General features: G+C 46.5%; 2 protein-coding genes across 2 annotated transcripts; both read left to right on the plus strand.

Annotated features, from left to right (window-relative positions):
- The first annotated feature begins 17,333 nt into the window (after positions 1–17,333).
- LOC123079807 (vegetative cell wall protein gp1-like) lies at positions 17,334–18,963 on the plus strand. Its single transcript, XM_044502623.1, has 2 exons — positions 17,334–18,119; positions 18,906–18,963. The coding sequence occupies exons 1-2, from the start codon at positions 17,334–17,336 to the stop codon at positions 18,912–18,914; spliced, it is 795 nt and encodes a 264-aa protein (XP_044358558.1). The 3' UTR covers positions 18,915–18,963.
- Positions 18,964–24,691: 5,728 nt separating this feature from the next.
- Positions 24,692–26,201, plus strand: LOC123138504 (peroxidase 1). The gene is made up of 3 exons (XM_044558484.1): positions 24,692–25,012; positions 25,097–25,282; positions 25,382–26,201. The coding sequence occupies exons 1-3, from the start codon at positions 24,806–24,808 to the stop codon at positions 25,967–25,969; spliced, it is 981 nt and encodes a 326-aa protein (XP_044414419.1). The 5' UTR covers positions 24,692–24,805; the 3' UTR covers positions 25,970–26,201.
- Positions 26,202–72,089: the final 45,888 nt, after the last annotated feature.

Below are 72,089 nucleotides of genomic sequence, written 5' to 3' on the forward strand. Positions count from 1 at the left end.
ACGTGTGCAACTGTTTTGCACCCATTGTATTTGAACGTAGAGCCTATCACACCCAATCATCACGTGGTGTCTCAGCACGAAGAACTTTTTCAACGGTGTATACTCAGGGAGAACACTTCTTCATAATTTAGTGAGAGATCATCTTAAAATGCTACCGTCAATCAAAGCAAGATAAGATGCATAAAGGATAAACATCACATGCAATCAATATAAGTGATATGATATGGCCATCATCATCTTGTGCTTGTGATCCCCATCTCCGAAGCACCGTCGTGATCACCATCATCACCGGCGCGACACCTTGATCTCCATCATAGCATCATTGTCATTACGCCATCTAATGCTTCTACGACTATCGCTACCGCTTAGTGATAAAGTAAAGCAATTACAGGGCGTTTCCATTTCATACAATAAAGCGACAACCATATGGCTCCTGCCAGTTGCCGATAACTTCTGTTACAAAACATGATCATCTCACATAATAAAATATAGCATCACGTCTTGACCATATCACATCACAACATGCCGTGCAAAAACAAGTTAGACGTCCTGTACTTTGTTGTTTGCAAATTTTACGTGGCTGCTATGGGCTGAGCAAGAACTGTTCTTACCTACGCATCAAAACCACAACGATAGTTCGTCAAGTTAGTGCTGTTTTAACCTTTCCAAGGACCGGGCGTAGCCACACTCGGTTCAACTGAAGTTGGAGAAACAGACACCTGCTAGTCACTTGTGTGCGAAGCACGGCGGTAAAACCAGTCTCGCGTAAGCGTACGCGTAATGTCAGTCCGGGCCGCTTCATCCAACAATACCGCTGAACCAAAGTATGACATGCTGGTAAGCAGTATGACTTGTATCGCACACAATTCACTTGTGTTCTACTCGTGCATATAACATCAACGCATAAAACCTAGGCTCGGATGCCACTGTTGGGGAACGTAGTAATTTCAAAAAAAATTCTACGCACACGCAAGATCATGGTGATGCATAGCAACGAGAGGAGAGAGTGTGTCCACGTACCCTCGTAGACCGAAAGCGGAAGCGTTATGACAATGCGGTTGATGTAGTGATACGTCTTCATGATCCGACCGATCCAAGCACTGAACGTATGGCACCTCCGAGTTCAGCACGCGTTCAGCTCGATGACGATCCCTGGACTCTGATCCAGCAGGGTGTCGGGGATGAGTTCCATCAACACGACGGCGTGGTGACGATGATGATATTCTACCGATGCAGGACTTCGCCTAAGCACCGCAACGATATGACCGAGGTGGAATATGGTGGAGGGGGGCACTGCACACGGCTAAGGAACGATCACGAAGATCCACTTGTGTGTCTAGAGGTGCCCCCTCCTCCGTATATAAAGGGGGGGAGAGGAGGGGGCCTCCAAGGGGGTGGCGCGCCCTAGGAGGGGGAAACCTACTCCAAGTAGGTTTGCCCCTCCCTTTCCTAGTCCAAGAAGGAGGGGAAAGGAAGGAGTGGGAGAGGGGAAAGGCAAGGGGGCGCCGCCCCCCTTCCTTGTCCTATTCGGACTCAAGGGGAGGGGGCATGCCTCTTGCCCTGGCCGGCCCCTCTCTTTCTCCACTAGGGCCCAACAAGGCCCATTAGTTCCCGGGGGGGGGGGGGGTCGGTAACCCTCCAGCACTCCGGTTTTCTCCGAAATCACCCGGAACACTTCCGGTGTCTGAATATAGTCGTCCAATATATCAATCTTTATGTCTCGACCATTTCGAGACTCCTCGTCATGTCCGCGATCACATCCGGGACTCCGAACAACATTTGGTACATCAAAACTTATAAACTCATAAAAAACTGTCATTGTAACGTTAAGCGTGCGGACCCTACGGGTTCGAGAACTATGTAGACATGACCTAGAACTGTTTCCGGTCAATAACCAAAAGCGGAACCTGGGTGCTCATATTGGCTCCTACATATTCTATGAAGATCTTTATCGGTCAAACCGCATAACAATATACGTTGTTCCCTTTGTCATCGGTGTGTTACTTGCCCGAGATTCGATCGTCGGTATCCAATACCTAGTTCAATCTCGTTACCGGCAAGTCTCTTTACTCGTTATGTAATGCATCATTCCGTAATCAACTCATTGGTCACATTGCTTGCAAGTCTTATAGTGATGTGCATTACCGAGAGGGCCTAGAGATACCTCTCCGACAATCGGAGTGACAAAACCTAATCTTGAAATACGCCAACTCAACATCTACCTTTGGAGACACCTGTAGAGCTCCTTTATAATCACCCAGTTACTCGTGACATTTGGTAGCACACAAAGTGTTCCTCCGGTAAACGGGAGTAGCATAATCTCATAGTTGTAGGAACTTTGTATAAGTCATGAAGAAAGCAATAACAACAGACTAAACGATCAAGTGCTAGGCTAACGGGATGGGTCAAGTCAATCACATCATTCTCCTAATGATGTGATCTCGTTAATCAAATGACAACACATGTCTATGGTTAGGAAACATAACCATCTTTGATTAATGAGCTAGTCAAGTAGAGGCATACTTGTGACATTAAGTTTGTCTATGCATTCACACATGTATGATGTTTCCGGTTAATACAATTCTAGCATGAATAATAAACATTTATCATGATACGAGGAAATAAATAATAACTTTATTATTGCCTCTAGGGCATATTTCCTTCACAAGCAAGGGAAGAAGGTATCACTAGGGGGCTCTGCCGTGACGGGCATCCTCACCGCATCGTGCCCACCAACGGGCCAGCCCTCCACCAAGCTGTAAGTTAATCGTTAATTCAAAGGTACGATGTTTCTCCGAGATCCCTAACCAGGACTTCGTCTTTTGCAGTCCGGCTAGCAGCTCTTCTCAACAAAGTTTGTCTTCAGGGGATCTTCCTCCGAAGATGATGGAGAGTGAGACCCCACCCACCTTTCCGCCTCATGAAGCGGGCGACACTGAGGTGTCGTCACGGAGGAGTCCGGGTCTGCCGAAGCTGGAAGCTAATGCGTCAGTCGCCCTGAGCCCGGAGCATTTGGCTCCCACAGGGGGCGATGAGAAGGGTCCGACACAGTTTGATCTCCGGCCGGTCGTACTGACAGGTCTTCTGGAGCGAGCCATGCTCTCGGAGGAGCACCGCTCATTAATGAGCACGGTGCTCACGAAGATTTCATCCGCTACAAGCGGTTTGAATGAGGCATTTATGAGCCTGCTCAAAGACTTTGAGGTATGTAGTAAAAAATGCACTATTTTTTGGTGGTGAGGCACGTGCTAGGTGTGCTCCCTATGGATAGTAGCCCCTGAGACTTTGGTTGCCCGCCATAGGCGACAAACGGGGGATCATATAGTAATGGCTGTGTTGTATATGTGCGCAGGTATCTAAGGATCCGATAGCCGACCAGTCTGTTGAAGTTGCCGAACTAAGGAGACAGATCAGATCTATCGATGCCGATATCACGCTGGTGAACAAGCGGCTGGAAGAGTCACAGGGTATGTGCTCTGCTTCCCTTATTATGTTTGTATAGGAAAATGCGAGAGGGGCATAATATTAATGCAATGTGTTTGTACTGCAGATGGTGCTGCTGCCGTGGAGGCCCTGAGGGCGGAACTTGTTCATGCCAAGGAACGAGCTCGGGCTAGCAATGCGGCTGCCCTAAAGGCGGCCGAAGAATTGAGAGTCGAACAGGCTGCTCATCGCCGAAGCGAGGAAAAGATAGCCGAAATGGCTGTGGAGTTGAAAAATGCCGCCGACCGGTATGTACTCCTTGAAAAGGAGTATAAGGCTAGTTCGGCTGATCTGGACAAGGCACTTAATGCCACCAAAGAGATGCGGACCGAGATCCGGGGTATGCGGGAGGAGCTCCAACAGGCCGACAAAATCGTGGCTGGGGGCTCCTACTTAATGCGGACGAAGTTTTTGGATCCGAAGTATGCTCCCTTGGCTGGACGCTCGAGTCCTGCAGATGCATATGCGGATTTGGCGAACAGTACAGCTGACGCTGCCAAGTTCTTCGAGGATCAAGGTGATAAGGAAGTGGAGAATCTTTTCTGGTCGCAATTCAATGCTCCCACTTGCCCGCTGTCGTTAAATGAGAAGGTGGCTGCTGGGGTGGAGCTTCACAGGTTGTCCGGGCTTGCAATGCGGTCTATAATAGACCATCTTTGGCCGAAGGGGCCTAAGCCGGACAGTTACTTTGGTTTGGTGCAACAACTCCTTGGGGTCGTGTCTCGGATCAACGCCATGAGGAGGTCGGCGTGCATAGAGGGTGCACGAATGGCTCTTGCCCGCATTAAAGCCTATAGGATGGATATGGAGGCAACCATTATAGCGACCCAGGATCCGGCGGGAGGCCAATATCCGGCCGAGCACTACTTGGCGCAGATCACAGAAGGTTCCCGCCTAATAGAGGCGCAGTGCTCGAAGAATGTCTTGTTCGAGTGATAAATCAAATCACTGTAAAAACAATGTTTATTTTGATTATGAGGCTATATTTATACTTTTTGCCTGAAAATATGATTGTGTCCCCTGTGCGGCCGTTTATATATATATATATATATAATAATCTGAAAGTTAGCAGTCGTTGGCTTCAGCCCCCACGCATATAATGCGGGGGTATTCGCGAAAAATATGCTTAATCACACTTGATCCAACATCTTGGTCCATTAAGAAGGTGATCGCACATCGAACTAGGAAACCGGACTATATAGCTGTAACACTTTCGCTTTGCCATGGGAGTCTAACGGTGAGGCTACTATGTAGCCCCTGGTACCTTCGCGTGCATCCGAATACGGGCGCGTATGTACATGGCCGGGAAACGGCCCTTCGTTAATGCGGAGGAATCCTAAAGATTCCGGTGAGTCTTTGAGTGGTTGAACAGTCTCTCGCTGTATCATGACAGTCAGTTTTCAGCTTTCTCTACTGAGGTGCTCATCCGGAATAACCAGGGCACAATCGCAGTAGTTCTCCTTTGGCCGCCTTAGCTGATAATAACGGAACGTAAGGTGGCAAACCCAGGAGCCGGGCAAACCCAACATTTGACCAAAGACATGATTCGGACCTGATGCATATAAGGCCAAACTCGTGACGCCGAACACTCCCGAAGGTATTCGGTCTTTGTAAAAGAAAATAGGCTAGAGAAAGCCTATTATAAACCCCAAATTTCCAGGTACGTGCGTTTAATCTGTTGTGGCGAAATGCCAATAACGGCAGTATCCTCTATGGGTATGGAACCCATGGGATGGTTAAACAACAAGAGGCAGTAGAAAAGGTTTACACAGGGGCCTGATCTAAAAAGAAACCTGTTGAGCGGGCCCTGTTGCACGCTTGCACCTTTGTCTCCATTGTGCCGTATCCTGGAAGGGTATCACGCAAACATTGTGTGTGGAAAAAAGAAAACTTGTAGGAGAGTACAACGTAAGTATGCGATTGATAATAAAAGTGTAAGATGTTGGCCTGCCAATAAGGTTGAGCCAAGTGTGGGACTGTATTAAATATTTACAGCCCCTGGTGTCTGCTATGGGATTACATATACGGTGCCCTAGTTCAATTTTATCCGGGCTACCGGACTCGTCTAACCGTGTCTGTGGTCTTAATGACCAGTCATGTTTTCGACATTGGAGGCCACTTATAGTCCGGCCGCTAGGGCCGTCGCGTGTTCCTCTGCGCGTGAAGAGCGCTCTGTGATTCCGCTAACGGTGATGACGCCACGTGGACCGGGCATCTTGAGTGTAAGGTAGCGATAGTGTGGCAATGCGTTGAAGCGAGTGAAGGCCGTTCTTCCAAGCAATGCATGATAGCCGCTTTGGAAGGGTGCGATGGTGAAGAGTAGTTCTTCATTTCTGGAGTTGCCTGGGGAGCCAAATGTTACCTCCAGTACGACGGAGCCCCTGCCGTAAGCTTCAACACCTGGTATCACCCCTTCAAAGGTGGTGTTGCTTTGGCTAATTCTGGATGGGTTTATCCTCATCCTGCGGACAATGTCCTCGTATATTAAATTGAGACTACTGCCGCCGTCCATGAGGACACGGGTGAGACGGTATCCGTCGATTATTGGGTCAAGCACCAAGGCCTTTGATCCTCCGCACCGAATACTAGTTTGGCCGTCCATGTGATCGAAGGTGATCGGATAAGACATCCAGTGCGTGTCTCTATGCGCGCGTTCGTGCCTTCTCGTGGATGTGTGAGTCGCGTGGATCATGCTTACTGTTTTAACCTCTGGCGAGATTTTTTCCTGTCCCCCAGTGTTCGGCTGGTGAGGTTCATCCTCGTCTTCACTTGGTGTTTCCCTCCCCTTGTGTTCGGGATTTAATTTGCCGGCCTGCTTGAAGACCCAACATTCTCTATGCGTGTGGTTCGCAGGTTTCTCCGGGATGCCATGAATTTGGCACAGTCTGTCCAGGACTCTGTTCAGACCAGACAGTCCCTCTTTACTGCCTTTTAATGGCTTCTTTTGCTGATCAGGTCGAGAGCCCCTGAATCCGGCATTGACCGTTGTGTTGTCCGGGCTTTCTTCCTTGTTTTGGCGTTTGTTTTTATTACGCCGTGGCTTCCCGTTGCCATCCCTTATTTCGGATGTGCTGGGGTCGCTGGTGCCTTTACGGGCTAGCCAGCTATCTTCACCCACGCAAAAGCGGGTCATAAGGCTTGTTAAGGCTGCCATTGTCCTTGGCTTTTCTTGGCCGAGGTGTCGGGCGAGCCACTCGTCACGGATGCTGTGTTTGAATGCTGCTAAGGCTTCGGCGTCCAGACAATCGATAATTTGATTCTTCTTAGTGAGGAATCTGTTCCAAAGCTTGCGGGCGGACTCTCCGGGTTGTTGGATTATGTGACTTAGATCGTCTGCATCCGGAGGCTGGACATAAGTCCCTTGAAAATTGGCCCTGAAAGCGTCCTCGAGTTCCTCCCAACTCCCAATTGAATTTTCGGGGAGGCTTTTCAACCAGTGTCGAGCTGGTCCCTTCAACTTGAGGGGGAGGTATTTGATGGCGTGGAGGTCATCCCCACGAGCCATGTGAATATGCAGGATAAAATCCTCGATCCAGACCCCTGGGTCTATCGTTCCGTTGTATGCCTCTATGTTCACAGGTTTAAAACCTTGTGGGAATTCATGGTCCAGTACTTCTTCGGTGAAGCACACGGGGTGAGCAGCCCCTTTGTATCTGGACACGCTGTGGCATGCGGTCGGCTGTTGTTGTGTCCGGTGTTTATTCCGAACTGGTATTTGGCTTGTATGATCATTTTGTTAACCATAAACCCTCGCCGGGGTGTGTCCTTTAGATCCGTAGATGGACCTGGCCGCACCGGCTTTCTTATCCAGATGTTCACGTAGATCATGTGCGGCGTCAGTAGCCGTACTGCTGCGGTTGTGAAGCGGTACGTCTGGTTTCCTGGTCGTATTATTCTTTGGTGGAACGGCCTCGTCGTCGAATTCTCGCAGTAGCTTGCGTTTTGGGTAGCTCTTTGTATGGCGATCGTCGCCATATCATTCTTCAGTGTCTAGCACTTTATTCCATCTGCGATTGAGCGTTTTCTGTGCGGCTTTGAGCCGTTGCTTCTGCTTCTTTAGACTTCTCGCTGTGGCCATAAGCTTTCTATGGAGGTTGTCTCATTCCATGCTTCCTTCTGGAATGATGAATGTATCATCGTCCGGACTGTGTTCTTGTCCTGGGGCGGATTGATGAGCTCGTCCCTCCGGATCATTGTGATTGGGCATCTGCTCTGAACTCGGTTCGGCGTGACCTGGCTCGGCCTGCTCCATTGCTGGGTCCATGTGGTCGTTATTGCCTTTGGGGTTTACTGGTATGTCGATCCTTCCTGTGCTCTTGTCGCTATTTTTACTGTTGCTGGACTTTGAGCGGCGTCTGCGCCGCTGTTTTGGCTTTTGCCCGGGTGTTTTATCTTCCGGATTATCGCCGTTGTCCTCCTTGGGCGTATCCACCATGTATATATCGTGTGACGAGGTAGTAGTCTCGCGCCCCAGAGATTCTGAAGCTTCTCCTGCATTGTCGTCCATACCGTCGATGTTTTCGGAGTCAAAGTCAAGCACGTCGGTTAAATCGTTGACCATGGCAATGAAGTGGGTGGAGGGTGGGCAGCGAATTCCTTCGTCGCCTGCTTCCCACTCAAGTCGGACATAGTTCGGCCCAGAGCCTCCTGACAAAGAGAGAGACTTTAATGAGTTCAGCATGTCGCCAAAGGGCGAGTACTGGAAGATGTCCGCAGCGGTAAACTCCATTACCGGAGCCCAACCTGGCTCGAGGATGTGCGGACCGGAACCAACATCCAGATACGAGTCCGGGGGCCCGGGGTTACAGGCCTCCACAAAGGTGAGGCATGTGTTTGGCTCCACCGCCGATGAGTATGCGGCCAGCGGGGCGGGGTCCACCCCTTCGTCCTTAGGCAACGCAACCTGCTCCGGATTTAGATCTGGGGCTACTGCAGGGATGATATCCCGAGCATTGTCCGACAGCAGGTCTAGGTCGTGCTCCTGGCACAGGCCAGATTCCGTCAAAGATCAAGTCTCCGCGGATATCGGCCGTGTAGTTTAGGTTTCCGAACCTGACCTGGTGGCCGTGGGCATAGCTACCGTTCTGCTCCAGATGGCCAAGTGAATTGGCCCGCAGCGCGAGGCCACCGAACACAAAGATCTGTCCGGGGAGAAAAGTCTCGCCCTAGACCGTGTTGTTGTCGATTGAAGGCGCCATCAAGCCTTGAAGCGACGACACAGAGGAACTCTCAATGAAAGCACCAATGTCGGTGTCAAAACCGGCAGATCTCGGGTAGGGGGTCCCGATTTGTGCGTCTTAGGCTGATGGTAACAGGAAGCAAGGGACGCAATGTTTACCCAGGTTCGGGCCCTCTTGATGGAGGTAAAACCCTACTTCATGCTTGATTAATATTGAAGATATGAGTAGTACAAGAGTAGATCTACCACGAGATCGTAGAGGCTAAACCCTAGAAGCTAGCCTATGATGGTATGGTTGTAGTTGTGATGGCCTTCTAAGGACCAACCTCTCCGGTTTATATAGACACTGGAGAGGGCTAGGGTTTACACGGAGTCGGTTACAAGGAAGGAAATATAATATCCGGATCGCCAAGCTTGTCTTCCACGCAAAGGAGAGTCCCATCTGGACACGGGCCGGAGTCTTGAGTCTTGTATCTTCACGCTTCAATAGTCCGGACGATGCATATAGTCCGGCTGTCCGGATACCCCCTAATCCAGACTCCTTCACAAAGATTTACCCAAAACTTGAAAACTTCACAACACAAAACTCAACATGAAATCTTATAAGCTCCGTTAGTGAAAGAAAACAAAACCACCACATAAGGTACTGTAATGAACTCATTCTTTATTTATTTTGGTGTTAAACCTACTGTATTCCAAGTTCTCTGTGGTTCATACCCTCACACACTAGCCATAGATGCATCAAAATAAGCAAACAACACACGAAAAACAGAATCTGTCAAAAACAGAACAGTCTGTAGCAATCTGTAACTAACGGAAACTTCTGGAACTCTAAAAATCCTAAAAAAATAGGACGTACTGGAAAATTTGTTTATTGATAAGAAGCAAAAAGAATCAGCGCAAAATCACGTTTCTGTGATTTATTGAATTGTTTCTCGTGAGCGCAAAGTTTCTATTTTTCAGCAGAATCAAATCAACTATCATCATAGGTTATCCTATAGGTTCTACTTGGCACAAACACTAAATAAAAGATAAAAACACATCTAAACAGAAAGTAGAAGCAAAATTTATTACTAAACAGGAACAAAAACAAAAAAACACAAAGAAAATTGGGTTGCCTCCCAACTAGCGCTATTGTTTAACGCCCTAGCTAGGCATAAAAGCGAAGATAGATCTAAGTAGTGCCATCTTTGGCACTTAATTCGTATGTAGCTCGCATGATAGATTCATAAGGTAATTTGACTTTCTTTCTTGGAAAGTGCTCCATGCCTTTCTTTAATGGAAATTGGAATCTAATATTCCCTTCCTTCATATCAATAATCGCACCAATCGTTCTAAGGAAAGGTCTACCAAGAATAATAGGCAAGAAAGATTGTAATCTATATCAAGAACGATAAAATCTACGGGCACCAAATTTCTATTTTCAACAATGATAACATCATTAATCCTTCCCATTGGCTTTTTAATGGTGGAATCCGCAAGGTGCAAATTTAAAGAGCAATCATCAAGATCATGGAAACCTAGAATATCACATACTGTTTTCGGAATCGTGTAAACACTAGCACCCAAATCACACAGAGTAAAACACTCATGATCTTTAATTCTAATCTTTATAGTAGGTTCCCACTCATCATTAAGTTTTCTAGGTATAGAAACTTCCAAATTAAGTTTTTCATCATAAGATTGCATCAAGGCATCAACGATGTGTTTGGTAAAAGCTTTATTTTGACTATAAGCATGAGGAGAATTAATAACGGATTGCAACAAGGAAATACAACCTTCTAAAGAACAACTATCATAATCAAATTCCTTGAAATCCGAGATAGTGGGTTCAATACTATTTAAAGTCATGACCTCTCCAATCCCACTTTTACCAAATTTAGCATCAAGATCTAAAAACTCCGAATTACTAAATAAAGTTGACTCATCTCCAGTCCCATTATTATCAAGATTCATATTGCAAAACAAAGATCTAATAGGAGACACATCAATAACTTTAAGATCTTCATCATTATTTTCATGGAAACTAGAAGAACACGCCTTTACAAAGCAATTTTTCTTAGCACGCAATCTAGCGGTTCTTTCCTTGCACTCATCAATGGAAATTCTCATTGCTTTGAGAGACTCATTGATATCATGCTTAGGAGGAGAAGATCTAAGTTTAAGAGAATCAACATCAAGCGAAAGTCTATCAATATTCCTAGCCAAATCATCAACTTTGAGCAATTTTTCTTCAAGCAAGGCATTCAAATTCTTTTGAGAAATCATAAATTCTTTCACACTATTATCAAAATCAGGGGGCATCTTATTAAAATTACCATAATAATTATTGTAGGAATTACCATAATTATTAGAGGTATTACTAGGGAACGGTCTAGAATTAAAGTTTCCTCTATAAGCATTGTTACCGAAACTATTCCTACCAACATCCATAGATTCATTATTATTCTCAATCAAAGTAGAAAAAGGAATATCATTGGGATCAAGAGGAGTATTTCTAGTAGCAAACAACTTCATAAGTTCATCCATCTTTCCACTCAAAACATTGATTTCTTCTATAGCATGCACTTTTTTACTAGAAGATCTTTCGGTGTGCCATTGAGAATAATTGGCCATAATATTATCAAGAAGTTTTGTAGCATCTCCTAACGTGATTTCCATAAATGTGCCTCCCGCGGCCGAATCTAAAAGATTTCTAGAAGCAAAATTCAAACCGGCATAAAATTTTTGTATGATCATCCATAAATTCAAACCATGAGTAGGGCAATTGCGAATCATCAATTTCATTCTTTCCGAAGATTGGGAAACATGCTCATGATCAAGTTGTTTAAAATTAATAATATCGTTCCTAAGAGTGATGATCTTAGCGGGAGGGAAATACTTAGAGATAAAATCATCTTTGCACTTGTTCCAAGAATCAATACTATTTTTAGGCAAAGACGAAAACCAAACTTTAGCATGATCTCTAAGTGAAAACGGAAATAACTTCAATTTAACAATATCATTATCCATATCTTTCTTCTTTTGCATATCACACAAATCAACAAAGTTGTTTAGATGAGTAGCGGCATCTTCACTAGGAAGGCTGGCAAATTGATCTTTCATAACAAGATTCAGCAAAGCAGTATTGATGTCACAAGACTCAACATCATTAAGAGGAGCAATCGGAGTACTAACGAAATCATTATTATTGGTATTGGAGAAATCACACAATTTGGTATTATATTGCGCCATGGCAACAAGTAATCCAACACACAAGCAAACAGAAAAAGGCAAGCGAAAAGAGAGAGAGAGAAAGAGAGATTGGGAAAGAGAGGGCAAATAAAATGGCAAGGATGAAGTGGGTGAGAGGAAAACGAGAGGCAAATAGCAAATAATGTAAAAGCGAGGGAGATGAGTTTGTGATGGGTACTTGGTATGTCTTGACTTGAGCGAAGACCTCCTCGGCAACGGCACCAGAAATCCTTCTTGCTACGTCTTGAGCTTGCATTGGTTTTCCTTGAAGAGGAAAGGGTGATGCAGCAGTAGTAGCGTAAGTATTTCCCTCAGTTTTTGAGAACCAAGGTATCAATCCAGTAGGAGGCTCCTCAAAAGACCCACGCACCTACACAAACAAACAAAGAACTCGCAACCAACACAATGAAGGGGTTGTCAATCCCTTCACGACCACTTGCGGAAGTGAGATCTGATAGAGATAGTATGATAAGATAAATATATTTTTGGTATTTTATATTATAGATGCAAAAAGTAAAGATGCAAATAAAAGTAGATTGAAAGCAAGTACGATAAAAGATAGACCCGGGGGCCATAGGTTTCACTAGAGGCTTCTCTCAAGATAGCATAAGTATTATGGTGGGTGAACAAATTACTGTCGAGCAATTGATAGAAAAGCGAATAGTTATGAGATTATCTAGGCATGATCATGTATATAGGCATCACGTCCGTAACAAGTAGACCGACTCCTGCCTGCATCTACTACTATTACTCCACACATCGATCGACTCCTGCCTGCATCTAGAGTATTATGTTCATAAAGAACAGAGTAACGCATTAAGCAAGATGACATGATGTAGAGGGATAAATTCATGCAATATGATATAAACCCCATCTTTTTATCCTCGATGGCAACAATACAATACGTGCCTTGCAACCCTTTCTGTCACTGAGTAAGGACACCGCAAGATTGAACCCAAAGCTAAGCACTTCTTCCATGGCAAGAAAGATCAATCTAGTAGGCCAAACCAAACTGATAATTCGAAGAGACTTGCAAAGATAACTCAATCATACATAAAAGAATTCAGAGGAGATTCAAATATTTCTCATAGATAAACTTGATCATAAACCCACAATTCATCGGATCTCAACAAACACACCACAAAAAGAGTTTACATCGAATAGATCTCCACAAGAGAGGGGGAGAACATTGTATTGAGATCCAAAAATAGAGAATAAGCCATCTAGCTAATAACTATGGACCCAAAGGTCTGTGGTAAACTACTCACAACTCATCGGAAGGGCTATGGTGTTGATGTAGAAGCCCTCCGTGGTCGATTCCCCCTCCGACGGAGCGCCTACAAAGGCTCCAAGATGGGATCTCACGGATATAGAAGGTTACGGTGGTGGAAATTGTGTTTTCTTGGCTCCCTGGCTGTTTTCGGGGTACGTGGATATATATAGGAGGAAGAAGTACGTCGGTGTCCGCCTGAGGGGCCTAGGAGACAGGGGGCGCGCCCTCCTATCTCCTGGCTGCCTTGTTTGTTGCTTGACTTGCACTCCAAGTTCTTCGAATCACGTTCATTCCAAAAATCACGCTCCCAAAGGTTTCATTCCATTTGGACTCCGTTTGATATTCCTTTTCTTCGAAATACTGAAATATGCAAAAAACAACAATACGGGCTCGGCCTCCGGTTAGTAGGTTAGTCCCAAAAATGATATATATATATATGTAAAATAAAGCCCATAAACATCCAAACGGGGTAATATAATAGCATGGAACAATAAAAAATTATAGATACATTGGAGTCGTTTCAACCGCCGGCGGCTTAGGGGACGAGCCGGCCCTAGAAAACTGGCGCGGACCTGACTAACCCGGACGACGTCTGGCTCCGACTGACCCAGCCCCCCACGGCCCGGTCGCCAGCCGACTCGGCGCACGCGCCATCGACGACACCGACGCTCGCCACCGCCTCAACCGTCTCGCTTTCTCCCTGGAGGTGGAGGAGAGCGGTGCCATCGAGCAGGCTAGTTTCGGTCCGTGCATCCGGGACGAGCCCTTTCCCAAAGGGTTCACGTTCCCCTTTGACACCCCCAAGTACAACGAAACCGTAAAGCCGGAGGACTGGTTCACCGACTACACCACCGCCATCGGCATCAGTGGCGGCAACTACTGACTCATCGTGCGCCACGCGCCGCTCATGCTCCAAGGGTCAGCCCGCACCTGGTTGAACAGTCTGCCGGTGGGCAGCGTCAACACGTGGGTCGACTTCGAGCAGGCTTTCATCCGCAACTTCACGGGGACCCGACCGCCCCAGCCAGCTCTCCATGTGCGTGTAGGGGCCGGCAGAAACCGACCGCGAGTACCTCACACGCTGGACCGAGCTCCAGAACAGCTGCGAGGGCGTCCACGAAGTCCAAGCGATCCAGTATTTCATCAACGGGTGCCCGGATGGCACCCTCCTCAAGCACAATCTCTTACGGTCTGAGTCGGCCACCATGGCCGCGCTCATGGTGATGGCCGACAAGTACGCCAACACCGACTCCGCCATAAAGATCCAGGTGGCTCTGGATGAAGCCGGCAAAGCGAAGCCGGTTCCCCCTTCGAAGCCGGCCGGCGAAGGCAGCCGGCAGCAGCACAACCAGCAGAACAACAAGCGCAAGGCCGACCAGCCGACTCAGTGCTACGACAATTGGCTTGTCGCGGCCGCCAAGCAGGCGCCCGCAACCGACCGGCAAGATGGTGTGGCAACCCACCACGAGCTTCGAGGAGATGCTCGACACCCCTTGCAAGCACCACAGCGGCGTCTCCATTATTTTTGTATCGCCCAAGTGGCCTAGCGGCCCATTACACATAAACCCTGCCTGAAACCTCCGAGCGTAGCTATGTGCCATCCGAAGCGAATCCGATGCGAGGGAGCGATTAGTTGACGAGCGCTCCTTCTGGAGTTTCACAACGATCAACGCCATTTAACGCGCTCTCACCCATCCGTCACGTGCACGTTTTGGGCGCTCCCTCCGAATTTTTTTCGCACGCGTTTTTGGCTTTTTAAACAGTTTTCCTGTTTTTTTCTGACATTTCCTTTTTCCACTGGTCCTCTTTACCTTTTGAATCAAAAGAAATTTGATATTCTTTTTGTGCAAAAAATGTGTTTTTTTATTTTGCGAGAGTCACAGTTTTACTTTCGCGACAGTCATGATCGTGTCTCTCGGAAACGAAAAAAACAAGTTTTTTTCCACCCGCGAGAGGAACGATTGTGCTTTCGCGAGAGGCACGGCCGTGCCTCTCGAAAACGGAAAAAACACATTTTCTGTTTTTTCCCTTCCGTGAGAGGCACAGTTTTGCTTCCGCGAGAGGCACGGTTGTGCTTCTGCGAGAGGCACGGTTTTGCTTCCGCGAGAGGCACAATTGTGCTTTCGTGAGAGGCACAACCGTCCTTCTTGGAAAAGGAAAAAAGAAAACACGTTTTTGATTTTTTTTTTCTTTTGCGAGAGGCACAGTTTTTGCTTCCGCGAGAGGCATGGTGGTGCTTTGGCGAGAGGCACGGCCGCGCCTCCTCGAAAACGGGAAAAAGCGTTTTCTCTTCTTTTTTTCCTTCCGCGAGAGGCACCGTTTTGCTTCCGCGAGAGGCACAATTTTGCTTCCAGGAGAGGCACGGTTGTGATTTCGCGAGAGGCATGGGCATGCCTCTTTCAGAAAGGGAAAAAACCTGTGCTCCCGGTTCGGGTTTTCGTTCGGGTTTTTTCATGAATTTTTTCGTCAAAATCTATCAACATGTGTCTAGTTTTGAAGATCTCAACATGAGAAATCCAATGGTGAAAACGGTTCGAGATTTGGATACGCGGTTTAAGAGATAAAACGTTTTCAATAAATGGATCTACGAAAAAAGGGAAAACTCCCAGGTTGCGACAAGTGGCGCACATGCAGCCCGCCACTTGTCGTAACCTGAAAAGGTAGGAGTGATATTTGCAAAGAGTAATCCTAATTAGTGATTTCGCGCCTTACTAAAATCCGGCGCATAGGTCGCCATTTAGGAGGCATTTCCTATATGGTGCGCTCAGCACTATTTATAGATTTAATTGCAAAGCGGCGCACCCCCCTCGTGCTGGGGCGACCCATTTGCCTTTACTTTTTACAAATTCGATAGTTGTTTTTGAAAAGTGATGAACTTTCTTTAAATTTATGAACTTTTAATTTTTTTTAGAAGTCAATGGTCAACAGTATCAAAATGGTCAGCAGTCTAACAATTGTTGTATGGCTTTTTTAAGAATCAACTATTCTTTTAGCACATTTTTTTTGAAGCAAAACCAACGAATGACTAACAAGTGGGCTTTTTAGATACGGCCCACTTAGATGGGGTAGTGGACGCCAGTTTGAAGAATGGGCGCTTAAGAGCATCTCGAACAGGCGTGCAACGTACGACGCGCTAAAAAAGTGTTTACAACATCTCCGTAGCCAGTTTTTGCGCGCTGCAGACCGCTGGCTCCAGCGGCTGCTGCAAAAATTACGCGTGCGCCGCTCCAGCAGACACGCTATATTTTTCACTACTCGTCATTTTCTCCGTCCACTCCAACCCGATATACATTCGACTTCGACTCGGTACTCAATATAGGCACAGATAGATAAATAAAAAGATACATAGATAGATAAACGATAGATAAAAACGATACATAGCATAGATAGATAAAACGATAGTTCAACTACTACTCCTCGTTCTCCGACTCCGACTCCGTCTCGGTGATGTCCTCCTCCGACGTCTCAATGAAGGGGTCAAGATACCGATCGTCGTCGGAGTCCCATGACGACGTTGCTCCTAGGTCGATGTTGAATTGAGCGGCCGCCTTCCGCGTACGCTAGTGTAACGCCCCGGATACAACTTTCCATATTCGTAACTCCAACTCTTGCCTTTTCCGGAGATGTGTTTTGATTTTCCTTCGTGGTTGGGTTTTTGTCTGTTGTTTTGCATTTTGTTCTTGTTATGCATCTCATCTCATAGCATCATGTGCATCGCATCCATATGTTTTCATAAAACTTGCATCCGTTCGGGTTCCGCCGGTTCTCTCCGTTGTCCGTTCCGAGTCCAGACCACACTCGCACGCGCCCGTGGCACCTCCGAAATATTATTTTATTAGTGGCATAAAAATGTTTTCGGAATGGGTTGCAACTTGTCGTGCGGTCTTATTATAGTGTAGACATGCCGCCTGTCAAGTTTCGTCACATTCGGAGTCCGTTTGACTGCCCAACCGTTATATTTATAACCGCGATATAGTCGGTTTAATCGTCGGACGTTTCGGTCTCCGAAACTACCGCCGGGCCTCTCTTTCTCTCCTCTTCTCACAGCCCACTAATCCCTCCTAGGCCCAGTCTAACTCCCCCCTCCGACCGGAACCGTTCGATTGCGATCGGAGGGCTCCGAGACCCCCCTCCTAACCCCTCAAACCCTAGCCCCACCTATAAATGGAAGCTTCCCTTCCATTTTTGGCAGCAGCCAAACCTCCCAGCCGCAGCCACCCCTCCTCCTCGGAATCAGCGCTGCTGCCACCTCCATTTCCGCACCCCCCCAGCCTCCTCTCACCACTTGGCGCCACCGCACGAGCCAGCGCCGCCGTCCCCGCTGCCTGGAGCCACTCAAGCCCCGCCACGTCGCCTCCCCTGTATCCCCACTTCCCCGCGGCCCTGCCAACCCCATCTGGGCCCCGCCGAAGCCCGCCCGAGCCCGTTCGCCGCTCGAGCCGCCCCGCTCCTCCCGCTCGATCAGGGGATCGAGAGCGCTCGCCCGAGCCGCCATGCTCCTTCCTCGTCCCCGCCTCCGGCCACGCCGCCAACGATCGCCGACACCTCCAGGTCACGCCGCCGGACCCCTCGCGCCCTCTCTTCCTTTCCCCCGTCCTGCCTTCTTCTCTCTCTCTCCCTCACCCGTTCTCTCTCTCTCCGCGGACAGCGCCGCCGCAGGAGCTCCCGTCGTCGCCCGGCCTCGCCACCACCGGGAACGGATCCGGTCGGACCCGATCCGCTCGGATCTGGTCGGGGCCCCTCCCGCCTCGCCTTGCATCGCCGGCTCCTCTCGCCGGAGAGCCAACCACCGCCGCCGCCATGTCTCTGTTCGGGACAAGCAGAGCACAGCCGCCCGCTCGCGTTGACCGCGGCCCAGCGTCGCCAGCAGCCCGATCCAGTCGGCCCGCGTCTAACCTCTCCAGCCAGCCGGCCTGCCAGGCCTCTCCACCGACCGGGCCAAGGCCCATGGTGAGCTGCCTCCCCCAGCGCCTGTTCCTGTTGGCCTGATCACAGTTTCGGCCCATGTAGTTTTTTTCCATGCGTTGTGAATTTTTCCATTTATCCAGAGACTGCCTGTTTTATAGAAAACCCCCTAAGCATCATGCATTTTATATCTCTCAAACTGTGCATCGGATTAAAATAATTTATACATGTAAAATACTTAGAATTTTGTGTAGATTAATAATATGCCATTTTCATCCCATGCTAAAATGTTTAACTTGCTGTTTATTTAAATTTGCTAATATGCCATGTTAAAATGCTTTAATTCATAACTAAATAACCGTAGCTCGGTTTTAAATAAACTTCATATGTAAATGGGGTGGAAAAATGCCTAGTTTAACATGGTCCACTTTATGTTGCTGTTTAACAACATTAAAATTGTGTTTAGGGCAGAACAGTACCGAATCTAAAATATGCATATGGGGATTTTTGGAATTGTTGTTTTGTTGTTCCGGCCTCATTTAAACTTGCTTAGATAGGTAGTTTTATTATGCCTCACCTCTTGCCATGTTTAACAACATTTAATATTGTTTGGTAGCTTAAACGAGAGAGAACTAAATATTTGATGTGGTGTTTTGTTAATATGCAACTCGTTGCATATTGATCTCCACTTAACTTGTAGTATTGTTTTGTTGCATTTGCCATGCCATGCCTCATTAAACCGGACATGCATTATGTTTGTTTATGCATCATGCCATGTTTATGCTTCTGTGTTTACCATGTTGTTTGCTTCTTTCTGGTGTTGCTTCTTAGTTCCGGTAATGTCGCGATTGTGAGGATTCGTTCGACTACTCCCGTTCGTCTTGTTCATGGACTCGTTCTTCTTCCTAGCGGGATTTCAGGCAAGATGACCGCTACCCTGGATCTCACTACTATCATTGCTATGCTAGTTGCTTCGTTCTATCGCTATGCTGCGTTACCTATCTTTTGCTCATCAAGCCTCCCATATTGCCATGAACCTCTAACCTTTGACACCTTTCCTATGCAAACCATTGTTTGGCTATGTTACTGCTTTTGCTCAGCCCCTCTTATAGCGTTGTTAGTTGCAGGTGAAGTTGAAATTTCTCCATGGTGGACAGGTTTATGTTGGGATATCACAATATCTCTTATATTATTATTAATGCATCTATATACTTGGTAAAGGGTGGAAGACTCGGCCTTTTGCCTGGTGTTTTGTTCCACTCTTGCCGCCCTAGTTTCCGTCATACCGGTGTTATGTTCCCGGATTTTGCGTCCCTTACGCGGTTGGGTGATTTATGGGACCCCCTTGACAGTTCGCTTTGAATAAAACTCCTCCAGCAAGGCCCAACCTTGGTTTTACCATTTGCCTCACCACCACCTATACCCTTCCCTTGGGTCGGCCAACCCGAGGGTCATCTTTATTATAGCCCCCCCAGGCCAGTGCTTGTCTAAGTGTTGGTCCGAACCGAACCGCCTGCTGGGCCCCCTCGGGGCAACTCGAGGTCTGGTTTTACTCGTAGCCTGTCTCATTCGGTGTTGCCCTGAGAACGAGATATGTGCAGCTCCTATCGGGATTGTCGGCGCATCGGGCGGTCTTGCTGATCTTGTTTTACCATTGTCGAAATGTCTTGTAAACCGGGATTCCGAGTCTGATCGGGTCTTCCTGGGAGAAGGTCTATTCCTTCGTTGATCGCGAGAGCTTGTCATGGGCTAAGTTGGGACACCCCTGCAGGGTATAATCTTTCGAAAGTCGTGCCTGCGGTTATAGGCAGATGGGAATTTGTTAATGTCCGGTTGTAGATAACTTGACACCATATCCAAATTAAAACGCATCAACCGTGTGTGTAGCCGTGATGGTCTCTTCTCGGCGGAGTCCGGGAAGTGAACACGGTTTCTGGGTTATGATTGACGTAAGTAGGAGTTCAGGATCACTTCTTGATCATTGCTAGCTTCACGACCGTTCCGCTTGCTCTCTTCTCGCTCTTATTTGCGTATGTTAGCCACCATATATGCTTAGTCGTTGCTGCAACCTCACCACTTTACCCCTTCCTTTCCCTTTAAGCTTTGCTAGTCTTGATACCCATGGTAATGGGATTGCTGAGTCCTCGTGGCTCACAGATTACTACAACAACAGTTGCAGGTACAGGTTGTGCGATGATCATGACGCGAGAGTGATGTTTGCTTGTCTTGAAGTGCTTCTTGTGCTTCTTCTTTGATCAGGGGATAGGTTCCAGGTCGGCATCCTGGGCTAGCAGGGTGGATGTCGTTTGAGTTTCTGTTTGTGTTTCATCCGTAGTCGGATGATACTCTTATGTATTGTAATGTTGTATTCATGCGGCATTGTATGTCTCTTGTATGTATCCCCATATATTATGTAATGTTGATGTAATGATATCCACCTTGCAAAAGCGTTTCAATATGCAGGTCTATCCTTGGTGGGACCTTCGAGTTCCTTTTGGATAGGGTCGCATATTGGGCGTGACAGCTTGTCCTCGCGATAGGCGGCTTGCTCCGCCCTCATCTCCTCCCTCTCCGCCCTCATTTGCGCGAAGAACTGACACTCGTTGATGACGTCCTGCGGGAAGCGTTGGCGCCACAGCGCCATGGCTTCCTCGTCCATCTCGGCGAGGCCGAGACGGTGCTCCCGCCTCCGATTGTCGCGACAATCCTCGTCGGTGATAAGCCGCGGGGGAGGCGCAAGCTCCTGCGCCAGCTCCCGTGTCGGCACTTCGGGGAAGTTCATTTCCCTACGAGGCCGCCGAAGGCACCACACCCCCGTGTCGTACGCGCGGGCGGCCTCGTGGGCGGTGTCGAAAGTGCCGATGCCAAAGGCACAACTCACCGGACCGAATCTTGGCGGAGAAGGCGTCGAAGGGGCACGCGTGGATGCCGCGGTAGGCTGAAACTCCCCAGCGGCGTGACGGCATGGTGGCGCGGCGGTGACGCGGCGGCGGCGAGGCGAGAAAGAACGGGAAGAGAGCGGCAGAGGACGTGTGGCAAGGTGAAGAGCGGTGGGAGGGCGCGTGGTGAGTGCTGCATTTATAAAGCGCGCCGGACGCCGCACGCCAAAGCTAGCGTGCGCCCAGCCGCTTTCTCGCGCGCGTCTGAGTTTCTCGCGCCAGCTGGAGTGCGCAAAACCGTCCCGCGCGCGCCAAACCCCACTTTTATCGCCCACACACGTTTTTTACAGTCACCGTTGGAGATGCTCTAATGCGCCCATTAGGTTCGCTAAAAAAAAGGCGCCCATTTAGGTCTCCTCGGGGAGCCACGCTGATCCTGGAGGGCAATCTCCGAGCCAGCCCCGTCGATATTAGCCCCAACCTCGCATCTGCTTTCATATAGACACCAAAAGGTAAACGTAGGCGGAAATACATGTAGAACACCCGCTAAATTCTCACTGCACCCCCATACAACCATAGCACATTCCGCGCAGAAAGCTAATCAATCCATTACTTTTGAAGATATCGCCAAACTATCAAGAAACAGGCATAGTTCTGAAGATCACGGCACTGATAGCATAATGGTGAAAACAATGGTTTAACAGCTCAACAATCGCTTCAATTGCTATCCGAAGGGGCCGTTCATTTGAGGAGACACCGAAGGGGCCGTTCGTTGGGCGATCGCTGGTAGAGGGCACCGGTTCTTTAGCATTTCCGGTTCCTACTAGTACTTCTATCACGCTCGCATTATCACTCGCGTCGTGGCTCGTAGCATACGGGCGCCGCGCGAATCAGCTGGATGGAACATGCAGCGTCATTCCTCTCGATCGGCCGGCAGCCCCTTGGAGCGGAGCAGCAGCCCCCCACTCGAATCTTTGTCGTCGCAGCTCAACTGAACAGATTATACTACCAGCGAAGTATTAGTACTAGCAAGTTCGCAGACACGACGATCCCCTAATCATATCTACTCGGAGTCGGAAGGTGGCATCTCCCTGTCGATCGTGCACCGGAATTGCCGCGTCCAGGCAAGCAGAGCAGGGCAGGGAAGCAGGCGGAGCGGCCGGCCGGCCACATGCACATGCCATGATCAGCTGCAACTCACAACGTTGATTAGAACGCAAGAATCCAGAATCTGCAGTGGCCACCGTTCACGCGACAGCTCACTGGCCGATCAGTTGCTCATCATCCCCACGAGGCTGCCTGCCCCCATGTGGCCGCTTCGATCGATGCCTTTTTCGTGCTGGTGCCCCCTCCTACCTAGCTACCCCCCACGCATGCATGCATGCACATATCGCCACCGTTCTGGGCCATGCGTCCGGAGGGTCGGTAGCTACGCCGGCTGGCCTCGCTTGCCTGGACGGTGATTGATACGAGCGTGGCCAGTGGCGACGCCGGCCCCGAATAATTGGCGGAGCGCTCCCTGTCCCCGCCCGAATCCTTCCTGCCGCACATGCGCCGATGATACGGTCAATCAGTTTCTAGCTGCTGCTCAATTAGTTAACTGCTCGGTACGTTTTTGCTCGTTTCGGCAAGCTTTCAGGTGAAAAGCAGCAGCTGGAAGGAACGTTCTTCCAATGATTGCAAGCAGGAGTAGTAGTAGACTAATACTCTAATAGAGTACTAGTTCTTACAGTAGTGATTAATTAGTTAGAGGAAATGTGATGCAGGGGCTGTGCTGTACTGACGTGCCCCCCGGCTGGCGTCCGTATGTACGCGTATGCTGTGCGGTCTCTATGGCGTAGAGTTTGCGTGCGATGGAGGGGTGCACTGCAGGGAAAAACTGGTGGTGTGATGATCAGGGCCGATCGAGGCCGTACTTGGACTCTACTGCCCGGAAAAATCTGACGGATGGCTACGGACGAACGGCAGGCGACGAACAGACCACCACCGATACTATACTGCTTGAAGCAAACGGAACGAGAGTACACGTTTATTTGGGGGAGAGAGAGAGAGAGAGAGAGAGAGAGAGAGAGAGAGAGAGAGGTATATACTTGACTTGTGTGCAGAAAAAAGGTTTCCTTTTCTTTTCTCTGTTCGAATTTGCTTCAAGGAACCACATGGCAGGTCCTACTGGTTAGTAGTGGCTACAGCGAAAGGAAGGCAGGCAGGCTGGTGGCTGCACAGCACCTCGTGTCTGGATAATTCTGAGGAATGCTTCTTCACGCTACACAGAGGGCAGCCCGGGCGACCGCTCGTCTTCAAAGATTTAATTAAGCTGCTTTATCCATGCAAAATCACTAGCAATTCCTTACACGATAGATTGTTTTTTCGCTTTTTTACGGGATTGCTAAATCTCAATCGACTGAGACTTAACCAAGTCTTAGACGATGCTAATATTCATGAGGTCTTACGTGAAGATCCGTGCAATTTATTTTCTATCTTCTTTTTTATGTGTTCAATCACTTGAATGACATTTATTAAGTCTTAGTCAACTGAGATCTAGCACACCCTTTTTTAAAGTCACCACCTTAAGACTCACATTCATTAAAATAGGTAGAAGATCGAGAGAGTTGTCCGAATAATTTATGAGAAAATTGGAGGTAAATTGTTACAAAAAACCCGCAAGACATTGCCCCTCGACCGATCTGGCTGTCCATAAGACTTACACACTCAGCTGAAAAGAGAAAACACTATCGAGATCGCCCATAAAAGTGTCAGCATCATCACTTCTTCCCGAGCAGATGACTCCGACTCTCCCGCAGATGACCAACCAAGAGACCCCTGACCGAACGAAGCACAATAATCCTACTGGCCTATGCCAAACAATCGACCAACAGACGTCGAGGACCCAGCAGCTCCGACTTTGATACGAGCCTAGGAGGAGAAGGAAGCACCCCTTGCAGCAACATTGTCCGGCATGCCCATCACATGACATCCTTGCCCTCGCACCGCAACGCGACATTACTGCTCCGACTTTACACTTAGGCACATGTAGGGATGCCGCGACCCTGCCCCTCTTACTGCCACCATCGTCATTGCCGCACGAGTTGCACACGATCCACCACTATCTTGTTTTTCACTCTTAATAATTAAGAGTGTGATTGATGTTTAGGCACCCCCTATAGTTTTGGAAAATGGCCACTTTTCCTGTGTGGTTGATGCTGTAAACACGTGAACATGCAGAACCGATTGATCCATCATCCATATAATGCAACGCCATATCATGTGAAGCTAGCTTGAAAGATGCGTGCCCTCCCTGAAATCGCGAGTACGACCGTAGGTACGTACGCAAGCCCACGGATGATGCACGAGTATCATCTCCATTTCCGCGAACCACCAGTAGGTGGCATTGACTCTTGCCCTGAGGCCGGACTCAGACTTTGGCTCTTGATTGGAACTCGATAACAAATCTCACTCCGTGACTAACAATAACTAAGCTGATGTGATGTAGTACATGTGTGCCTCGCCGCTGCCTGGCTGCCTGCATTATACGGTGGCCCGTGTACCTGCTACGGAAAGAGATTCCAGAAAAGTGCAAGCGACGACGACGAACCACCCATGCATTGAGCCATGCAGCAACGATGCAGGCAAGCTAAGCTAAGCTAGGGCAGGGTAGGGTAGCTCGGTAGCTGCTTCCGGAGCAGGAGAGGACAGCCCACCACATGCACGGCCCGCCGCTATAAAGTCTTGGCCGGCGGTTCCATCCACCAGCACACGCAGCAGCATAGCCCGCAAGCTTCTTCCTGATTAATACTCCAGTTGCCTGGCCATCGATCGTCGTCCTCGCATTGCCTAGCCGAGAAGGAAGCCGAGATGGCGTCGAGGGCTGTGATGGTGGCGGTGCTGGTCGCCGCGGTGGCGGCGACGTGCGCGCGGGCGCAGCTGCACGAGAAGTTCTACGGCGAGTCGTGCCCCAGCGTGGAGGACGTCGTGAGGAAGGAGATGGTGAGGGCGCTGTCACTGGCGCCCAGCCTCGCCGGGCCGCTCCTCCGGATGCACTTCCACGACTGCTTCGTCAGGGTAAGCTACACTTGCATGCATGTAGTATACCCTCATTGCCCCGTCGTGTGCAGTGGCCTGACCATGGTGAGTCCGTGAATGTAGGGGTGCGACGGCTCGGTTCTGCTGGACTCGGCCAACAAGACGGCGGAGAAGGACGCGAAGCCGAACCAGACGCTCCGTGGCTTCAACTTCGTCGAGAAGGTGAAGGCCGCCGTGGAGAAGGCCTGCCCTGACACCGTCTCCTGCGCCGACATACTCGCCCTCATGGCCAGGGACGCAGTCTGGCTGGTGAGTACCACTACAATACTAAGCAAATTTGCAAATGCCACGAGTCCGTACGTGTGGAAGCTGGATTCTCAATGCTGCTCGATCATGGTTTTTTTCCAGAGCAAGGGCCCATTCTGGGAAGTTCCTTTGGGCCGGCGTGACGGCAGCGTGTCCATCTCCAACGAGACCAACCAGCTGCCACCCCCGACCGCCAACTTCACCGTGCTCACCCAGCTCTTCGCCGCCAAGAACCTCGACTCCAAGGACCTCGTCGTCCTCTCCGCCGGGCACACCATCGGGACGTCGCACTGCTTCTCCTTCTCCGACCGTCTCTACAACTTCACCGGCAGGGTGAACCCCACCGACATTGACCATACACTGGAACCGCAGTACATGGCGAAGCTGAGGAACAAGTGCACCAGCCTCAACGACAACACCACGCTCGTGGAGATGGACCCTGGGAGCTTCAGGACCTTCGACCTCGCCTACTTCAAGAACGTCGTCAAGCGGAGGGGCCTCTTCCACTCCGACGGCGCGCTGCTCACCAACGCCTTCACCCGCGCCTACGTCGAGCGCCATGCCGGCGGCGGCTACAAGGAGGAGTTCTTCGCCGACTTCGCCGCCTCCATGATCAAGATGGGCAACGCCGACGTGCTCACTGGGAGCCAGGGCGAGATCAGGAAGAAGTGCAACGTACCCAATCATTAACTGACCGAGGCAGAAAGGGCCGCCGTTCGCAACTAGCATGACAACGGGATGATGAGGCTTCTCATTTGTGACCATCTTTTTTCCTTTTAGATTGCTTCCTCCCTCCTGATCCATCACACACCCCACGCCACACGCACCCCAGTTTTCACTTTATTGATTGATTGTTTTGTTTTGTGACATCCATGTAAAGTTTGCTCCAAGAACTCAGTCACAATAAACCTTGTTTTTTCTATTGCAGGATACTCCACTAGGTCCCAAATAGCGTGATTACGGGTTGATGAGGCCTCTCATTTGTGGCCATCCTTTTCCGTGTAGATTGCTTCCCCCCCACGACATACTTTTCATTTCATTGATTGATTGTTTTGTTACATCCGTGTAAAGTTCCTCCAAGAACTCAGTCATAATAAACTTATACTCCTATTTGAGTTTCAAAAAAAAAAACTTATACTCCTATTTGTTTACGGGGAGAGTACTTATCTAGGTCCCAAATATATGTCTTTACTCCTTTTGGACATATAACGTTGTTGAATTATAGTTACGGGAGATATGTCTGCCTAGCACGTGACTATCCAGAATCCATACAGTCTTGTGACCTTAGCCCAGGCTCTTGAAGGGTTTCTCTTTCCCTCTTGTGAATTCGGCGGGTAGGACATTCACCACCCTCCAAACTTCATCGACGAACCCATGGATCCACCTCCCCTCTACTCAAGTGGCCGGTGGCGGGGAGGAAGATCCCAATGCCTCGGCTCCAACTAGTATTTTAGGTTAGAGTTTATAGCGATTGGGCAACAGACAGTTCCAAAAAGTGCACTACATAGTTACTGAAATAAATTATATACTGCATTATCGAAGTATTTTGTGTGGGGAACAATTGCAGGTGCATTTGGAAAGGCATGCATGCATCCAAGTTGGCTCCCAGAAAACAAAGCTTCAGAGTCGAGTTTTTTTTTTTTTTTTTTTTTGCGGATAAGAGTCGAGCTAATAATGACTGGGGCTAAAAGTGTGAGGACGTTTCCTAATTTGTTTTTTGTTCACTTCACATGGCCCTGAACTGTAGGGTGTATTGTTTTGTTACATACATGTAAGGTTTCCTCCAAGAACAAAGTCATAATAAACCTTGTTTTTTCCACTCCAAGATACTCCACTGACACCCAAATAGAGTGACTATGGGTTGATGAGGCTTCTCATTTGTACCATTTTTTCCGTGTAGATTGCTTCCTTCATCCTCCCCCCTCCCCTACGACATACACACACCGTACACCGCATGCGCTCCGGCCAGATTTCACTTCATTGCTTGATTGTTTTGTTACATCCATGTAAAGTTTCCTCCAAGACCTCGATCATAAGGCCCTTTGCAGTGCTTCACGTTGTACAGGTGCTAAGCATGCCATATAGGGAAAAAGTGATGTGACAAAGCAATTAAAACGGTGAGAGTACTTTGTTGACCCCATCAAGAAACAATGTCAAGCTCATGGACCTATGTAATAAAACACTTAAATGGAGGAAGCTTATCCTATGCATGAAATAGTTTACTTGATAAATATTCAAAATAAGAAAACTTAGCTACAACAAACACCTATGCATTGAGGACTTTAGTAGCTAAACTCTTTCATGCAATTAGCTCCCATCTAAGCACTTGTGCATTAAAGAGGCCTAATAAAGCTTGCAAGATACTTCTATGTGTCCCAAATATATGTTCTTTACTCATTTCAGACATTGTTGTCGAGTTATAGTTATGAGAGGGAGGTCTGTCCAACACGCCCTAGGTTGACTGATCTCGATCACCTATAGACTTTAGTGATCTTAGCCCAGGCTTTTGAAGGGTTTCTTTTTCCTCTCGTGACTGTGGTGGCTAGGTCACTCATCCCCTCAAAACTTCGTTGGCGAGCCCATGGATCCATCTCCCCCATGCCTGCAACTTAGGCGGCGGGTGGTGGGAAGGATCTCAGTGCCTTGACTCTGATTAGTAGTCTAGGTTAGTTTTTTTCTCACAGGGGTGGCGTTCGGGCGGACGACAATGCTTCATTTTTGTCCTAGTCTTCCGGGCTCCTATCCTCATTTTGTTTGCCCGCCAGGACGGAGTCAATGGAGCTCGGTGTAGATTCATGTCGTCTTCTTAGGATGGTGAAGTTAGGGATTTTCTCGTGCGTGCGCGGCGGCAAGATTTTGTGCCAAGCACTTCAGATCATTCAAAGGTAAATGGCAACTACTACGGCTTTGGGGCGCTAGTCCTTGGGACATATGCATGAAGACTTCCCGTCTATCATCGACAAGGTCAAGCTGGCTCCGGTAAGGGTGCAGCCACAATGCCGCGTCAGCGGCTCATTCTGGCTGGTCAATGGTCGTTCGGTGGTGTAGCATCCTCGATTTTATTATTTATGTTTAGGGTGCCTTGTATATCTTATGAACTTTACAATATATTAGGTTCCTTTTCGCGAAAAATCAACTGCTAGACATCGATCGGCTGACACATGGATCGGCTCCCTCCACAGCTATTAGGTCCACTACGCTACAACCATCTAATCTGGTCCACGTCTGCCGGTTCAGGAGTGTTTGCAACATGAGTCATGTTGTGCTTGGAGGTTTGCAAAATGACCCATCGATGGTCGATATTTTTTCACTTTTAAAAGAGGGTTTTGATGTGGTTTTCAAAGGGATTTCGATATTTCTCACCTCTTTCTGATGCTACTCTGTCAAGAAAGAAGACAACTTGTTTTTACTATTGATGTGCAGGAATAAATTTATTTGGAAGGAAACCAATGAAAACTTCAGTATTTAAAGCCATTTGGAGCAACTTTCATTTCACGCGGAAGTTTGTCAGAGCATCTAGAGCGCTAGACGGCGCATGGTACGAGTGCACCCACTTGTACCAGTGGTCATACCACGCGGCATCAACACCACCTCGTCTACAGAAGAAAATGTTGTCAAGGCAACTTCACAAGAATATAGAGGGAGCCGCTGCCACCACCACTAGAACAGAGGAAAAAGTGATCTGGAGAAGAAGAATCGTTGGAGATCCATTCCTTCTTGCTCATTCCATCTCCATGTCATTCATTGCAACACCACCATAGGGAGAGGAATTCCAAGTTGCTAGGGTTTGTAACTCTATTCATACTCATCTCGAGAGCAAGACTTGTTTAATCATTCATCTTCTTGTTGATCTTTGTGATATTATTGAGATGATTTCCCTTTGTTTGATCTCTGAGTTGTTCCATCATTCCCCTATGATACGTGAGTAGTTCCCCTTAGGTGTGGGAGATCTAGGGGATTGGTGAGATTCATTTGTGCCCATTCTATATGTTGTCATTTATGGTAGTATTTATATGATTGTTAAGTAAGTTGTTTGTCTGTGGTGCACGTAATGCGTGTTGTCCATTTTAAAAACCCAATCAACATGATCTGAAGACCTAGCACAGGAAACACATATTTTTTAGTGAATATGGGATGTCCAGGTGATAGGTTTTGATACCTATGAGGAGCGAAGACAATGTGACATAATGGTGATCCATGAAACCTAATGTGTTATTCCGGTCTTATGACCTTAATTGCGGAATTACCATGCTTTGGCAACGTTAAGCAAACCTAGAGAACAAACAATATACTTGCTATAATCACAATACAAGGTAACTAGTGTTACCGTCGCATTGGCAAACTTGATGTACACCGTGATCCGAAGTTTCTTCAAGCCTAACCTCTCTATTGTAGACAACAATCATTTTACTTTCCACTGTTTACTTTTATATATGTTACTTACTTTCAAGCTCTTTATCATTCTCGCTGCAACTATCAACTCTTTGGCCAGTCTGATATATATTGATGAGTGTTATTTTCACGCTCATCACACCAAAGATTAAACCAGTTTATTTCATCAAAACCGAGATATCCGCTCCGGTATTGCTACTAATGACTAATGAATGCAAAGGATTCCAAAATCTTCTCCTTATTTTGTTTCCCCTAGAAAATGGGCTCAACATGGATGAAATCAAGCATATACATGTGAAAGTGCTAGTATTCGACTAGAGGGGGTGGGGTGGGGTGAATAGGCGATTTTTATGGAAGTCTTCAAAACATGGATGTTTTGACGACAAACGATAGAAATGAACCTATTGATATGCAGTGGAAGGTAGACTACACTAGACACGCCATAATCATGTAAGCAATGAAGTGAAATCACGAAGACTATAAGCAGCTAGGTAGATTGGATCAGGATGGAAGATAGTATGAAGCCAAACAGACAACAGTCTTCACACAGTGAAATCAAACAGATAAGGCAAGTAGCAAAGACTTCACAAAGACAAACTGTAAGTAAGGCAAGAGAGGTAGGATAGAACCAGTTGCTCGGAGAGGACATGGGATTTGTTTGACCAGTTCCAGTTGCTATGACAACTGTACGTCTGGTTAGGGAGGCTGAGATTCAACTCAGAAGACTGCGTCTTCACCTTATTCCCCTTGAGCTAAGATCACTTAGTCCTCCCCCAATCACTCTGGTAAGTCTTCAAGGGAGACTTCCAAACCTTCACAGACTTTGTTCACCAGCAACCTACAATGACTCTTGGATGCTTAGAACGCGACGCCTAACCGGCTGGAGGATTCACATTCCTGAAGTGTAACAAGTCTTCAGATCATGCGAACAGAAAGACTTCAATGATGCCTAACACTCTTTGGCTCTGGGTGTTTTTGGCTTTGTCATCGCAAGGATTCTCTCTCAAAGGGTTCAGAGGTGGGTTGCTCTCAAACGACAAAAGCCGTGTACTAACTCTGAGCAGCCACCAATTTATGGTGTAGGGGGTGGGCTATTTATAGCCAAGAGGCAACCTGACCTGATTTGTCTAAAATGACCCTGGGTCACTAAGGAACTGACACGTGTCCAACGGTCAGATTTTAAACACACGCGACAGCTGGACTTGGGCTACAAGTGAAGCTGATTCATCTAGCTCTGGATAAGATTTGCTCACATTATCTTCGCTCGAAGACATAGGATTTTGGTTGAGCATCACATCAGTCACTCTGACTTTGTTCACTTGGACCCCACTTAACAGTATGGTGGTTCCTATGACTCAACAAAGAAGAAAAGGAAACTACGAAACAACTATGTCTTCGCACTCCATAGTCTTCACGCGATGTCTTCTCCTGTCATAGTCTTCAATGTGAATGTCTTCACAGACCACCATTGTCTTCAATGTCTTCACACATTTTCAGGGGTCATCTCTGGTAGGTAAACCGAATCAATATGAGACTACTACCTGTGTTATCCTGCAATTCTCACAAACACATTAGTCCCTCAACCAAGTTTGTCGTTAATACTCCAAAACCAACTAGGGGTGGCACTAGATGCACTTACAATCTCCCCCTTTTTGGTGATTGATGAAAAAATGGTTGAAGTTTTCAACGGGGATAAAAGTATGTGAAAGTTTAGTGTTGTGAATATTGTCTTCATACACAAGACGAGGCCCCCCTGAAGATGTGCATATAAATGATTTGTGTTTGAATGCAAATGCACATGGCAGGTTTTGCTTTGTGGAGGCCATCATCAAAGTGTGAAGACAATACATTATGCATATAAGAAGTAACAAAGATAATGATATGCATATTGATAAATGGATGTCTGCAGTATGACTTCATGTGGAATTTACCATCGCATCACAGAATAGCAAATAAAGTAGCAGACGACCATCAAGTTTAAGTGTTACAACTCAGAGAACCAAATGTATCAAAAGCAAGAGTTGTAAGACTTGGCAAAAGTAATGCAACCACCCATAAGGACCCGCTTGAAGACTATCAACTCATATGCTTCTCCCCCTTTTGTCAGTAATGACCAAAAAGGGTTGAAGACATAGAGCATCTACTCGTTCCCAGAAGGAGAAGGGTCGACGTTGGAGTTTGGGGGTGCAGAGGGGCCTGGTGCAGTGTCGATACGCGCCGAAGTGGTTGTTGGTGATGTAGCATCATCTTCATCATCGATGACTCTGGCATTTACAGTTGCTGCCGAAGAGGAGTACTCAGAGTCTTCGAGTGAACGAGTCCGACGTAAGACAACATTCCTGGGAGGAGTGGAATCAACCTTGAATCGCTCTATGAAGCCATCTTGCTGAAGATCATCTTCAGAACTGAGTAGTGTCGGACTCTTCCACAACCGTCGAGAGGTTTCATGAGTGACAAATGCATTCTTGGTGGCTAGATTGCGAATGTGATTAACATCCATCAAGAGACTCTGCATTTGACGCTTGAGCCACTAATGATGCTTATCGTGTTTCTGATGCAAAGCCACGAGAAGCTCTCTGACATTGAGCACACGAGATCTCTTCCGAGGCCTGTGAGCAATAGTGCTTTCAGTGGCTTCAGTATGGGCACGATGAGGTGCACGTGTATTTCCAGCCAAAGGATAAACACGAGTGGCAGTATGAACTCCTTCAACATGTTGAGAGAAACTTTGACGATAGACATTGTGAAGATAAATTGGCTCCTTGGCAGGCTCTGGGTATATGGCTTCAAAAGACATATCAACCTCTAGCAAGAATATGAGATGGTTGCGCGCAGAGGGCTGATAGTTAACAGCAAAGTGTAGCTTGATAACGTGCATTACCCATGGAGCATAGAACTTCAAACCAAATATATCTGAGCCAGATGCAGCAAGTTGGCGAATGAAGAAATCCTGAGCATTGAAGTTGATCCCATTGAGAATATAGAAGACCAATGTCTTCATTGAGCCTTCAAGCTTTGCTGAAGAAGAATGTCCTTTGATGGGCCATAGAGTTCGCCTGATAATGTGATAGATGGTGCGGGGCAGATACTCTAGGTCTTCAACGAAGAATTCCTTAGGATATTCAGCATCGTGTGGCAGAGGCTTCATCATACTTAGCATTTGGCTCATGTTGGGCTTAGGCTTCTGGAATATGCTCTCTAAGGCATTGCGGTGAAGTTGACAACCAGGTTCATAAAGTTCACCTGGAGTGGGCAGGCCAGTAAGCTCAATGAGATCAAGAGCTTTAGCTTCATGGTGCACATTGCCTGTCATCCACTCAGGGACCCAAGTTTTGGTGTCCTTGTTGTAGCCGCGAATGTGAAGTGTATCATAGAATTGTAATAGAAGCTCTCCATTCCAATTTTCCTTATCAGCCACGAACTGCTGAAGGCCAGCATCTCTGAAGCAATCTAGGGCTTCTTCCAAACAGGGCAGTCCAGCAATGGCTTCGCAGTAAAGACGCATATGAGGAAAATGTGCTCTTGATTGTATAAGACACGGGAATAATAACTGCGCTGCTGATAGCTCTAGAACCGGTCAGATGAAATTCTGGGCTTGGAATATGGGTTCTTGGCTCTATCAAAGAAAGTGTTGTGTTCAATGAAGACATTTGCATTGAACGATCCTGGCGCAGATGCAGTACCTGGAAACCTTTGCAGCCTTGGTTTTGGCTTCTGAACATGAGGCATGTGCTCCATATGATAATCAAATTGTGGTCCGGGAGCAGGCGGAGGAACCAGAATAGGCCATCTAACACTTACAACATCGCCTTGATAAAATTCTTGCTCAATGGTGTGAGGCCTTGGAGGCGGTACAGGAGCAGTGGCATTGACAAGGGCTTCAGGCTGCACATTGGTTGTAGGTGTGACATTGGCTTCAGACACCACGTTTGCTATAGGCACCACATTAGCTTCAGCCATGTCAACGTCATTGGCTTCAGTAGTGTTGTTGGTGGTCGCCTCAATATTTTCAACCTCTACTTGAGTAGCTGGAGGGTCGGGCACAGACACATTCTCCTCGAGAAAAGTTTCTTAATTGGTAGGGGGTGTGGCAACACGCTCTTCTTCTTCACGGGGTTCTTGATTTTCATCGGCTGATGCATCTGGTATGTCTTCAGCAGCCTTGGCTTCAGACTCAGAGACGTTCACAGAAGGAGTGGCTTCAAGAAACACTTGTCGTGCTGCTGAGTTGGGTTGCACTTCACCTGCTGGAACGCTCGACATAGCAACTTGTGGCCTTGGTCCTTTGCGAAGCCTACGGAATGCAGGCGTCGCTCTTGGAGTGGGAGTTGGATGGACCACATAGTCGTCATCATCAAGTACAAGAGTGGTGACTTGAGGTGGGGGAGTACTTGGTGAGCTTCGTCTTGGAGTTTTTGGTTGGGGCGATCAGCCCATGATGCATCCTGAGCAATTGGCGTCAAAGGACGACCAATGCTCATGATTTCGCTGTTTGTGAGAACAGGCAATGATACCTTTTAGTGCTCAATCTGAGGAAGAACTACATCATCTTCTATATTGTCTTGGGGACCAATGTCTTCAGCTGTGGTGGGGTCAACAGCTGGATCTTCTTCAGCTTCAGGAGCCTTTGTGAAAGCAGGCTTGTGAACAACTAGCTGACGCTCTTGGTGGGGGGATGCAGGACGAGCAACTGATAGGGGCTCGACAAGAAGGGGCTCTCAAGGAGCAGCCCGATTCTTCTTCGAAGACTTTGTCTTCCGCTTCTTGGACAGTGGAGCATCATCAGAAGCATTCTTGTTCTTGCGTTTTTTTGGTTTCGGCCTCGTCTGCCCTTGGCTTCTTCAGATCTAAAGCCACTATGGGGACCTTAGGCTTTGTGCCTGTCATGCTAGTAGGGAAGACAATGCGAGGAGCTTCCTGTCTTGACGCTTCAGCTTGGGTCACATCGGGCTTCTTCTTTTTGGCAGCCATCTTGGGGTTGATGCCTGGACGCCCAAGTGCCTTGCGCTTTTCAGCTTCATTGTGAGCCTGAACACACTTGGTAGCAAGATGTTTCATCCGCTCTCTTGAACCTTTTGCCTCTTCACGTTTCTTGTGAAATGATTCCTTGAGATCATGCAACAGCTTCTTGAAGTTTTGAACATCAGTGACATTGAGCTTTGCCATGTGCTTCTTGAACTGAGCCTTTTCATAGTCAATTTTTTTCTTTAGCTCGACTATCTTCTGAGCTAGAGCCAACTCATTTGTAATGGCACTGTGGAAAGCAACACTGATGCCAATGGGAAGTTGATGATCATCGATGCTGAGATCCGGATTGGCAAACCACTCATCAATGAAGTTGTTGAGGATGTCCACATCAAAGAGGGGCAAATCGTTGAAAATTTCCGCCTCTTGTTTGCTCTTTATCAGCAGTTTAAGAGCATCTTCACCAAGATCATCGTCACTGGATAGATCAATGGCTTCATTCTCGTTCCTCAGAACAGCAGCTGGGGTCAGTGCTTGACTAGAACTCAGGATGGGCTTCTTCTTTTGCATAGACTTCTCGGTCTTCTTGGAGACGCGAGAGAGGTCTTCAGATTGCACACTTGATGCAGGAGGGGCAGTTGCCAATGGATTCACACGTGAAGCTTTTGGTACATCAGAGGGTTTTGAAGCCTTTGTTTTCTTCTGCTTCTGAGGCTGAGGAGCTGGTGCTTCATAAGAATCTACATTCTCAGCTGAATGGTCCACATTAGCACCTTGGACTGCAATGTGAGTGATGAGGCCTTCTAGGTTGTAGAAGGGGCCGATTCTGTTTTCATTGGCTTCACGGTTGCCATCATCCCAAGGAGCAGATGGACCGGGGTTGAAGTCGAGTCCAAATGTCTTCTTGTTTTTCATAGCAGAATCCTTGGCAAACTTGAAGTTGCGCTTGAATAGATTGTCTTCACGACACCATAGCAGAGAAGATGGGTCAGCATTCTCTGGCTGTGGTCCGCAAACCATGCACGAGTAGAATCCTTGATCAATAGCTTCAGACAAGGACTAGGGTTGAAGACTTTTTGTATAATATGTCTCCCCAGGGCTGCTTGATGGCATTCTTCTCAGTATACTCAGCCTTGACAAATCTGTACGTAAACCATTCTTCAGCCCAATATCTTCGAATCCATTGGATTCGAGTTTTGCGTTCACCATAGGTTTCTTCAGGGTCAGTCTTGTACATTTCATGCAGATCTGGTGGCAGATCCTTGGATGTGTTCCCACGGCGCTATCTGCCGCCTTTTCTAGATGATTTTTCTATTGCCATGAAGCTTAAACTGAATGGCTTCAGAACTAGCAAAGGCTTTCGACGGCTGGTCAGACAGGAACTGGCTTTAGGAGAGTTGATGTGAATCTGTAAGAATTCTGCAAATGAATGCAGACTATGAGAACCAAGGGATTCTCCCACGGACATGTACCTGATAACCCACAAGTGTAGGGGATCACAACAACTTTCGAGGGTAGAGTATTCAACCCAAATTTATTGATTCGACACAAGGGGAGCCAAAGAATATTCTTAAGTATTAGTAGTTGAGTTGTCAATTCAACCACACCTGGATAACTTAGTATCTGCAACAAAGTATTTAGTAGCAAAGTAGTATGATAGTAATGGTAACAGTGGCAAAAGTAAAGATAATAGTTATGTAATAATTGTAACAGTAGCAAGGGAAAAGTAAATAAGCGAAGCAATATGTGAAAAGCTCGTATGCATTGGATCAGTGATGGATAATTATGTCGGATGCGATTCCTCATGTAATAGCTATAACATAGGGTGACACAGAACTAGCACCAATTCATCAATGTAATGTAGGCATGTATTCCGAATATAGTCATACGTGCTTATGGAAAAGAACTTGCATGACATCTTTTTTCCTACCCTCCCGTGGCAGCGGGGTCCTAGTGGAAACTAAGGGATATTAAGGCCTCCTTTTAATAGAGAATCAGACCCACTAGTAGAAAAGGGGGAATTTGTCCTGGTTCGTAAGGGCCTTTAGTCCCGGTTCATGAACCGGGACTAATGGGTCGTTACTAATACCTCCCCCCTTTAGTCCCGGTTCAAACACGAACCGGGACAGATGTGCCTCCACGTGGCCAGTGCGCCGAGCCCAGGCAGGGGGGCCTTTGGTCCCGGTTGGAGGCACCAACCGGGACCAAAAGGCCTCCACGCGTTAGCATTCCAGTGGCCGGGTTTTTTTTGAAGGGGGGGGGGGTTGGGTTTTTTGGGGGGTTAATTTAGGTGTTTCATATATTGTGTTAGCTAGCTAATTAATAGAGAGAAGTGTCCTCTCTTATGTCCGTGCTTGGTTGACGCTACGTACTATACATAGAGAGGCCCTCGACACGCTAGCTAGTAAGAAAATGAAGGGAACCATTAAGTACAGAAGTTCATCATGCATACCAAGAGAAGTGATTGATCGACCTCTCCTTCTCCGAGAGATTGGTAGAACATCGTATTATCTATCCGACGCTACTGGCTACATACATATACAATATGTAAGATCTCTTAATTACAATCCCCTAGCAATTGAAATCAACTTGCACATGGTATTCTCCGGCTTTATTGATGACGTGGTCAAGAAAGAATCCTGCCAATTCCTCTTGAATTGCTTTCATGCGATCTAGTTCTAGGAGTTCATTCCACATCTGCCACGTCTAATTTGAAGAAGGGGGTTAATTAATACATATATATGAATGAAACTCAAAAGAAATGATGGTGTAATAAAATTAAATTGTTAATATTATTGCTTACGCACTTCATATTGTCTTTTAGAGTAGCCCTGCTTATTTTTCAAAGTCGCGTTGTGGCTGAACTCGCACACGTAGTATCCACAGAAATCATTCCCTTGTTCTTGCCACAAGCACTTTACGAGAAATAGAGGTCAATCAAACTGATAATGAAGCATTATAAATGGCATTGATGAAAGTATAGCTATAGAATCAACGGGAGATGCGCGCAACTAGCTAGCCAGTAGTACTTACTTTCGGGTATGTATATCGCAGCTCCTTCGGCAGTCCCGGAGCTTCTGCTGTGAACTGTTTCCAAACCCTGCAAGACAAAGAAAATAATTATTGTTACTTGAGATATCAGGAAATGAACAAAAAGTTGTCGATATGGTGCGATAATGATCGATTGAACTTACTTGTTGAGCGATTCAGTCATTTCCGCATAGGTTTCGGGATCTTTTCGTCTCGAGTCTAAGACGGTTACTAGTCCCCGCTCAAGCTTAATCTCCAAAAGAACATAGTGGTACCTGCGCACGCATGCATAACTCATCAATTACATTACTATAACCTCACTCGAGTAATAAGGGAAACCGAATATGCACATGACAGTAACACTCACTCGCCATTGTAAGGAAAGAGTATGGTATTTTTGGTTTTGATTTTTGATCAAAGATTGTAGCAAGTTGTCCTCGACCTCTTTGGCGTGCTTTTTAACCAGAAATTCATCTATGATATTTGTGTTAATGAACCCAATATCATAAATTTCTTGTTTTTTGCACTCGACGATCTTCAATCTGCATAATATATTGAGGATAATTAATTATAAATACATGCAATGAAAGAGCCGAGCTATATATAGAGACTTAATGACAGAAATAGTACTTACAGGCAGCAGCAAAAGACCGTTAATTTATCGAGGGCCTTTTGATTGAAGAACGCGAAGAACTTCTCAAATGGAACACACAACAGATCACTTGCAACGAGGTCGTGCTCCTCTTTAATGTTCAGATACAAACTATTCGTCCCCCCAGACTCTCTGCAGGTTTTCATGTACCAATTTTGGAATCTTCACATCATCATTGTCAGAGATTTTTCATCTTTGACGAGAGGCTTCCCGTACTCGTATCTGTGTTCGTCCACCTCCATGAAATCAGGAAGTTGATCGTCAAGCAGGTAATCTTGTAGATTGCCATAGCCGGCCACCATCCCCGGAGCATTAGCGATGATGTTGCCGCTAGACACATTGAGCGGGGGGCACGATTGATTTGCTTGTTTGCTGAGCTGGTCAATTTTTTTCGCAGCTGCTCGTTCTCTTGACCTTTGATGTCTGACAATACTTCCCAATCGCTCTGCTTGGAGATATGTCTGTTCAGTAATGCGCTCATAGTTGGTTCTCGGCGGAGACTTTGCCGGTTTCCTCAGGGCATCGAGAGTGCGCTTTGCTTTCACCGGATCTACCTTCTCCTCCGGAGGTGGATGTCTCTTTGCTTTCACCCCTTCAAAGAACTCCTTCACGTGGGTCCGCTCGATAGTCGTGTTTTCCTCCTCGGTCCTCTCGTACGGTAACTTCTCTAGAGGCTTGATAGGTGGACCGTATCTATATTGCCTCCCGCCTCTGGTTGTGCTGCTAGACGTCGGAGCAGACGGAGCGGCTGCGGCGTCTGTCTTCTTTCGTGCTTGCTTACGAGGCGGAGGAGAAGGACTACGACGCGCCGGAGCAACAGGGGTGGCGGTGGGTCTCTTCCGCCCTTGCTGGCGAGGCGGAGAAGGAGGAGGCTGCTGGCTGCTCGGGAGTGCCGGCGCAGGCGGAGAAGGAGGCGGAGTGCCACCACGCGCCGGAGAAGGAGGCGGAGTGCCGCCACGTGTGCCCTGATCGTCACTCGCCGGAGGAGGAGGCGGTGGAGGAGGCGGAGTGCCCTGACTCGCCGGAGGAGGAGGAGGAGGCGGAGGCATCCAGTTCGGAAGGTTGATGAGCTCCTTCCGCCATAGGCATGGAGTCTTCAGAGCAGAACCCAGCCTAGTCTCCCCTTCACCGGTAGGGTGGTCAAGCAGGAGGTCCTCAAATCCTTCCGTTATTTCATCCACCATCACCCTAGCATATCCTTCTGGAATCGGACGACAGTGATAAGTTGCGCCGGGTCCAGTAGGATAAATAGAGCCAACAACCGCCTTGACCTTCAAATTCATCCATCGCGTCATAATGTGGCAATTTTGAGACTCCGTGGTAGCATCCACGGGATAGCTGGCAGGAGCCGTCAAGACATGCTCCGGCTGAAGTAGCTTGGTGGAAGCCACGCTGCTTCTCCGCTGAGATGTCGGGGTAGCTTCGGGGGAAGCTTTGACAGGTCGTTTGCTGCGATCTGCTGCTTCTCGTTCCTCTTCTCGTTCCTCTAGCCCCATTACCCTTTTGTGCAGCGCCTGAAGTTGGCCCTGCTCCAGTTTCTTCCTCCTCTCGTGGGTTTTGTAACCCCCTGCGTCCGGAAAACCAACCTTCCACAGAATGGAGCCTGGCGTGCCTCGTGTCCGTCCAGGGTGCTCAGGATTCCCGAGGGCCATTGTGAGCTCGTCCTTCTCCCTGTCTGGAACGAACGTCCCTTGCTGTGCTGCTTTGATATAGTGCCGAAGCTTCTTGACTGGTATTTTCAGTTGCTCGTCCGTCCAACGGCACTTCCCTGATACAGGGTCCAAGGTTCCGCCAGCCCCGAAGAACCAAGTCCGGCAACGGTCTGGCCAGTTCATTGTCTCTGGTTCGATCCCTTTTTCAAGTAGATCATTCTCAACCTTGGACCACTTAGGCCGGCCTTTGAGGTAGCCACCTGACCCCGTGCGATGGTGAAGCTTCTTCTTCGCAGCATTTTGCTTGTTTGTCGCCGACATCTTCTTACTCTTTTCCGATGTCTTGTGGGCCACAAATGCGGGCCAGTGATCTTTGATCTTCTCATATTTGCCGATGAATTCTGGTGTCTCTTCTTTGTCGACAAACTTGTTCAGCTCTTTCCTCCACCTCCTGAATAGGGTTGCCATCTTCTTAAGAGCACAAGACTTGATTAATTGCTCTTTAACTGGCTTCTCCGGATCCTCCTCTGGTGGTAGGGTGAAATTTGCCTTCAGCTGAGTCCAAAGATCTTCTTTCTGCATATCATTAACATAAGACACCTCAGGGTCTTCCTCCTTAGGCTTATACCATTGCTGGATGCTGATCGGGATCTTGTCCCTAGCAAGAACCCCGTACTGAGGAGAAAATGCGTTCTTTGTCCGGAAGGGTTAAATCGGTTCGCCGTCGGGCATGATTTCTCTGATCTCAAACATTTCATCCGAGCTCAACTTTTTCTTTGGGCCTCGTCTCCTTACCGAAGTTGTGCTCGATCCGGAGGGCTAGAAATTAAAAGGAAGAAAGACGGGAGTAATTAATATGTGTACATATACCAAAACAATGGGTGCATCAATTAACTAGTCAGCACGGGCTTAACTAATATATATATATACCTGGCCGGACTCGGTTCGGTCACCGGAGCAGTCAGCACGGTCTCCTTCTTGTACCTCCATTGTGTCACCGGAGCCATCATGAACATAGCACTCTTCTTGTACCGGCATTAATGGGCCGAAGCCATCATGAACATAGCCTTCTTCTTCACCCAGTCCTTCCTGACCATCGGTGTCGTTGAGAAATGATGCAACTTCATCACTTCCTTGTGCGTTTATGTCTCCCAACATCGCTTATGTTGCTTCGTCTCGGGAGTGCTCCATAGTTTCTGCAAATATTTACAACATGTCAATTATTATTCAAACATGGTACAGATGGATATATATTAGTGGCAAACGTAGGACTAGCTAGCTAATCACATAAAGGAATCATGTTAGTGGCCTCAATGCTGCTTCTCTAGGGTTTGGGGTGGCCTCGACACAACGCTTCAATGGTTTGGGGTGGCCTCGACGACAACGCTCTTTTAACTTGGTAAATTTGGGTGGCCTCGAGAGAGTTAATTTGTCGGGTAGGGGCGCGGCGGGAGGGGGTAGGAGATGACCAACATCGTTTTCTCTCTAGGGTTTGGGTGTCCTCGAGAGTTTTGGTCGAGCGAGAGGGCCGAGGGGGGTGCTACCGTGGTATAAGTTATCACGATCGAGAGGGGGTATATATATCGACCGCCCCTCATGTCGAAGTTACCTCGAGGGGGTTATATCGACAACGACGCTACATACATATACATGGGAAAATAATGTTATCGGGGAGGGGGTATCGGTACCCCCCTCGTGTTGAAGTTTCTTCTTTCTCCTCTATTCCTTTTATTCTTCTTCTTCTCCTCTTCTTTTTCTTCTTCTCCCTCGAGAAAGGAAAATAAGGAAAAGGAAGAAAAGAGGAAGAAGGAAGAAGGAAGAAGAAGAAGAATAAAAGAAGAAAAAAAAGAGAAGAAGAAGAAAAAATAGAAAAAAATTTCTATTTTTTTCTTCTTCTCCTCTATTCCTTCCTTCTTCTCCTCTTCTTATTTTCCTTTTTCCTCTCATTCTTTTTCTTCTTCTTCTTCCTTCTTCCTTCTTCCTCTTTTCTTCCTTTTCCTTATTTTCCTTTCTCCTCTACACTAACATAAAATGCACTAACCTAAAATCACCAAAAAATCTATGAACAAAAAAAAATCCCAACTTTTCTAAAAATCTATCTTTTGCATATATGAAAACATTAATACACATATGAACAAAAAATACATATATGAACAAAAACATGCTCTGAACTATTTTTTTATACATTTTGAACATCTACATACACATAGCCACATACATACACATATGCATTACATATATGAACAAAAAAAATTAAACTAATAAAAATGAAAAAAACAGAACCGGGGCGGCGCGGCGGCTCACAGCGGGGGCGGCTAGCGATGACTATGGCAACGGTGGGGCCGGCGAGGGCGCCGGCACGCTGAGGCGGGACGGGGCAGGGGCTCGGGGTGGCACACGGTGACGGGGACGGCGGTCTCGGGCGGCACAAGGCGACAGGGACAAGGAGGGTGGGCTCGAGGAGGCACGCGGCGACGGGGACGAGGACGGCGGGCTCGGGGAGGCCGGCGACAAGGACGGCGCGGGCTCGGGGAGGCCGGGGACGAGGACGGCGCGGGCTTGGGGAGGCCGGCGACTAGGACGGCGCGGGCTCGGGGAGGCCGGTGACGAGGACGGCGCAGGCTCGGGGAGGCCGACGACGAGGATGGCGCGTGCTCGGGGAGGCGACGGCCTTGGCAGTGGCGCCAGCGACGGCAAGGTGGAGCAGCTTGGCGGCGTCGAGGAGGTCGGCATCGTCGGGGGCAACTGGCGATGAATTTCTGAATTTTTGCAAACTGTTTGCTTATATAGCAAAGCCTTTGGTCCCGGTTGGTGGCACCAACCGGGACTAATGCACCCTTTAGTCCCGGTTGGTGCCACCAACCGAGACCAAAGGCCAGTTCTCGGCAGCCCAAAGGGCGGGAAGCAGCGGCCTTTGGTCCCGGTTGGTGGCACCAACCGGGACTAAAGGGGGGGCATTGGTCCCGGTTGGTGGCCTTTGGTCCCGGTTGGTGGCACCAACCGGGACTAAAGGTGGGGCATTGGTCCCGGCACCAACCGGGACCAATGCCCCCCCTTTAGTCCCGGTTGGTGCCACCAACCGGGACCAAAGGCCCCTGTCCTACCCGCGTCACGGCCAAAGTTTAGTCCCACCTTGCTAGTTGAGAGGGCTCGAGAGTGGTTTATAAGCGCTGCTGCGCCCACCCTCTCGAGCTCCTCTCAACTGCAGGCTTTCGGGCCTAATCTCACACTTTGTTGCTGTGGGCCTATTGGGGCTTCTGCGGGCCTGAATCCTGGCCTAGGTTGGGTTTCTAGTCGTATTCAGGCCATGGTGGCCCAATAGGTGGCAGTTTTTTTTAGTTTTTTCCAGTTTTTTTGTTTTGTTTTTTGCATTATTTATTTTCTTTTTTTTTGCTTTATTTTTTAATTCTTTTTGCTTTTAGTTTTAGAAAAACTATAAACTTTCTCTTAGTGCTATTAGTTTTCAAATTTGAAAACACTTTTTTTGTTTTCTTTCTTGCTTTATTTATTTTATTTTGTTTCTACTTACAACAAAATACTTATTGTTGCTATTTTTTTTATTTTTCCAGTTTTTTGTTTTGTTTTTTGCATTATTTATTTTCTTTTGTTTTTTTCTTTATTTTTTAATTCTTTTTTGCTTTTATTTTAGAAAAATTATAGACTTTCTGTTAGTGCCATTAGTTTTGAAATGTTAAAACACTTTTTTTGTTTTTTTTGTTTTCTTTGTTGCTTTATTTATTTTGTTTTGTTTCTACTTACAACAAAATACCTATTGTTGCTATTTTTATTTTGTTTCCAGTTTTTTTGTTTTGTTTTCTGCATTATTTATTTGGTTTGTTTTTTGCTTTATTTTTTAATTCTTTTTGCTTTTAGGTCAGCAAAATTATAAACTTTCCGTTAGTGCCATTAGTTTTAGAAAAATTATAAACTTTCTGTTGAGAGTGTTCTTGGTGAGAACATAGTTGGCAAGGAGCGAAACGGGATTAATGGTATTACGAGGGCCAAACCATAAGACATTAAAGCATTTCAAATGAACTCTGAAAAAGTTGAAAGTTGGCATGGTCATAAATTCACCCACATAGCATGTGCATGTACAAAACGGACAATGGTATCATACTCGTCTGTTACAAAGTTGGCATAGTATCATCATAATAGTTGCGGGAGAAAGTCTTCACTTTTTCTTTGCTTGTGTCATTTGCTTATTGCGCCGTAACCATGGATAATCTTCATCTTTTATCAGGATGCAGGGGTCAGCCTTGACTTTGAAGGGAGGAATTTTATGAAACTTTCCAGAATCTTCAGACATGTCTGTCTTGCCTCCACTCCCACGATGTCCCTTTTTCCTGAAAGAACTATGTGGCGCTTTGGCATTCGCTTCCTTATCTTTTCTTTTTCTCGGTCTGGTAGACATGTCCTTCACATAGATAACCTGTGCCACATCATTGGCTAGGACAAACGGTTTGTCAGTGTACCCATGATTTTCAGATCCACTGTTGTCATTCCGTACTGTGGGTCTACCTGTACCCCGGCTCCTGATAGATTGACCCATTCGCCCGTTGCAGCATCATCATGCACATCGTCTGGTTCCTCTTGATCTTCAGTAGCATCACCGTATTCAGTGGGCACATAGTAGTCATCGTACTCTTCTTCTTCGCCGTCTTCCATCATAACCCCTATTTCTCCGTGCCTCGTCCAAACATTATAGTGTGGCATGAAACCCTTGTAAAGCAAGTGGGTGTGAAGGATTTTCCGGTCAGAGTAAGACTTCGTATTCCCACATATAGGGCATGGGAAACACATAAAACCATTCTGCTTGTTTGCCTCAGCCACTTCAAGAAAATCATGCACGCCCTTAATGTACTCGGAGGTGTGTCTTGAACCGTACATCCATTGCCGGTTCATCTGCGTGCATTACAGAACATAATGAATAGATAATTAAGTGACCAAATTAATAGAAGTTCATCATCACATTAAAACCAAAGTACATACATAGTTCTCATCTAACAACATAAAGCTCTATAGAGCATCTAAATTAATTAAACCATACATTGAAACTATGTAAAACATTTCAATGCGAAAACAAATGCGATCATAATTGCAACCAATGTAACAACTGATCCAACGACATAATGATATCAAGCCTCGGTATGAATGACATATTTTCTAATCTTTCTAATCTTCAAGAGCATTGCATCCATCTTGATCTTGTGATCATCGACGACATCCGCATCATGCAACTCCAATATCATCTTCTCCTCCTCAATTTTTCTTATTTTTTCCTTCAACAAATTGTTTTCTTCTTCAACTAAATTTAACCTCTCGACAATAGGGTTGGTTGGAATTTCCGGTTCCACAACCTCCTAGATAAATAAAATCTATGTCACGTTGGTCGGCATAATTGTCATAAACAATAAATGAACCAATAGTTATGAAAAGATAATATATACCACATCTGAATCATAGACAGGACGAGGGCCGACGGGGGCGGATACCAAAACCATCGCACTATATAAGATGCAATAATAAAAGTAAGAAAATTATACAAGTATTTATATAAACATACAAGTAATAATTTTTTTTCCTTTCAGAAAGAAGATAAGAACAAGAGGCTCACCACGGTGGTGCCGGCGACGAGATCGGCGCGGGCGATCGACGGCGGTGAAGACGGGGATGGGACGTGACAGATCGCTAAACCTAGACAAATATTGAGGAAAATGGAGCTTGGAGAGGAGAAAGCTTAAGTAGTGTGGCTCAGGCAGTCCATCGAACACCTCGTGTGCATAGGAGGTGAGCTAGAGCACCACAAAGCTCTCCCCTCGCTGGCCAGGAAAAACAGAGCAGTGGGAGTGCTCTGCTCGCGGGCGAGGGCTATATATAGGCAACTCATTGGTCTCGGTTCGTCCCACGAACCGGGACTAAAGGGAAGCCTTTGGTCCCGGTTCATGCCACCAACCAGGACCAATGGTGGTGGGCCAGGAGCGAGGCCCATTGGTCCCGGTTCGTCCCACCAACTGGGACCAAAAGGTCCAGACGAACCGGGACCAATGGCCCACGTGGCCAGGCCGGCCCCCGGGGCTCACGAGCCGGGTCAAATGCTCCCATTGGTCCCGGTTCTGGATTGAACCGGGACTAATGGGCTGACCTGTCCTGGAAAATTGCCCCCTTTTCTACTAGTGACCAAGAATTAGCACTTAGTGAATACATGAACTCCTCAAACTACGGTCATCACCGAGAAGTATCCCGATTATTGTCACTTCGGGATTGTCGGATCATAACACATAATAGGTGACTATAGACTTGCAAGATAGGATCAAGAACTCACATATATTCATGAAAACATAATAGGTTCAGATCTGAAATCATGGCACTCGGGCCCTAGTGACAAGCATTAAGCATAGCAAAGTCATAGCAACATCAATCTCAGAACATAGTGGATACTAGGCATCAAACCCTAACAAAACTAACTTGATTACATGGTAAATCTCATCCAACCCATCACCGTCCAGCAAGCCTACGATGGAATCACTCACGCACGGTGGTGAGCATCATGAAATTGTTGATGGAGGATGGTTGATGATGACGACGGCGACGAATCCCACTCTCCGGAGCCCCGAACGGACTCCAGATCAGCCCCCCGAGAGAGATTAGGGCTTGGCGGCGGCTCCGTATCGTAAAACGCAATGAAACTTTCTCTCTGATTTTTTTCTCCGCAAAACGGAATATATAGAGTTGGAGTTGAGGTCGGAGGAGCTCCAGGGGGCCGACGAGATAGGGGGTGCGCACCCAGGGGGAGGGCGCGCCCCCACCCTCATTGATAGGGTGTGGGACCCTGGTCTTCATCTTTTGCCAGTATTTTTATATTTTCCAAAAGTTATCTCCGTGGATTTTTAGGTCATTCCGAGAACTTTTGTTTTCTGCACAATAAACAACATCATGGAAGTTCTGCTAAAAACAGCGTCAGTCCGGGTTAGTTTCATTCAAATCATGCAAGTTAGAGTCCAAAACAAGGGCAAAAGTGTTTGGAAAAGTAGATACATTGGAGACGTATCAACTCCCCCAAGCTTAAACCTTTGCTTGTCCTCAAGCAATTCAGTTGATAAACTAAAAGTGATAAATAAAAACTTTTACAAACTCTATTTGCTCTTGTTGTTGTAAATATGTAAAGCCAGCATTCAAGTTTTCACCAAAGATTATGAACTAACCATACTCACAATAACACTTAGGTCTCACATTTACTGATATCAATGGCATAATCAGCTAGCGAGCAATAATAATAAAACTCAGATGACAACACTTTCTTAGAACAATCATAATATGATATAACAAGATGGTATCTCGCTAGGCCTTTCTGAGACTGCAAAACATAAATGCAGAGCACCTTTAAAGATCAAGGACTGACTAAACATTGTAATTCATGGTAAAAGAGATCCAGTCAAGTCATACCCAATATAAACCAATAGTAATACATGCAAATAACAGTGTGCTCTCCAGCGGGTGCTTTTTAATAAGAAGGTGATGACTCAATATAAAAGTAAATAGACAAGCCCTCATAAAAGTAAATAGACAGTGCCTAGAGCCTATATCATGCATTAGAATCACTTGGGACCTCATAAATTTGACATGCAAGCTCAAGAACAGGGTCACCTATGCAGCAAAAATTTGCAATGAATAAAGCACTAGAACAAAAACTAATTGGACCAATGGAGGAGTCACATACCAAGCAACAATCTCCCAAAGCAGTTTTGTGAATGGAGCTTTGAGCAAGGAGATCTAAAATTGCAGCAAAACAAGCTAGAACTCGTGCTTGAGATGGATGAGGATTTTTTTGGGAAGAAGATGGAGTGTGTGGGTGCGGGAATAAGTGGAGGGGGGCCACCGTGGGCCCATGAGATAGGGGGGCGCGCCTAGGGGGTGTGGGCGCGCCCTCCACCCTCGTGGCCAGGTGCTTGCCCCTCCTGCAGTGTTTTTAGTGCCTAAAATCCTCAAATAATCAGTAAAAAAATCATACTAAATTTGGATGGCAATTGGAGCACTTTTATTTTCGGGATATTTTTTTATTGCAAGGATAATTGAGAAAACCGCTAGATAATACTATTTTTGCTTTATTTATTCTAAATAATAGAAAGTGAAAAGGAGAGTACAGAAGGTTGTGCCTTCTAATTTCATCCATCTCATGATCATCAAAATGAATCCACTAACAAGGTTGATCAAGTCTTGTTAACAAACTCATTCCGAATAATACGGAACCGGAGAAATTTCGAATAATACTAGGTTACCTCAACAGGGATATGAACATCCCCAATAATAAGAATATCGTACTTTTTCTTGGCAGTAGGAAGAGGAAATTCAAAACCTCCAATAATAATAGTTGGAACTTTTCCAATAGAATTGATGCTATGAACTTGAGATTGTTTCCTCGGAGAGTGTATCGTATGATCATTACCATTAACATGAAAAGTGACATTGCCTTTGTTGCAATCAATAACAGCCCCTGCAGTATTCAAAAAGGGTCTACCAAGGATAATCGACATACTATCGTCCTCGGGAATATCAAGAATAACAAAGTACGTTAAGATAGTGACATTTGCAACCACAACAGGCACATCCTCACAAATACCGACATGTATAGTAGTTGATTTATCAGCCATTTGCAAAGATATTTCAGTAGGTGTCAACTTATTCAATTCAAGTCTACGATATAAAGAGAGAGGCATAATGCTAACACCGGCTCCAAGATCACATAAAGCAGTTTTGACATAATTTCTTTTAATGGAGCATGGTATAGTTGGTACCCCTGGATCTCCAAGTTTCTTTGGTATTCTACCCTTAAAAGTGTAATTAGCAAGCATGGTGGAAATTTCAGCTTCTGGTATTTTCCTTTATTTGTAATGATATCCTTCATATACTTAGCATAAGGATTTAATTTAAGCATATCAGTCAAGCGCATACGTAAAAAGATAGGTCTAATCATTTCAGCAAAGCGCTCAAAATCCTCATCATCCTTTGTCTTGGATGGTTTAGGAGGAAAGGGCATGGGTTTCTGAACCCATGGTTCTCTTTCCCTACCGTGCTTCCTAGCAACAAAATCTCTCTTATCATAACGTTGATTCTTTGATTGTGGGTTATCAAGATCAACAGCAGGTTCAATATCTGTTTCATTATTTTTGCTAGGTTGAGCATCAACATGAACATTATTATTAACATTATCACTAGGTTCGTGTTCATCACCTGATTGTCTTTCAGCATCAGAAATAGAAATATCATTGGGATTCTCAGTTGTGTCCACAACAGGTGCCTCTAAATTATTTTTCTGAGAATCCTGCTCGATTCTCTTAGGGTGGCCTTCAGGATACAAAGGTTCCTTAGTCATTTTACCAGTTCTAGTAGCCGCTCTAATAGCAAAATCATGTTTATTATTTAATTCATTGAGCAAATCGCTTTGAGCTTTAAGTACTTGCTCAGCTTGAGTGGTAACCATAGAAGCATATTTGCTAATGAGTTTAAGTTCACCTCTAACTCTAGCCATATAATCACTCAAGCGTCCAATCTCGAAAGCATTATTCTTTAATTATCTACCAACATAAGCATTAAGACTTTCTTGTCTAGCCATAAAGTCGTCCAATTCATCTAAGCATGGGCTATGAAATTTAGTCGACGGGATTTCAACTTTATCATATCTATAAAGAGAATTTACCTTTACTACCTATGTCAAGTTATCAAGACAATGTGTTTCTTCAACATGCGGTATATTAAGGCCATGTATTTCTTCAATAGGAGGTAAATTCTTAACATCTTCAGCTTTAATACCTTTTTCTTTCATTGATTTCTTTTCCTCTTGCATATCTTCAGGACTGAGAAATAGAACACCTCTCTTCTTTGGAGTAGGTTTAGGAATAGGCTCAGGAGTTGGCTCAATTGGTTCAGGAATTGCCTCAGGAATTGGCTCAGGAAGAGTCCAGTTATTTTCATTAGTCAACATATTATTCAATAGTAATTCAGCTTGATCGACTGTTCTTTCCCTGAAAACACAACCAACACAACTATCCAAGTAGTCCTTGGAAGCATCGGTTAGTCCATTATAAAAGATATCAAGTATTTCATTTTTCTTAAGAGGACGATCAGGCAAAGCATTAAGTAATCGGAGAAGCCTCCCCCAAGCTTGTGGGAGACTCTCTTCTTTGATTTGCACAAAATTATATATTTCCCCCAAGGCAACTTGTTTCTTATGAGCAGAGAAATATTTGATAGAGAAGTAATAAATCATATCCTGGGGACTACGCACACAACCAGGATCAAGAGAATTAAACCAAGTCTTAGCATCACCCTTTAATGAGAACAGAAATATCTTAAGGATATAATAATAGCGGGACTTCTCATCATTAGTAAACAGGGTGGCTATATCATTTAACTTGGTAAGATGTGCCACAACAGTTCCAGATTCAAGGCCATGAAAAGGATCAGAATCAACCAAAGTAATTATTTCAGGATCAACAAAGAAATCATAATCCTTATCAGTAACACAAATAGGTGAAGTAGCAAAAGAAGGGTTAGGTTTCATTCTAGCATTAAGGGGTTGCTGCTTCCATTTAGCTAATACCTTTTTAAGATCATATCTATCTTTGCAAGCAAAAATAGCTCTAGCAGCTTCCTTGTTCATAACATAACCCTCAGGAACAACAGGTAATTCATAATCAAGGGGAGAACTTTCATCATCACTATCATCAGTAATAGCGTCTTCAATAATTTCATTCTCTATAACCCTAGTAAGTTGTTCATCAAGAAATTCACCTAATGGCATAGTAGAATCACGCACAGAAGTAGTTTCTTCATAAGTATCATGCATAGCAGAAGTGACATCATCAATAACATGCGACATATTATAATTCATAGCAGTAGCAGGTTTAGGTGTCGCAAACTTACTCATAACAGAAGGAGAATCTAGTGCAGAGCTAGATGGCAATTCCTTACCTCCCCTCGTAGTTGAGGGAAAAATCTTAGTTCTTCCATCTTTCAAATTCTTCATAGTGATCAACAGATATAAATCCCAAGTGACTCAAAGAACAGAGCTATGCTCCCCGGCAATGGCGCCAGAAATTAGTCTTGATAACCCACAAGTGTAGGGGATCACAACAACTTTCGAGGGTAGAGTATTCAACCCAAATTTATTGATTCGACACAAGGGGAGCCAAAGAATATTCTTAAGTATTAGCAGTTGAGTTGTCAATTCAACCACACCTGGATAACTTAGTATCTGCAACAAAGTATTTAGTAGGGTTTAGGGTTTAATAGTAATGGTAAAAGTGGCAAAAGTAAAGATAATAGTTTTGTAGTAATTGTAATAGTAGCAAGGGAAAAGTAAATAAGCGAAGCACAATATGTGAAAAGCTCGTAGGCATTGGATCAGTGATGGATAATTATGTCGGATGTGATTCCTCATGTAATAGCTATAACATAGAGTGACACAGAACTAGCTCCAATTCATCAATGTAATGTAGACATGTATTCCGAATATAGTCATACGTGCTTATGGAAAAGAACTTGCATGACATCTTTTGTCCTACCCTCCCGTGGCAGCGGGGTCCTAGTGGAAACTAAGGGATATTAAGGCCTCCTTTTCATAGAGAACCGGACCAAAGCACTAGCACTTAGTGAATACATGAACTCCTCAAACTGCGGTTATCACTGAGAAGTATCCCGATTATTGTCACTTCGGGGTTACCGGATCATAACACATAATAGGTGACCATAGACTTGCAAGATAGGATCAAGAACTCACATATATTCATGAAAACATAATAGGTTCAGATCTGAAAACATGGCACTCGGGCCCTAGTGACAAGCATTAGGCATAGCAAAGTCATAGAAACATCAATCTCAGAACATAGTCGATACTAGGGATCAAACCCTAACAAAACTAACTTGATTACATGGTAAATCTCATCCAACCCATCACCGTCCAGCAAGGCTACGATGGAATCACTCATGCACGAGCATCGTGAAATTGGTGATGGAGGATGGTTGATGATGACGACGGCGACGAATCCCCCTCTCCGGAGCCCCGAATGGACTCCAGATCAGCCCTCCCAGGAGAGATCAAGGCTTAGTGGCGGCTCCGTATCGTAAAACACGATGAAACTTTCTCTCTGATTTTTCTCTCCACAAAACGGAATATATAGAGTTGGAGTTGAGGTTGGCGGAGCTCTAGGGGGCCCACGAGATAGGGGGGCGCGCCCAAGGGGGAGGGCACGCCCCCACCCTCATGGATAGGGTGTGGCCCCCCTGGTCTTCATATTTTGCCAGTATTTTTTTATATTTTCCAAAAGTTATCTCCATGGATTTTCAGGTCATTCCAAGAACTTTTCTTTTCTGCACAATAAACAACATCATGGCAGTTCTGCTGAAAACAGCGTCAGTCCGGGTTAGTTTCATTCAAATCATGCAAGTTAGAGTCCAAAACAAGGGCAAAAGTGTTTGGAAAAGTAGATACGTTGGAGACGTATCAGTACCTGTGACAGCATTAGAGGTCTGAGGGAAGGGGAAGAGGTCATATGCATTCTCAGAAGATTTTGAAGATAAATCAGTTTGAAGATATTAACCTCATAACGCGAAGACATTCACTTATTTGTTGTGAGTTGGTTCCAGATTTGTACGAATCCAAGAATAGGTACAAGTGAGGAATCTAACTTGTAGTGAAGCATAAGTGAATATACTAGGCATAATATGAGATGCAGAACAGGATAGATTCAACTTTGTAAGCAGAGAAACTACTTTTGGTAGAGAAGGATGAATCTAACGGATCAAAAAGGAAGTAAAAAGTAAGTTTTAATTACCACACGAAGAACTGCTAGACAGAACGGAGTTGGAGGCCGAGCAGTTCAATCTAACGTGCCCTAACTTGGCGACGGAAGACACCTACGGCGGCGGCGGAGAAGACGAGGTCCGCGGCCGGCGTGAGTATGGTGTCGGTGAGGTCGCGACAGCTAAGCGCTTAGTCGCCGGCGTCGTCGAGAGCTAGCAGTGGCGCTAGGGTTTTGAGCGAGGCGTTGAGGTGGAAGAAAGATTTTTGACCGTGATGTGATGTGTATTTATAAGGAAAGGGACATCACATCACAATTACTCAGGTGCTCCTGGCGGTTCACAACTGATGAACACGTGGCAAACATGCAACACATTGGAAGTTGTTCCATGTTCCCACGCACGCCTGGATTGTCGGGTGGTCGTTCCAGCTTCTCCGGTTTTCAGGCAATATGGATGCAACATTAAAATAGATTAATGTTTTTCAGATTGACATCAACTGACAAGGACTCAGTGAAGACAATCGAGAGGTTTCAATAAAATGCATATTATTTGGACATATAGAGTTGAGGTAGAAATAAGGAATAGGTTAGGGTCCGTTCACATTCACTTAGATCAAAAGATTCAAGAGTGACGTCATAGCTATAAGTGAATGTTGTAGAGGACAGGACATAAATATATATACATGTATATGAACCAAATCAATAATGTGAAGATAAATTATGAAGAAATATTAATATTGAAGACAATCCAAATGTAAAGACTTTGCAATTGTAACGCCAAGAGAAACACTTCAATAAGAATTTGGTGGTGGCGTTACCCACCGTATAGGAAGTATTAGACCTAGACACGGCGCACAATTATCATGGCGCTCCGAAGTCAAATTCCACACTAATGTATTCACACTCACAAAGTAAGTCTTCATTGATTGAAGATGTACGTTACTTCGTGTGTTGAACATCTAAGTCGACAACATGCATAATCGTTAGGATGTGTGTCCATTAACCAGACATTCGAGGATTCTAAGATATTTAGCTCACATCGCAACTTGCAAAACCTTTTCTCATCCAAGGGCTTAGTGAAGATATCAACCAATTGCTCTTCAATGTTGATGTGAATGATATCAATGTCTTCCTTGTTGACATGATCTCTGAGAAAGTGATGACGGATCTGAATGTGCTTTGTCTTCGAGTGTTGAACTGGATTCTTGGAAAGCTTGATGGCGCTTTCATTGTCACAGAAGAGTGGCGGATTCTTCGTGTTGATGCCATAGTCCTTGAGAGTTTGCTTCATCCATAGAAGTTGAGCACAGCATGATCCAGCAACAATGTATTCAGATTCAGCAGTGGAGAGTGACACACAGTTCTGCTTCTTTGAAGACCAACAAACAAGTGATCGACCGAGAAAGTGACATGTTCCTGAGGTGGACTTGTGATCAACCTTGTCACCAGCATAATCAGCATCAGAATAACCAATCAGATCAAATGTTGAGCCCTTTGGATACCATAATCCTATCGTTGGGGTGTAAGCCAAATATCGAAGAATTCGCTTCACCGCAAGGTGATGCGACTCCTTTGGTGCTGCTTGGAATCGGGCACACATGCAAACGTTAAGCATTATATCTGGCCTAGATGCACATAAGTAAAGTAAGGAACCAATCATGGAGCAGTATACCTTTTGATCGAACTCTTTACCATTGTCGTCAGGACCCAGATGACTTTTGGTTGACATTAGCGTCGTGTAACCTTTGTAGTCTTGCATTCCAAACTTCTTCAGGCATTCTATGAGGTATTTCTCTTGAGATATGAAGATGTCATTTCTCTGCTGACGGATTTGAAGACCAAGGAAGAACTTCAGCTCACCCATCATGGACATCTGATATTGCTCTTGCATCATGTGCCCAAACTCATCGCTGTATCTTTTGTCAGTGCAACCGAAGATAATGTCATCTACATAGATTTGACACACAAACAGTTCACCGTCGTATGACTTCGTCAAGAGTTTTGGATCTAGTGAACTAGGTTTGAAGCCTTTGCTCTTCAAGAAGTCTTTGAGTGTGTCATACCAAGCGCGACGAGCTTGTTTGAGGCCATACAATGCCTTGTTGAGTCTCAACACACCATATCAGGATGTTTTGGATCTTCAAAGCCAGGTGGTTGTGCAACATACACTTCTTCTTCAATCTTGCCATTAAGAAAGGCACTCTTCACATCCATTTGATATAGAGGTATATTGTGATTGTTGGCATATGCAAGTAGTATGCGAATGGCTTCAAGTCTTGCCACAAAAGCAAATGTTTCATCAAAGTCAATTCCTTCAACTTGAGTGTAGCCTTGAGCAACCAGACGAGCCTTGTTTCTGACAACTTGACCATGTTCATCTTGTTTGTTGCAATAGATCCATTTTGTGCCAATGATATTATGCTTGCGAGGATTAGGACGCTTGACTAGTTCCCAGACATTGTTCAGCTCGAACTGATGAAGCTCTTCTTGCATAGCTTGAATCCATTCAGGTTCCATGAAGGCTTCATCAACCTTTTTGGGTTCAGATATTGAGACACATGCAAAGTGCCCATAGAAATTTGCCAGTTGTGTTGCTCTTGAACGAGTAAGTGGACCAGGTGCACTAATGTTGTCAATGATCTTCTCAATCTATACTTCATTTGCAACACAGGGATGTACTGGACGAAGATTTTGCCCTTGCAGATCATTTTCTTCAGCTTCAGCATTGACTTCAGGCTGAGCATTGTCGTCAGGTTGACTTGGTGCAATAATGAGTTCATCTTCAGCCTGAGGTTCGGACGATATGATCTCTCCAGTACCCATGAGCTTGATAGATTCACTAGGAGGAACTCCATCTAGCACATTTGGCAGGTGCTCTCTTTGCGAGCCGTTAGTCTCATCGAACCGCACATCCACAGTTTCAACCACTTTATAGTGAAAGAGGTTGAAGACTCTGTAGGAGTGTGAGTCCTTTCCGTAACCAAGCAAAAACCTTCATGTGCTTTCCGTGCAAATTTTGAAGTGTGATGTGGATCCTTGATCCAGCACCTAGCACCAAATACTCTAAAGTAACTGACGTTTGGCTTCTTACTAGTTAGCAGCTCATATCATGTTTTCTTCAAAAGCTTGTGAAGATAAACTTGGTTGATGATGTGGCATGCAGTGTCAATGGCTTCAGGCCAGAACTTTCTTGGAGTCTTGTACTCATCTAGCATCGTCTGAGCCACTCGATGAGGGTTCTGTTCTTGTGCTCCACGATGACATTCTGATGAGGTGTGTAGGGAGCAAAAAACTTACGAGTGATGCCAAGAGTATCAAGGTAAGTGTCGAGGCCGGTGTTCTTGAATTCTGTGCCATTGTCACTTCTGATGTGCTTGATCTTGACACGGTAGTTCGTCATGGCACGATTGGCGAAGCGTCTGAAGACATCCTGCACTTAATTCTTATAGAGAATTATATGCACCCAGGTATATCTTGAGTAATCATCAACGATAACGAAACCATAGAGACAAGCAGTGTTAGTAAGAGTAGAGTAATGAGTAGGGCCAAATAAGTCCATGTGAAGCAGCTCGAAGGGTTGAAATGTCATCATGATTGTCTTCGAGGGATGCTTGGCCCTTGTCATCTTCCCAGCTTCACAGGCACCACACAGATGGTCTTTCTTGAACTTGACGCCTTCGATGCCCATGACATGCTTCTTCTTTGAGAGAGTGTACAAGTTCCTCATTCTCGCATGTCCTAGCCTCCGATGCCAAAGCCAACACTCTGAAGCTTTTGCTAGAAGACATGTGGCAAGCTGCGGTCCTGTTGAGAAATCTACCATATACAGATCATCTTTTCGATACCCTTCAAAGACTAGAGATTTGTCAGATTCCATAAGGACAAGGCAACGATATTTTCCAAATATCACAATCATATTCAAATCACATAGCATTAAGTTGAAACCAAGGGATTCAACAAGCATCACTTTATCCATGTGCTGATCCTTTGAGATTGCAACTCTACCAAGACCCAATACCTTACTTTTACCAGTGTCAGCAAATGTGATATGACTCTTATCAGACGGCCGAAGAGTTGAATCCATCAGAAGACTTCGATCACCAGTCATGTGGTTGGTGCAGCCACTATCCATAATCCATTCTGAAGCATGAGGTGGCATAGCCTACAGTACAATTTGGGGGATAGGCTTCACCAAGCGAGTTGTGAAGCATAAACATTTGATGAACAAGAGGAACATAGAAGTTCAGATCTTGGTTAGGATAGATAGGATGAGTGTCAAGGAATCCTAGGAAAAAATACATAGTAAGTCCATTTGGGCATTTTATCTTGCACCCCACAAGATGTTTAAGGTCCCCAGCATAAGCATCAGATGCCTTTGATTTCCGGCTGGAGACCTTTCCCTGCAAAAGAGAGTTAAGTTTTCTTAACCACCCACATTTTCAGGGGTGGCTTAGAAGCAATGAGTCTAAGTGTAGCATCTGAGAACTTCAGCTTTGAAGGACTAGCAAATAGCCTTACAGGAGGAGAATAATACTCATATGAATAAGCAGAAGAGTTCTTAGATTTAGGAACACAGTGGTTTGATGAAACGCGCTCAAATTCAAAGGTCTGAGTATGATTTCCTTGCAAAACATTGGTGTTAGGGTGACTCAGGTGAGTCTTCTATCTGTATGAAGCCTTTGGTCCGGGGTTTGTCTTCTTCCCAGGTGGTGTCATAACGACATTCACGGGAAGACTTTCAAGACACCTTTTGGGTACCCAGATCTTGTTAAGAGGTGGTCCATTCCTGCAGTTAGTACCAATATACCTGGCAAACACTTCACCATTCTGATTCCTGAACAGTTTATAGTTTGCATCAAAGGATTCATCAATGATAATTGGGTTAGCACTAGTGAAGCCAGATAAGGTAGATGGATCTACTGAAGGTCCCTTAGCAGCAACCCATGTGGTTTTGGGGTACTTCTCAGGCATCGAGTAAGAACCATCAACATTCATTTTCCTCTCGAACCCATAACCCTCTTTCCTAGGGTTTCGGTTCAGAATCTGTTGTTTAAGGACATCACATAGTGTCTGATGCCCTTTGAGACTTTTGTACATTCCTGTCTCAAGTAATGACTTCAACCTGGCATTCTCATCAACAATAGTAGTGGTATCCTTAGATGAGGGGTTAATTAGTTCACATCAGCAGTTGAAGATATTGCAACAGTAGTAGCAGTTGAACATTCAGCAATAGAGACAACATTATCACACTCAATACATTTTAGATATGGTGGTTCAAATCCTTCCTAAGCGGAGCTGATCTGTTGAGTGCGGAGTGACTCGTTTTCCTTTTGAAGATCTTCATGTGCCGATCTCAATTTCTCAAGTTCCTGCTTCCTTTGAAGATAATCATAGGAAAGATTTTCATGAGAGGTTGAGAGCGATTCATGATGACTTTCTAGTTCCTCATACTTAAGATAAAGATTTTTTATGTCTTCAATTAAGGACTGAGATCGGGTCATTTCCGCGTCCAACAGGTCATCGCTTTTGTCTAATAGTTTTTGAATATGTTCCATGGCATTCTGTTGTTCAGTTGCAATTTTAGCAAGAGTTTTGTATCTTGGTTTAGAATCAACAGAGGTTACCTTGACACTATGTGCCATCAGGCAGTAGTTTTGATCTGATGGCTCGGGTTCGAAAGTCATTGTTTTGAGAGATTCTTTGAACTCGCAAAACCAAGGGTCTTGACGGGTTCGATGACCCTCATAGACATCAGAAATCCGGTCCCAGTTAAGCTTCACTTTACAAAGATGCTTGACGCGCCTGAACACGTCAATGGACAGACCTGAGCATATAATATCCTTAGCCGTGATTTCCAGATGAGTGTACTTTCGAATGTCATCAGCATTCGTCATCTTGCATAAATCTGTGAGACCAATTTCTGTGACAGTCCACAGTTCACTGTTCATGGAGAGAAGGCGCTTCTTCATCATTACTTTCCATTTGGGATAATCTCGACCATTGAAAACAGGGCATGCAGCGGAGACATTGATTATCCCTGTAGTCGTCATAGCTAAACTCCAGGCGGTTAAACCGAATCACACAGAACAAGGGAGCACCTTGCTCTCATAGCAATTGAAAGTGCTAGTATTCGACTAGAGGGGGGTGAATATGCGATTTTTATGAAATTCTTCAAAACATGGATGTTTCGAAGACAAACGATAGAAATGAACCTATTGATATGCAGCGGAAGGTAGACTACACTAGACAAGCCATAGTCATGTAAGCAATGAAGTGAAAGCACGAAGACTATAAGTAGCTAGGTAGATTAGATCAGGATGGAACATAGTATGAAGCCAAACAGACAACAGTTTTCACACAGTGAAGTCAAACAGATAAGGCAAGTAGCAAAGACTTCACGAAGACAAACTGTAAGTAAGGCAAGAGAGGTAGGATAGAACCGGTTGCTCGGAGAGGACAAGGGATTTGTTCGACCAGTTCCAGTTGTTGTGACAACTGTACTTCTGGTTAGCGAGGCTGAGATTCAACTCAGAAGACCGCATCTTCACCTTATTCCCCTTGAGCTAAGAACACTTAGTCCTCGCCCAATCACTCTGGTAAGTCTTCAAGGGAGACTTCCAAACCTTCACAGACTTCGTTCACCGGCAATCCACATTGACTCTTAGATGCTCAGAACGCGACTCCTAACTGGCTGGAGGATTCACAGTCCTCAAGTGTAACAAGTCTTTAGATCATGCGGACAGAAAGAGTTTAGTGATGCCTAACACTCTTTGGCTCTGGGTGTTTTGGGCTTTGTCCTCGCAAGGATTCTCTCTCAAAGGGTTCGGAGGTGGGTTGCTCTCAAAAGAAAAAAGCCGTGTACTCACTCTGAGCAGCCACCAATTTATGGTGTAGGGGGTGGGCTATTTATAGCCAGGAGGCAACCCGACCTAATTTGTCCAAAATGACCCTGGGTCACTAAGGAACTGACACGCGTCCAACGGTCAGATTTTGAACACACGTGACAGCTTGACTTGGGCTACAAGTAAAGCTGACTCATCCAGCTCTGGATAAGATTTTCTCTCATTGTCTTCGCTCGAAGACATATGATTTTGGTTGAGCATCACATTAGTCTCCCTGACTTTGTTCACTTGGACCCTGCTTAACAATAGGGTGGTTCATATGACTCAACAAAGAAGAAAAGGAAATTACAAAACAACTATGTCTTCGCACTCCATACTCTTCACGTGATGTCTTCTCCTGTCATAGTCTTCAATGTGAATGTCTTCACAGACCACCATTGTCTTCAATGTCTTCACACATTTTTAGGGGTCATCTCTGTTAGGTAAACCGAATCAATATGAGACTACTACCTGTGTTATCTTGCAATTCTCACAAGCACATTAGTCCCTCAACCAAGTTTGTCGTCAATACTCCAAAACCAACTAGGGTGGCACTAGATGCACTTACAACATGGAAAGGATTAAATTGGAGATTTACGAGTGTGAGATGGAGATAGAGTCGGTGGAGAGCCAATGTGTCCACACATCGGATCTTTTGTTATTTCTATGATGGTTGTGAACTGAATTAATATGTTGTTACGAAAATTATTGTGTGACTCTTGTGTTTAATTATTTTGAGTCATCATGATCATATTCTATCCATGTTGAAGTCACACTGTTTTGCCTACGATGCAAGTAGAAACAACGACTAGTCAGGCTTCAACGAACAAACGTTTAATGTCGAATTCAATCATTCTCCATTACCAAAACATAGCGATTTTTCTATGATGGAAGAAGAGAACAATTCAGAACATCATGTCTTTTGAGTTCTTCACCATCCTACTCTCGGATTGAGAGGAGGATCATGAAGAACTCGAAAGTCGTTATGTACGGAATCACTATCTTCTCTTCCATCTTGGGCAAATCTCAGTGTGGCAGGAACCTGAATGTTTGACTGCCCGACACTAAATTCTGTATTCCTAACACCCAGTGATTTTCTTATTATGGAAGAGGAAACAATGACTAGCCAGGCTTGAACGAATCGAAGCTTAATGTATAAGTCAATCATTCTTCATTTTTAAAACATAGTAGTTTTTCTATGTTTGAAGAAGAGAACCATTTACAAGATAATTGCTTTCGAGTTCTTTACTATCCTACTCTTAAATTAGGGAGTAGAATAGTAAAGAGACATGGAGTATTTGATCTCGAGCTCATATGCTCCCGCATGAACATTAAAATCCAAAAAATACTAAAAAAATTCAAAAAAAACTGATTTTTTTGTGGTGAACATTGATAAATTTTCTAACTGTGTGCAAAATTTTAGGTCGAAATGACATTCATGGAGGTCTGGGTGAAAAAAATAAAATCGATGGCCCAAAAAGACTATTGTTGGAAGCATTTTGGAGCATCGATTTTGTTATTTTTTCCCAGACCTCCACGAATTGTGCACGCACTTAGAACATTCATCAATGTTCATCACAAAAATAATTCAGTTTTTTTGGACTTTTTACTATTTTTTTCAATTTTACTGTTCATACGGGAGCATATGAGCTCGGGATCAAAAGAGGACTTTCAACCCGAAAGCCATTATGTTCAGAATGGTCGTCTTTTCTTCCATCTTGTGGAAATCCCTATGTGACAGGAATGCAGAACGTTTTGTAAGATGTGGGAATTACGTGATGTATTTCTCAGGTGCAAACACACGTATATATGATGTATAGGAGTAGGCCACGACCTCAACTATACAAGGCAACTAGGAGGTGGGCCCAATACACAAATATGCACAACACATATACTCAACACACCCCTCCCCCCCCTCCCCGCAGTCGAAGCGGCACCACAGCTGACGCAAAGACTGGACCGAAACTCCTCCAATGACGTTATAGGCAAGCCTTTGGTCATGATATCTACAAATTGTTGGGAAGTAGGGACGTGTAAAACATGAATATGGCCAAGGGCCACATGTTCCCCAATAAAATGAATATCCAACTCAATATGCTTGGTCCGTCGATGATGCACCGGGTTAGCGGAGAGGTAGACCGCCGAGACATTGTCGCAGTAGACCACCGTGGGACGGTTAACAGGGCAAGAGAGCTCCTAAAGAAGCTGGCGAAGCGACGAACACTCGGCGACGACGTTGGCAACCGCACGATACTCAACCTCAACATTGGAACGAGAGACTGTAGGCTGCCGCTTGGACGACCACGAGATAAGTGAGAGTCCAGGGTAGACACAATATCCCGAGGTGGAGCGACGAGTGTCAGGGCAGCCCGCCCAGTCTGCATCAGGAGTAGGCGGTGAGGGCGGTGTAGGTGGAGGCATGAAGCATGACGCCAAGATCTATAGCGCTGCCAGACATAGCGGAGAATCTGCTTGACAGCAGCCCAGTGAACGTCTCGAGGAGCATGCATGTGAAGACACACCTGCTGCACGGCATACTGGATCTTCGGTCGAGTCAGAGTGAGGTACTGAAGAGCACCAACAATAAACTGATAGAAAGCAGCATCCGAAACAGGAGAACCATCTATGGCAAAAAGCTTAGCCTTTGTATCAATAGGCGTAGCAGCGGGCTTGTAGTTAAGCATGCCAGCACGCTCCAGGAGCTCATGAGCGTACTTTCACTGATGAAGGAAGAAGCCATCCGGACGGTGCACCACCTCGACACCGAGGAAGTAGTGCAAAGGACCCAAGTGATTGATGGCGAACTCAGCGTGAAGACGAGCCGTTAGCTGACTGAGAAGACCAGCCGTACATGCTGTCAGGATAATGTCTTCGACATAGAGCAACAAGTATGCCGTGTCAGAGCCTTGATGATAGACGAAGAGCGAGGCGTCCTAGCGGGTGGAGCGGAACCCAAGCTGGTGGAGAAACGCCGCGATGCGCTGGTACCAAGTGCACGGAGCCTTCTTGAGTCCATACAAGGATCATGAAAGCAGGCACGTGGTCGGGAAGCATCGGGTCAACAAACCCAGTGGGCTGCTGGTAGAAGACCTGCTCCTCGAGGTGACTGAGGGTGTCCTGGATTATGGGGTGTCCGGATGGCCGGACTCCCGGACTATGAAGATACAAGATTGAAGACTTCGTCCCGTGTCCGTATGGAACTTTCCTTGGCGTGGAAGGCAAGCTTGGCAATACGGATATGTAGATCTCCTACCATTGTAACCGACTCTATGTAACCCTAGCCCTCTCCGGTGTCTATATAAACCGGAGAGTTTTAGTCCGTAGGACGAACAACAATCATACCATAGGCTAGCTTCTAAGGTTTAGCCTCTCTGATCTCGTGGTAGATCAACTCTTGTACTACCCATATCATCAATATTAATCAAGCAGGAGTAGGGTTTTACCTCCATCGAGAGGGCCCGAACCTGGGTAAAAACATCGTGTCCCTTGTCTCGTGTTACCATCCGCCTAGACGCATAGTTCGGGACCCCCTACCCAAGATCCGCCGGTTTTGACACCGACATTGGTGCTTTCATTGAGAGTTCCTATGTGTCATCACCGTCAAGAAGGATGCCGCACCCTGTCTTTAAAGACGGCGCTGTTGCTAAAGGAGCTTTGGCTGTCGGCCAAACTCTTCGACTATGCAGTTTTTTGATGACCGCCTGTTCGGCCGCCGCGCCGACGATGACCTCTCAGGTCATCGAAAGCAATCTCCACATCAGCTTGGAACTTGCCGAGCAGTTAGATCTGATGGAGCTCTCTTCCCTAAACGAGCTCTTGGATTGCATCGCTGTCGTGGGAGTCGCTATAGATTACGGCCAGATTGGGCTTAAACCCGATCAGAGAGAGATTGACTCTCCCCAGGTCACCCACCATGTTGAAGTGGTGTTGGAACAATGCGGTGAATCTTCGCCCATCCTAAGGACCAGATGTGTCCGGATTCCTAATCCCTCCAAGCTGGACATCCGCGAAGGGGAGGACGTCGCCCAAGCCCTGAACCTAAAGTCAGGCAGTAGGCCTGATTCATTGAATAACGTCCAAGAAAACAAGATTCCGAGTTCGGAAATTTCTTGGCCCCTGAGTCTTAGATCGGGCGAGGTTCCGGATTTAAACCCACCCGCTCACCCAAATATAAGGGATCTATCCCAAATTCGGCAAGAGCCCGAGGAAACAGTACACCATTACTGGGCCAGATTCCTCCTGGTTAGGAACATGATAAAGGACTATCGCGAGAGGGATGCAATTTCATTCTTCTGTAACAACTGCACGGACATCGGAATCCTCAACGCCATAAGTCACCACGAAATTACACGCTTCGCCGACTTGACATCCATAGTATGAAAGTACTGTCCGACAGAAAGCGTTCGAAAAACCGAAACAAAATTCTGGGACAATCCGACCCTGAATACAATCACTGGAACCGTACTGGATGGATGGCTCATTATTGCCAGGCACCTGGGCCAAACAGCGAAAAACAAAAACCCTCTATAGGGTATGGAACCGTACTGGATGGATGGCTCAATGGACCCTGTAAAATTCATAGTACAAAGGAAGTCACACCAACTCATAGCCTTAGAGCATGTTGGATACTCTGGCAGGTGGCCAGAAGTGGCGAGGAGCTTCTAACTCCAGAATCCGCAGAGCACCACCCCAGAAATGCCAGTACGGTGTCAACAATCTTCGAGACTTTCGCATCAAACAATGCGAGGAAACGAATGCTCCGCAGCCTTACCGAAGTCTACCAAGTAGTGACAATAAACCCATGGAGTGACACAGCTATCACCTTTAATGCCAGTGACAAACCTAAATTCCGGACAGCCCGAGCACCAGCCGCACTGGTCCTTAGTCCGATAGTGGATGGCTTCCGGCTTACAAAGGTACTCATGGACGGTGGCAGCGGATTGAACCTCATCTATGAGGAAACCCTGCGAAAAATGGAAATAGACTGGAGCCGCATTGAGCGAAGCAACACAACCTTTAGAGGAATAATCCCCAGCCGGGAAGTGTGTTGTTCAGGGAAAATCACACTGGATGTGGTGTTCGGCACGCCGGATAATTACAGATCCGAGGAGGTCACATTTCAAGTGGCCCCGTTCAGCAGCGGATACCATGCTCCGTTAGGCCGAGAAGCATTCAGAATTTTTCAAGCTATACCCCGTTATGGGTACATGAAGCTCAAAATGCTCGGACCCAACGGAATCATCACTCTTGCTAGTGATCCATACACAGCGCTCCGCGCCGAAAACAAGACAGCCGCACTGGCCCTCGATGCATTATCCGAAGCCCTGGCGGCCGAGGAACTAACTGTGTTGCGCTCCACGGTGGACAAGGATGACGTGATACTCGAAAAAAGATCCAAGTCCACCTCCTTCAAGCCGGCAGACGAAATAGTCAAGTTCCAAGTCCATCCAACGGACACTACAAAAAGGCCTCCATCGAGGCACACCTAAGCCCTGATGTAGACGCCGCACTCAGAGAATTCCTACGGGAAAATTGGGACATTTTTGCCTGGCACCCTTCAGACATGCCAGGAATCCCACGCAGGCTGGCCGAGCACAGCCTGAATATCCTAAAAGGATTCAAGCCCGTTAAGCAGACTCTTCTGTGCTTCTCCGAACCTAAGAGACAAGCCATGGGAGAGAAGCTAGCCAAACTACTGGAAGCCGGATTCATCAGAGAAATAAAACATCTGGACTGGCTAGCAAACCTGGTGATGGTACCAAAGAAGGACAAATCGTGGCGCCTATGCATCGATTTCAAAGACCTAAATAAGGCCTGCCCAAAGGATCCCTTCCCCCTCCCCCGCATTGATCAAATCATCGACGCCACTGCAGGACACGATTCATTGTGTTTCCTCGATGCATACTCTGGCTACCACCAAATCAAGATGGTAGAGTCAGACCAAGCCGCAACGGCATTCATCACCCCATACGGCCCATTCTGCTTCAACACAATGCCCTTTGGGCTCAAAAACTCTGGCGCAACATATCAGCACATGATTCAGACATGTCTGGCCAACCAGATCGGCAAAACGGTTGAAGCGTACGTGGATGATGTGGTTGTCAAAACCAAACACATCGAAACTCTAATAGACGACTTGAGGCTCACGTTCGATAACCTCCGAACATATGACATTAGGCTTAACCTGCAAAATTGCGTTTTCGGCATACCAGCCGGAAAGCTCTTGGGCTTCATTGTATCCGGTAGAGGAATTGAAGCAAACCCAGCCAAGATCCGAGCTCTGTCACAATTGGATATTCCAAAAGATCTCAAGCAAATACAAAAATTGGCTGGATGTGTAGCGGCTCTAAGCCGCTTCATCTCCCGCATGGGGGAAAAGGCATTACCCCTTTACCGCCTCCTCCGGCGCACCGAACACTTCGAGTGGACGGATGCCGCCACGGCCGGACTCGAAGAAATAAAAGCCATACTGGCAACAAACCCTGTCCTGGCCGCGCCGAACATCGGCGAACCAATGTTGCTATACATCGCGACAACTCACCAAGTTGTAAGCACAGTCCTCGTCGTCGAACGAGAAATGGAGGGACACAAATTCCTTGTCCAGAAACCAGTATACTACGTGTCCACTGTCCTCACTCCATGCAAGTCCCGGTACCCGCATTACGAAAAAATAGCATACGCAGTGTTCATGGCATCCCGGAAGCTATGACACTACTTTCAAGAGTGTTCGATAACAGTAGCCTCCGAAGTACCTCTTAACGATATCATAAACAACCGCGATGCAATAGGCCGGATTCCCAAATGGGCCATTGAGCTCCTCCCGTTCGACATAACATATAATCCACGACGAGCCATCAAGTCACAAGCCTTGGCCGACTTTGTCGCTGAATGGACTGAAGCCGAACTCCCTAAAGAGTATGGCACATATTCTAACTGGACCATGCACTTTAATGGCTCCAAAATGCTGGCGGGTCTGGGGGCTGGCGTCGTCCTGACGTCCCCAACAAGAGATACAGTCCAATATGTACTCCAGATAATGTATACGGACTCCAACAACGCAGCCGAATATGAGGCCCTGCTACATGGCCTCCGGATGGCAGTCTCCATGGGCATTCAACGCCTGGAGGTGCGTGGGGATTCGAACCTTGCGATATCCCAAATAAATAGAGATTTTGATGCCAAAGTTCCGAAAATGGCAGCTTACCGCAATGCCGTCCTAAATATGTCAGCTCGGTTTGAAGGGCTGGAATTCCGCCATATAGCCCTGCAAAATAATCAGGCATCAGACGTCCTGGCACGCATCGGTGCAAAGCGCGATGCAGTCCCCCCAACATTTTCCTGGAAAGGCTATTCAAGCCATCCGTACAGTGGGAAGGGGAACCCGCAGTTAACAATCCCGACCAGGCCGCATCACCTGAGCCCGAACACCCCGACACAACGGAAGACTCCGTCAATGAAGTCACACCCTCAGCCCACGTAATAATGGCAGTAATTGCCCCGTGGACAGAACCATTCTTAGCCTACTTAACTAGGCAGGAACTCCCCGAGGACCAAAATGAGGCACGCTGCATAGTGCGGCGATCTAAAGCCTATAAAGTCCACGAAGGAGAGCTTTATAAGAAAAGCACCACCGGAGTCCTTCAAAGGTGTATCTCCGAAGAGGAAGGGCGGAACCTTCTGGTGGAAATTCACGCCGGACTCAACGGTGACCACACCGCAGCCCAAGCCCTTGTGAGCAAGGCCTTTCGTACCAGATTTTATTGGCCGAAGGCCCGGGCAGACGCCCAGGACTTAGTCCAGTGATGCGTCGGTTGCCAATTATTTGCTAATCAAAGCCACATGCTGCCTACCGCCCTACAAACCATACCCATCACCTGGCCTTTTGCGGGCTGGGGGCTTGACATGGTTTGACCCCTTAAAGGAGGAACCCACAAGCAAAAATATCTACTGGTCATGGTGGATAAATTCACCAAATGGATAGAGGCCAAGCCTGTTAAGACGGCCGAATCTGGACCGGTGATAGACTTCATATCCGGGGTTGTACACTGTTACAGGCGTCCCCCACAGCATCAATACTGACAACGGCACAAACTTTATGGCCGATGAAGTTAAACTCTGGCGTAAAAACATGGGCATTAAGCTCGATTACGCTTCAGTCTATCACCCACAAACTAACTGTCAAGTCGAGCGAGCCAATGGTCTAATCATGAGCGGCATCAAACCCAGATTAGTGCGATCCCTCAAGGAATCTAACACGCACTGGGTAGAGGAGCTTGACTCCGTTCTCTGGGTGTTGCGGACCATGCCGAATCGCACTACCGGATTCACACCATTTTTTATGGTATACGGCGCAGAGGCAGGCCTGCCCTGCGACATAATTCATGACTCACCTCGAGTGCGCATGTACGAAGAAAGAGAAGCCGAGCTCGATCGGCAGGACAGCTTGGCCGCATTGGAAGAGGAGCGTGACGTGGCAAAGGCCCGTTCCGCATTCTATCAACAGCAGGCTCGAAGATATCAAAGCAGAGAAGTACGGGCCAAAACTTACAATGTTGGCGAACTAGTTCTACGCCTACCGGACAAGAAAAAGGACAAACTCAAGCCCAAATGGGAGGGTCCCTTCATAATCGACCAAGTCCTAACTGGTGGAGCGTACCGTCTGCGAAATGCATCGGACAACCGACTCGAGCCGAACCCATGGAACACAGCACGCCTACGAAGATTCTACGCCTAGCGCCGGACTCTGTGTTCGTTTCCTTCCTCTGTCACCTTCCTTTTTTTATTTAGTTAACTGGTATTTTTCTCCTCCTTCCTCCCTTCTTTCTTCCAAGCCTTTAGGGGCTTGCTTGCGCGATTGTTCGCACATAATTGACGCGCCACCCGCGCTCATTATACCTGGGGGCTTCTTTATCAGAAGCTTATATACACGAGCTTCATGCCCAAAACATGTGTGACACTTCTGCATGAACCTTTTACGCACCATCATATGCATCGATATGACTTAAGTTTTGGCCAAGCTGGGTTGACTGGATCCTGTGCTTACCCCTACGTTCCCGTTTGTTCGGCTAGGTGGTAAAGGGAGCACCTCTGCGATTGTTACTGCCGGGTCAGCCGGATGTGTACCTCAGACTGGGTGAAGCTGAAAGCTAGCGTTCTTAAGGGAATATTCGGTCGGTGAACTAAAAGATGACTTTTCACTTGTTTATTTATCTGCCCCCAGATGCTTTTCTGCTTTTCTATGCAGTCCGGACATGCACTTTAGGGCATGCCTCCCAGGGAAAGGAACCCCTAACGGAACTATTCTCCCTGTAAGATGTTTCTTACTAACCATGTAATATAACATAACTAGTTGGGCACTTGTCTGCTAAAGCACTTATGACCCCTACGCCTGGTCTCCATGCATGCCCTGGTTCTTACATAACCGAGAGGGTATTCGGACACACTCCGGACTATCAGGTCCAAAGGTTGAAGCGAAAAGGTCCGCAATGACAAACGATCTACAATCCGGCTAGAAGGCATTTTACATGTCATTTTAAATTACATAGTCAATTTGACTGGGTATATTCTTCTTCAATACCATCCAACAGGCGGTCTAATTTACAGTCCTGTTAGGAATACTTGGCGGCCAGCTCTACCTGGCCATACACTAAACTGACAGGGATCTCCTCCCCGTCGGGCCCCAAAGGGCCGACCTCGGCCATGTGGTTTGGGTCAGCCTTCGTGTACCGCGTCTTCACCATGGCCCATGCCTCCCTGGCACCTTGACGGCAGGACGATATCTTCCATAACCGGAAGCATTGCTGCACTCCCTTCAGCTTCTCTGAAAGCTCTTCAAGGCCTTCGGGCAGGGAGAGGGACGACCACAAAGCCTGTACAACGCCTTGCATCGCCTGCCGAACTCGTTCCTGCAGTTGCAATAGCTCAGGGAGAAGATCCCCCGCAGAACCGGACATTTCCTCCGCAGGCCGACCTGTCAGCATATCTGCAGACATAGCTCTGTCAATTGACTTCCCCGCCGAATTCTTTTTCGAAGAATCGTTTAAGCACTTACTAAAAATGTCGCGTCGAAGTCGCCGATTCTCTTTTACGGAATCAGACAGCTGAGCACGAACATCCTTTAGTTCCTCGCCCAGCTGGGTGTTGGCATCTTGAAGCTTGTTCTTCTCTTGCGTCACCCTCGTCAGCACGCTCTCGCCGGCCTTTAACTGGCGTAGGAGTTGCTGCTTGTCCGGATTCAATCCAGCCCCATCTGCACTGTTATTGTCAGAATTGCACACATGCCGCACGTCACAATGGAATTATCTTTAGAAGCACATATTACCTGAGGGAATCCCCTTGGTACTCTCTGAAGCGGCCAGTGCGGCCTCAAGTTGGGCCTTGCACTCTTCCAGCTCCTGGACAATTGCGTATTCTTTTTTGTAAGATCCTGCATATCATATGATCCTTAAATCAGTTATCTTAACTGTTTCAAGTCTCGGGGGCTACTGACATATATAACCATCAGATTTACTCACCCGTATGTATTTAACATACTGCTCTGTGGCTCTGGCTAGACCATTTTGAGCGGCACGGAGGTACGCATCTCCCGTATTAAAGGCGTCCAACGCCTCTTGGGAAAAACATGCGTCACGTAGAATAGTCTGGCGACGCCTGTGGTTCATGGCACTCTCCACCTCTGAATTGGTGGCAGATAGCCCGTCCGTGTCCTCTGTCGGAGGAACGTCCGGTGCGCGCCCCATGTTCACCTCCGCTCCAGGACCCGGCCTTGAAGCCTGGCCGGTGGATATAGTCCGGCGGGCGCTCTTCTTCCTGAGGAGAGTATGAGCGTTAGTGTGACTTGAGGGCATAAATCCTAGGCGTTAAAATTGCACGCCGTACTGTTGCGCCGGAATCTCGATCTGGTCCGCACTTCTTTTTAGCCCGCCTGGCTTCAACGTCCCTTGTTGGCTACCCACCACAGGCTCGGCCCTCCACCTCAAGGATTTCCCCTGCAAAATGAAACACTATTGGTTTACGGCAATCAAAATAAGGCATGGATGGATCCTCTTGAAAGTACTGGGACTTCGGTCTCGGTTACCTTTGAGGCCGGAAGTAGTCCGGGATAGTCGGCCGTAATGGCCACTAAGGTATTGTCCTTACTCAATTGATGAAACATCCCATCAATTAGCTCCACACATAAGTCCGGGTCCTCTTGGGAGTTCGGATCGAGGGACCGTTCCGGGTCCTCGGGTTGTGGAGGAGGGCTGTTTATCTCCTTCATAGTCTGGTGCAGCTCCTGCATTAAAATTGCTAGACTAAGTACTCAATTATGGGAATTTGAAACAGGTAGGCAAGTGAAAATTTTCGCTCACCCAGCTTGGAGGACTGTACATGGAGAATCCGCCCCGTGGGTTGACACGGAGGAATTCCTCTTCTTCTCCCTTGTACAAAGCGGATAAGATCTTCATTAGAGTGGTAGCCGAATCCGGCCCCTTGCGACCGCACCGGGTGGCGTCGTCCTCCCCGTTGAAATCCCACATGGGGTGGCCTCTGTACTGAAGCGACTGCACCCCCCGCATAATGCATGTGGCCATGACCTCGATCATGGTCAGTCCGGAATGAGCCAACAACCTTATCCGGCTCATCAGGTAAAGGATGTCCCTGTCAGTTTCCCTCTAAGGGTTCCGTGGGCGCCAGCTCAGGCGTTTCTTCAACGGAGCGTTATTGAACTCAGGGAGGCCGATCCGTACAGGTTCCGGCAGGGGGACATCATCCGTATAAAACCATTCCGAACTCCAGTCCTCGGACGCCTTCTTTGGGGTTCCGGGTAGATATCCGGTCCCGGCGATGCGCCATAGTTTGGCTCTGCCCACTTGATAAATTGACCCCTCCTAAGAGTGGGGCACAAGGTAGAACAACCTCTTCCACAGCGTGAAATGGGCCTCGATGCCCAAAAATAGCTCGCAGAGGGCCACGAAGCCCGCAATATGCAATACGGAGGTAGGCGTGAGGTTGTGTAGCTGGAGGCCGTAAAACTCCAGTAGCCCTTGGAGAAACGGATGAATCGGAAATCCAAGTCCTCTTATTAAATAAGGGACTAGGGATACCCGCTCTCCTTGGGAGGGATTGGGAACGCTCTCCGCCTGCTCTCCGCCGCTATAGGTGGCAATCCCGGCTCGAACTGGGACCATATATGCTGGGGGGAGGAGCCCCTTGGATTAAAGCACTACTAGCTTGCTATGCGGGACGGAACACCTCTCCCAATCTCCGGGCCGAGGGCTGGAGAGGCGAGAGGAGGAGCTGCTTCGACCGGCCATGGTGGAATGGATCTCTGTCGAAAGCGCTCTGATGGATACTCGCGGAGGGAAGGTGGTGTGGATTGGATCTAAATCCCCGTCTCTTTTATGGGCGGCTCATTTATGCGGCCGGGGGGGGTAAATGAAAAAAAAACTCCCTGGCTTT

Source organism: Triticum aestivum, chromosome 1B, assembly GCF_018294505.1.
Source record: "Triticum aestivum cultivar Chinese Spring chromosome 1B, IWGSC CS RefSeq v2.1, whole genome shotgun sequence".
NCBI classification, from domain to species: domain Eukaryota; kingdom Viridiplantae; phylum Streptophyta; class Magnoliopsida; order Poales; family Poaceae; genus Triticum; species Triticum aestivum.

What these genes read in the sequence shown, in the direction of transcription:
- LOC123079807 (XM_044502623.1), top strand. Translation starts at nt 17,334, where the DNA reads ATGGAAGCTTCCCTTCCATTTTTGGCAGCAGCCAAACCTCCCAGCCGC.
- LOC123138504 (XM_044558484.1), top strand. Translation starts at nt 24,806, where the DNA reads ATGGCGTCGAGGGCTGTGATGGTGGCGGTGCTGGTCGCCGCGGTGGCG. An exon ending in TCCACGACTGCTTCGTCAGG is followed by an intron (nt 25,013 to 25,096) that starts GTAAGCTACACT and finishes CCGTGAATGTAG; the next exon opens with GGGTGCGACGGCTCGGTTCT. An exon ending in CCAGGGACGCAGTCTGGCTG is followed by an intron (nt 25,283 to 25,381) that starts GTGAGTACCACT and finishes GTTTTTTTCCAG; the next exon opens with AGCAAGGGCCCATTCTGGGA.